This window comes from Haliotis rufescens, unplaced genomic scaffold, assembly GCF_023055435.1.
Source record: "Haliotis rufescens isolate VD_foot unplaced genomic scaffold, xgHalRufe1.0.p SCAF_9, whole genome shotgun sequence".
NCBI lineage: Eukaryota > Metazoa > Mollusca > Gastropoda > Lepetellida > Haliotidae > Haliotis > Haliotis rufescens.
In genome coordinates, this window is record NW_025964383.1 from 44,864,898 (window position 1) to 44,936,986 (window position 72,089).

Sequence of the window (72,089 nt, forward strand, 5' to 3'; positions counted from 1 at the left end):
TTGTGGACGTCGTGAGAGCGATGAAGTGACAGTGACTGGAGTCAACAATCCACCAATCGGGGTCGTAAAAGGGCCTTTCGAGGTTTGGCGTCGACACGAATCTTTGTCGTTTGATGTCGGGTGTAGAGATCCCGCTCAGGTCTTTGGGGTAGCGGAACACAGTTTCGTTGTGGGATGAGAGAAGCAGGTTTGTGAAGCTACATTTGCAGTCATCTTCTCGAAAACTAGCCGCTGTCGCCTCTGGGGTCAGCGTTGTTATCATTGCTGGGGTAAAACTTAGAGGCCTAACTCTGATGTCAAGTTGTTCAAAACAGGTATCACGGTCCGCATCATCCTTTGTCAAACAGCGTTGTACAGCCTCTGTATTCCGCTGCTTCAAGAAACACTGATCCGTCTGAGATCCTGATGTCTTTACCCACATCCTCATGACATCGTTGTCTGTGCTACAAGCAACAAGGTGCACACACACGGACACTAGAAACAGCATGCCAAATAATGTGCAGCAGCAAATCTGTGACACGTCTTTCAAGGGTCACGACAGGTTTATAATGTGCGTGCCGTCACTAACAACACAACAGAAGGCTGACACACAATACCTGGTAGTTTGCTTGATATATAACCCTTGGTCATGACTTATTCAAAATCGTCTATGGTTATGTTTCTTATTATGACAATGATTTCGAATAAAACATGACATCTAATGGTCTGAATCAATCTTCTTCGACGAATTAACCAGCTTGTTGAAGACTGAACATTCATGATAAATATTGTAAAAGTAAGATTGATGTACGCAAAGGTAAACGTTTTTGCGGCATATACAAAACAAACATGATCTGTCAAAACAAATGAATTGCCATAAATAATGCCACGTGGAAGGAACTATTGAAGAGCGCTCCTCTCATATGCAAATCAGCCATGGCACACGAGGGAGTTCCGAAGCAAGTTCACACAGTAGGTACCTAGTATGTCCACCTTTTGCATGAATGCAGGACTGTCATCCTTGCCTCATTGGGGACTCTGTCTGTGGAATGGCATTCCATATCTTAGGAAGGATACGCTGTAGTTCCTGCAACGTTATTGGATGATTTGGAAAACGTAGCAAACGTTGATCCATTTCATCACAAACGTGTTTGATTGCTGTCAGATCAGGGGATCTCGCAGGCTTGGACATTTGTCCTGCCATCAGATTGTGACGAAGGAAACATGTGTCATCAGTGAAGAGTGAGTGAGTTGGGTTTAACGCCGCTTTTAACAGTATTCCAGTTATATCGCAGCGTGTCAGCTTAATGTGGGAGGAAAGCCCGAAGTGATGCAGGTCTCAGACGTTTACCACTTCAGTGAAACCCACGAGCACGGGTATCGTGCTTACATGTACAAACCTAGAAAAATAATCGGGGCGAATCGGGATTCGAATCCACAATCATAGGTTTCTGGCGTGCCCAAGGGACGCAACTCTGCACAGCGAATCGCGGTGCCTTAGACGACTGGGCCTCCCGTCCCCCCATCAGTGAAGAGAACAGGAGACGTCGGCGTTGAAGTTCTGCCGTCAAAAATAATCCTGACTCTGACTAAATATCCCTCTTGTGTCCTAGATTTCCACAAAGACATTGTCACGTTAATGGACATTTTCCATTTCAAGTAGCATAGTTAATGATAGTTTAAGGACGGTTTTGTGCTGTCCATTTAATGCCGGCAGTAACGAATGAGACCCGTCAAGATCCGGGGTAGAATAGGTCTTAAGCAACCCATACTTGCCGTAAAAGGCGACTATGCATGTCGAAAGAGGCGACTAACGGGATTGGATGGTCAGGCTCACTGACTTGGTTGATGAATGTCACCGTATCCCAGTTGGGTAGATCGATGCTCATGATGTCGGTCACTGGATTGTCTGGTCCAGACTCGATTATTTACAGACCACCGTCACATAGCTGGAATATTGCTGAGTGCGGCGTTAATCAACAAACAAACAATAACGAATGAAACATTACTTTTTATGAACCATTAGGGTTTAATGAACCCGACAGCTAATGAAGGTTTAACTGCGAATCAAATTAAGTTATGTATTATATGACCCTACCTTTACAGCAGCATTTTCGGATGTGTACACGTATCGATGTTTCAGTGTAGATTGCTTGTATCAGGGGAAAGGAATAATTTATTAAGAATGTGAAATAAAATACTTCAAAACGAAGCATCTCCTACTTCACTTGCAACCTTACGCAGGGCATGTGCACATCGATAAAAGTGTTGGCCATTAAACAGACCCCAACGTATTTGATAAAGAACGATATAAAGTTTATTTTAACGTCATTTCGAATAATCCTAGTTCAATAATCACTAGATTCTAGAGAAACATGATACACATTCTTCTATAAATTCATCTGAAACAGCGGCGCTGAAGTAGTCCAGTTATTACAGCGTTCGCTTGTCCCACCGAAGGCCCGGGTTCGATTGTCCACATGGGTACAATTTGTTTCTAGTGTCCCCCACCGATTTATACTGTTGGAATATTGCTCAAACTGGCGTGAACACACCACTCACTCACTCACTCAACACCCATACAAGATTTATCACATGCCACTCATAAATGTGAATGTATAACTATATCCGCCACGTGCCCGGATGACGCATTCCACCCAGTCAGACGTTGGATCTGTTGATGGATCAACAACAACCACTCCTGATGCAATGCTGCTTCCAATTGGCGTACATCTTGTACATGAGGATCTCGTGTCTGTATGCGCCGCCCCAGAATATCCCAAACATGTTCAAGGGGGTTCAAATCTGGGCTCATTGCTGGCCAGGGTAGTGAGTGAGTGAGTGAGTTTGGTTTTACGCCGCCTTTAGCAATATTCCAGCAATATCACGGCGGGGGACACCATAAATGGGCTTCACACATTGTACCCATGTCGGGAATCGAACCCGGGTCTTCGGCGTGACGAGCGAACGCTTTAACCACTAGGCTACCCGACCGCCCCTGGCCAGGGTAGAGTCGTTATGGCATTGTCCCTCATGCAATCCACGACATGGGATGTACTGAGCCCCTGTTAAGCTGCCCCTTATGGTGACCAAATCCAACCTGCAATCATGAGAGATAAACCCTCAAACCATTACCGAGCCCCCGCCGTATGCAACTGTGGTTTTAATGTTCCTGGGGTGTAAGCCGTGTTCCGGTGCCTCCAAACTCTCGTTCTTCCATCAGTGACGTGGAGCAGAAAGCGACTTTCGTCTGACCAATCCAAGTTCTCAGATTCCAGTTCTGTCGCGCAATACACCATGCTAAACGAGCAGCTTTGTGGTAATCTCTAAACAAGGGACGCTTTATGACTCGTCTAGCCCTCAGTCCTGCTGCTTTCAGCCGGTTCCTGACGGTTCTGGTGCTGAAACGACGACTGGGCAACCACAGCTGTTTCAGATGAGTACTTGTTAAAACGTGTTCTCGGCGTATGAGACGAAGAAGGTTTTCGCGATGTGTCGTCACAGGAATTCTTCCGGATCTGGGACGGTCCTGTACATCACCGGCATGTTTCTCGACTACGACAGTGTGATGATACGGGCATACCATGCATGGCACGTGAGCTTTCGTCACGCATGACTGATTACATCATCTCGAGAAAACGTAATTCTTCCCGTAATTATATCTTTCATGACTGTTACAAATATTGGGACCAAACAATAATGAAATATATAAGGGTGTGCTTAACTTCTTTCTTTGTGTACATATTTCGTATCCATTTTAAAATGTAACCGTACATCAGTAACAAAATGGTGGTTTTTGTGATTTGTGTATCAAAATCATGATTCCACCATGAACTTTGAGATTACTCCTCTCTGATTGGTGAATCAGAGAATATTAAATCACAATAAATCCAGCCTGAAACAGCCAGATTGAAGGCCACTTTCCTGTGTAAGGATATGCGTCTGCACTTTATGCTTGTCCATCAATAAGGCGGAGCTCACAAATTCGGTATCAATAGGAACTTTTGATACATGATGCCTATCTTGTTCCTGCGAATGAATGGAGTGATGAGGGTTTTGACCTCATACTATCCAACCTTTACAATCCTGGTAATAATCATATCACACATGTCTTCAGAACAATCTTTGGAAACTGTGCTTTGAAATATGTCGGTTTATTAGACATGCATATGTGAATTATTAATAACAGATGCTCTAGTGGCCTATGGTATCGAAAAGACAGCGACCAAACAAATAATAAGGTCACTAGTAGAACGAAATTGTCCACACGCTGAAGAAGTGAGAAATTATAGTTAGTTGGCACTTCGGTGAGTTTGTTACGATTTATAGTCACATCGACATTATTTCGCCCATTTCGTCACTAAAGCAATTTATACGTTAAGAAGATATCAGTTTAGACTATATAAAATCTGTCAACAAAGGACAGCAAAATAGCTTGACTTAGCACAGATATAAACTCAGTAAATCCATTGTACCTAATAATGTCGATATATTTAATTAAATATCATAGATACAAATATGAAATTTTGGACCTCGATAGTCACATGTTATCGTTGTACAAAGGCATTGAATACTGTTAATTGTCATGTCACATAAGGCCACAAGGTTGCGCTGAACTGGCAGCATTCACGGCTCTGTTTTCCTTCATGATATTTTTGAACAAGTGTGAAAACAATGCCGTTGAAGACAATGCAAATCGACAATGGCTGCGTTTTGAAGCACCGTTTGTTGAATATCAGGCCACCAACATTTTTCAATGACATATGTCCAATTTATATACCGGATTTTTTGTAAAGTCAGGTTCAATGACCTACATTCATTTTTTGAAGAGTGTATATTCAAAACTAGTGTCTCTCCATAAAAAATACTATACTTGACAATACATGATATAAAACGGGCTATAGATCGCCAACAACTGAAGGTGTATCCATATACTAGGGACCATGGGGACATGTAGTTCCTGCCTGCATGGAACCCAGCAGGATTTACACCATCCCTCGTATACAAGTTTAGCCATCAATTAAAATTAACAAATATACTAAAGACTAAAATCGCGGTTGGCCCAATTTGAGTGTGAATGATGTAGAACTGACGTAGAGGGACAATAATGTTACAGTACTTTAACCCCCTTGAAGAATACAACCACTAACAATCGCAAACAACAGTTATAATAAAACATATTATTCAACATTTCTGAAACATGTCCATATCCTTTAAAAAAAATTAATTATATTGAGTACTTATACTATTAAAATATCTTTGACAGATGAAGAATTGAAATATTTATCCCTTGTGACGGCAAAACAACACAGTCAAGCAGGACATGCTTCACCGTGATTCTCTCATCACAAGGGATACATGATGGAGGATCCTCACCCTTCAATAAATAGTCATGAGTGTACCTGCTATGGCCAACACAATATCGCCTCATTATGATCTCTTCAAATCTGGACTGACAGCCCAAGTACGTGAAAGCAATAGCTGGTTTAGTTTGATGTAAGTTATTGATATCAACTTGCGTGTCCCTCTTTTGTTGCATTAGATCTGGGATGTAACATCTAATAACTTATAATCATTTTATGGGATCAGAAGATTTGTTGAGCGTTGCTTTAGCTGAAGAAGAAGCCATTGTGTTTCCAATGATTCCTACATGGCTTGGTGACCAACAAAAGACTGTCATATTGGCCAATAGCAAGATCAATATATAATATTTACAAAATCGATTGAAAGACTGATTTTGTATTGCCTGAAGACAGGACAGAGTATCCGAAAATATAACAAATTGTTTATGTTTTGATTGGTTATTTATATAATCAAGTGCTGTCAATATTGCCTTTGACTCGGCCGTACAAATGGACATAAATTGTCTATCTGGTAATCTTAATGATACAGTTCTGGATCTAATGATGGTGGCGCTTGCAAATGCGTCAAAAAAGCCAAACGGCCTCGCAATTTAAAATAATGAAAATCTTTAAAAATGTAATGTTTCCACGTAGTGCCATATGCTTTTTGCTAGATCGAAAAAGATAGACACTGCATGTTGTTTATTTAATTTTGCATTTTAACAAATGATTATAAGCGGACCAAATGACCTATGGTACTTCTGTTTTAGTAATAAGATACTTGGTTTCTATGTACCAAACAAGTCGATCATTTAACATGCCCTCCATGGTTTTAAAAGCGCTGCTCATCAATGATATTGGTCGGTAATTTAAAGGGTCAGTACGATCTCGTCCGGGTTTGGATACTGTGGCAACTACAGAATCACGCCATGAAGGAGGACATTTCCCTAACGACAAAATTTCATCAACAATATTCAATGGTTAGTGCTCCAGGAGTTGATAATGAATGTTATCAGCTCCTGTAGCAGTATCGGTAGCTTGCCAAAGGGTAAGTGTATGTTCCTGTACCGGGATGTAAAAATGCATAAAGCATAGTTGGAAATATAATCTTCAAAGCTCTTGCTCTTACTGCTTGTAGGGCCACAACCCCTAAGTGGATTACATCCGTTCAAATCGACCATTATGATACAAGGCTTAGGAAGCTGGTCATGGAGCTTGAAGATCGGTTTGCTGAAGATACGAAGTTGAAAGAATGTAAAGAGAGCACAGAGAAAAACAATGTGCTTTGTGATACGAACTGCGATAGCTTGTAGGGGGTTATTTAAGAGGAAGAGCACTATGAGTAACTCCCTGCCTCGACAAGATTGAAGAACCTCCAGTTGCCTTACCCCCTGGAGGTGAAAAGAAATGATATGAATTGTCTAATGTTTATAGTGTGTTTCCTGTGAACAAAAGGCTGATCTTGTGGCTTCAAATCTTGTGTCAGCTGCAAATCAATAAAGTTGTTCTTTAGGGCTCTGCAATTTCACTGCATGTATAGGGTTAGAACTGTTCATGGTAGTTCTACAGGTTTTTTTCTTGTGGTTTTTAGTATTTTTGGAACTGAGGGACAGGGTTTGAGGAAGAAGAATGTTTTGCTAACTTTTCACCAAGTGTATTTGCAATAGCTGATTTATCAGTTAATAGTTCGTCCCCACTCTTAAGATGATGGATGCTAGATTAAAAACCCTTACCTTACTTTTCTGTATCATGTTCCATACCTTGGAATTTTAGTTAGTGAATTTATTATTGAAACAATTTTGCCAAGATTGGCGTTTATTCTGTTCAAACGCCCGCCTGGCTATAGCAATTAAATTCATTGTTCATATTGAGGACCAAAGGATGGCTATTGAAATAGTCCTCCCCCTTTTCCTTGCTTTCCTAGCTTGTTTGCAGTCTTTGTAAAATCAAGGTTTACTAATGTGGGGATTCCTAGAGGACCTAGGAAAACATTCATCAGCTATTTTCTTTAATTAATCAGAAAATAATTGCTCAGGATCAGTAAAGTCAATAAAGAGATCAGGCTTTCATTTATTGGATGAAAGAATTTCAAACAATGGCCAGTTGACTTTAGAAAAGTTCCATCTTGTCGAAGGAGTATTTCCACATAGACCACTCAAATTCGTTTAATAAATCTGAATCTTTAATAGATAAACCGATATCAGAGTAAGCACGTGTTTCAGTATGTAGATATTTTTTTGGAGAATTCATTATGTATACATAAGTCGTTGTTAGAAATTCAATATTCTAAAAGCTTCCCCTTGCTACTTGTCTGAGCAGTACCCAAAGAGGATTGTGCCTATTTAGATCGCCCATAATAAAACATGGCTTGGGAAGTTGACCATAGAGAGCTTGAAATTCAGACTGTCGCCGAGATGAAGAGGGAGGAATATAAAGTCAATTTCAAGACGTCAAGACGTCTTGTTTTATTTCGATTTGAGCCAGGTTGTTTGGGAAATACGATGACAGACAAATAGTTCGGAACCCCTGGTCCCCACTCACCGCGGATCGTCATCATCATTTTTATCATTCTAAAAACATTAATCACATGGTCAAAAACAAAACAATAGTTGCATACAAATACACGCACAGGGCTTGGCATGACCGGTTGATTGATAGGATCGGGCCTATCCTACCACCCGTCGAGGTGAACCTAGGACCGAAGTGGTGCTGAGCAAAAGAACACGGTTCCTGCTTCCAGTGCCCTCAACCACCAGAGTCCCTTCCTCCACCGACACAGGGACGCAACTCACGGCAAATGGGTTGCCCAAATTGGTCGCCTCTTACGACCAGCAATGGGGTGCTGGGGACACATTCTTCCCTGGGTTACTGAGGTGATGTCCTGTGTGAATGTGTGTCACCATACCCATGTCCTGTGTGAATGTGTGCCATCATATCCATGTCCTGTGTGAATGTGTCATCATATCCATGTCCTGTGTGAATGTGTGTCACCATACCCATGTCCTGTGTGAATGTGTGCCATCATATCCATGTCCTGTGTGAATGTGTCATCATATCCATGTCCTGTGTGAATGTGTGTCACCATACCCATGTCCTGTGTGAATGTGTGCCATCATATCCATGTCCTGTGTGAATGTGTCATCATATCCATGTCCTGTGGGAATGTGTGTCACCATACCAATGTCCTGTGTGAATGTGTGCCATCATATCCATGTTCTGTGTAAATGTGTGTCATCATATCCATGTTCTGTGTGAATGTGTGTCATCATATCCATGTCCTGTGTGAATGTGTGTCATCATATCCATGTCCTGTGTGAATGTGTGTCAACATATCCATGTCCTGTGTGAATGTGTGTCATCATATCCATGTTCTGTGTGAATGTGTGTCATCATATCCATGTCCTGTGTGAATGTGTGCCATCATACCCATGTCCTGTGTGAATGTGTGTCATCATATCCATGTCCTGTGTGAATGTGTGTCATCATATCCATGTCCTGTGTGAATGTGTGTCATCATATCCATGTCCTGTGTGAATGTGTGTCAACATATCCATGTCCTGTGTGAATGTGTGTCATCATATCCATGTCCTGTGTGAATGTGTGTCAACATATCCATGTCCTGTGTGAATGTGTGTCATCATATCCATGTCCTGTGTGAATGTGTGTCAACATATCCATGTCCTGTGTGAATGTGTGTCAACATATCCATGTCCTGTGTGAATGTGTGTCATCATATCCATGTTCTGTGTGAATGTGTGTCATCATATCCATGTCCTGTGTGAATGTGTGCCATCATACCCATGTCCTGTGTGAATGTGTGTCATCATGCTAATGTCATGTGTGAATGTGTGTCATCGCACCCATGTCCTGTGTGAATGTGTGTCATCATATCCATGTCCTGTGTGAATGTGTGTCATCAAACCCATGTCCTGTGTGAATGTGTGTCATCACACCCATGTCCTGTGTGAATGTGTGTCATCATATCCATGTCCTGTGTGAATGTGTGTCATCATATCCATGTTCTGTGTGAATGTGTGTCATCATGCTAATGTCCTGTGTGAATGTGTGTCATCGCACCCATGTCCTGTGTGAATGTGTGCCATCATACTAATGTCCTGTGTGAATATGTGCCGTCATATCCATGTTTTGTGAGAATGTGTGTCACCATACCCATGTCATATGTGAATGTGTGTCATCGTACCCATGTTCTGTGTGAATGTGTGCCATCATTCTAATGTTCTGTGAGAATGTGTGTCATCATATCCATGTCCTGTGTGAATGTGTGTCATCATACCCATGTTCTGTGTGAATGTGTGTCATCATATCCATGTTCTGTGTGAATGTGTGTCATCATACCCATGTTCTGTGTGAATGTGTGTCATCATACCCATGTTCTGTGTGAATATGTGCCATCATACCCATGTTCTTTGTGAATGTGTGTCATCATATCCATGTCCTGTGTGAATGTGTGTCATCATACCCATGTCCTGTGTGAATGTGTGTCATCATATCCATGTCCTGTGTGAATGTGTGCCATCATACCCATGTTCTGTGTGAATGTGTGTCATCATACCCATGTTCTGTGTGAATGTGTGTCATCATATCCATGTCCTGTGTGAATGTGTGTCATCATATCCATGTCCTGTGTGAATGTGTGTCATCATACCCATGTTCTGTGTGAATGTGTGTCATCATACCCATGCTCTGTGTGAATGTGTGTCATCATATCCATGTTCTGTGTGAATGTGTGTCATCATACCCATGTTCTGTTTGAATATGTGTCATCATACCCATGTTCTGTGTGAATGTGTGTGATCAGTCATCATATCCATGTCCTGTGTGAATGTGTGTCATCATACCCATGTTCTGTGTGAATGTGTGTCATCATACCCATGCTCTGTGTGAATGTGTGCCATCATACCCATGCTCTGTGTGAATGTGTGTCATCATATCCATGTCCTGTGTGAATGTGTGTAATCATACCCATGCTCTGTGTGAATGTGTGCCATCAAACCCATGTTCTGTGTGAATGTGTCATCATACCCATGTCCTGTGTGAATGTGTGCCATCATATCCATGTTCTGTGTGAATGTGTGCCATCATATCCATGTTCTGTGTGAATGTGTGTCATCATACCCATGTTCTGTGTGAATGTGTGCCATCATACCCATGCTCTTTGTGAATGTGTGTCATCATACCCATGTTCTGTGTGAATGTGTGTCATCATACCCATGCTCTGTGTGAATGTGTGTCATCGTATCCATGTCCTGTGTGAATGTGTGTCATCATATCCATGTTCTGTGTGAATGTGTGTCATCATACCCATGTTCTGTGTGAATGTGTGTCATCATATCCATGTCCTGTGTGAATGTGTGTCATCATACCCATGTTCTGTGTGAATGTGTGTCATCATATCCATGTTCTGTGTGAATGTGTGTCATCATACCCATGTTCTGTGTGAATGTGTCATCATACCCAGGTCCTGTGTGAATGTGTGTCATCATATCCATGTTCTGTGTGAATGTGTGTCATCATACCCATGTCCTGTGTGAATGTGTGTCATCATATCCATGTTCTGTGTGAATGTGTGTCATCATACCCATGTTCTGTGTGAATGTGTGTCATCATACCCATGTCCTGTGTGAATGTGTGTCATCATATCCATGTCCTGTGTGAATGTGTGTCATCATACCCATGTTTTGTGTGAATGTGTGTCATCATATCCATGTCCTGTGTGAATGTGTGTCATCATACCCATGTTCTGTGTGAATGTGTGTCATCATATCCATGTTCTGTGTGAATGTGTGTCATCATACCCATGTTCTGTGTGAATATGTGTCATCATACCCATGTTCTGTGTGAATATGTGCCATCATACCCATGTTCTGTGTGAATGTGTGTCATCATATCCATGTCCTGTGTGAATGTGTGTCATCATACCCATGTCCTGTGTGAATGTGTGTCATCATATCCATGTCCTGTGTGAATGTGTGCCATCATACCCATGTTCTGTGTGAATGTGTGTCATCATACCCATGTTCTGTGTGAATGTGTGTCATCATATCCATGTCCTGTGTGAATGTGTGTCATCATACCCATGTTCTGTGTGAATGTGTGTCATCATATCCATGTTCTGTGTGAATGTGTGTCATCATATCCATGTCCTGTGTGAATGTGTGTCATCATATCCATGTCCTGTGTGAATGTGTGTCATCATACCCATGTTCTGTGTGAATGTGTGTCATCATACCCATGTTCTGTGTGAATGTGTGTCATCATATCCATGTCCTGTGTGAATGTGTGTCATCATACCCATGCTCTGTGTGAATGTGTGTCATCATATCCATGTTCTGTGTGAATGTGTGTCATCATACCCTTGTTCTGTGTGAATGTGTCATCATACCCATGTCCTGTGTGAATGTGTGTCATCATATCCATGTTCTGTGTGAATGTGTGTCATCATACCCATGTCCTGTGTGAATGTGTGTCATCATACCCATGTTCTGTGTGAATGTGTGTCATCATGCTAATGTCCTGTGTGAATGTGTGTCATCGCACCCATGTCCTGTGTGAATGTGTGTCATCATATCCATGTTCTGTGTGAATGTGTGTCATCATACCCATGTTCTGTGTGAATGTGTGTCATCGCACCCATGTTCTGTGTGAATGTGTGTCATCATATCCATGTCCTGTGTGAATGTGTGTCATCATATCCATGTTCTGTGTGAATGTGTGCCATCATACCCATGTTCTGTGTGAATGTGTCATCATACCCATGTCCTGTGTGAATGTGTGTCATCATACCCATGTCCTGTGTGAATGTGTGTCATCATACCCATGTTCTGTGTGAATGTGTGTCATCATACCCATGCTCTGTGTGAATGTGTGCCATCATACCCATGTTCTGTGTGAATGTGTCATCATACCCATGTCCTGTGTGAATGTGTGCCATCATATCCATGTTCTGTGTGAATGTGTGCCATCATATCCATGTTCTGTGTGAATGTGTGTCATCATACCCATGCTCTGTGTGAATGTGTGCCATCATACCCATGCTCTGTGTGAATGTGTGTCATCATATCCATGTCCTGTGTGAATGTGTGTAATCATACCCATGCTCTGTGTTAATGTGTGCCATCATACCCATGTTCTGTGTGAATGTGTCATCATACCCATGTCCTGTGTGAATGTGTGCCATCATATCCATGTTCTGTGTGAATGTGTGTCATCATACCCATGTCCTATGTGAATGTGTGTCATCATATCCATGTCCTGTGTGAATGTGTGCCATCATGCCCATATTCTGTGTGAATGTGTGCCATCATACCCATGTCCTATGTGAATGTGTGTCATCAGTCATCATACCCATGTCCTATGTGAATGTGTGCCATCATACCCATGTCCTGTGTGAATGTGTGTAACCATACCCATGTCCTGTGTGAATGTGTGTAATCATACCCATGCTCTGTGTGAATGTGTGTCATCATACCCATGTTCTGTGTGAATGTGTGTAATCATACCCATGCCCTGTGTGAATGTGTGCCATCATTCTAATGTTCTGTGTGAATGTGTGCCGTCATATCCATGTTCTGTGTGAATGTGTCATCATATCCATGTTCTGTGTGAATGTGTGTCATCATACTCTTGTTCCGTGTGAATGTGTGCCATCATATCAATGTCTTGTGTGAATGTGTGCCATTATATCCATGTCCTGTGTGAATGTGTGCCATCATTCTAATGTTCTGTGTGAATGTGTGTCATCATACCCATGTCATGTGTGAATGTGTGTCCTTATACGCATGTCCTGTGTGAATGTGTGTCATCATACGTATGTCATATGTGAATGTGTGCCATCATATCCATGTCATATGTGAATGTGAGTCATTATACCCATGTCATGTGTGAATGTGTGTCATCATATCCATGTCATGTGTGAATGTGTGTCATCATATCCATGTCATGTGTGAATGTGTGTCATCATATCCATGTCCTGTGTGAATGTGTGTCATCATACCTTTGTCATATGTGAATGTGTGTCATTACACCCATGTCATATGTGAATGTGTGCCATCATATCCATGTCATATGTGAATGTGTGTCATCATACCCATGTCATGTGTGAATGTGTGTCCTTATACGCATGTCCTGTGTGAATGTATGTACATACCTATGTCATATGTAAATGTGTGTCATTACACCCATGTCCTGTGTGAATGTGTGTCCTCACACGCATGTCCTATATGAAAGTTTGTCACATCTATGTGAATATTTATTGGTTATCATGTGGTTTGAGAAAGCCACCAAGAAATAGAAGAACATTCAGAGTAGAATCGTTTTGCTACCACAATGTTGAAGATAATTTATTATTGGTTTGATCTGACAAATAAATAAGCTCCAAAATTCGTCGCGGCACAAACAGTCTAATAAATGAAACGAATGATTTCCCACCTAAAACGGTTTTACACGTGTTCTTGGCGACCCGCACGATTTAGGTTAACTCTTCAGTTCCTTGAGTCCTGGATCAGACACCAAGGCTTGATTCTCTCCCGTCCTGTCATCCTTGCAGAACTTCCAGATGAGGAAGGAGACACTTCCAGCCACCAGGGTCGGGATGAGGGCGAACACGATCACATACATCCACGCCCGTGCCCCACAGCTGCTCCACATGTCAATGCTCTGGTGCAAGGCTCTGCGCCCGCTATGAAACACAATGCTCTGTTCAGGGTTAAGGGAGATCTCCATGAGACAAGACCGTTGACCTGGGACAAAAGTACAAGCTGATGTCGATTTCGTCACATCGTACAAAGTCCGTCTGATGACGAAGTTTGCTGTCGATAATGTATACCATATTCCCATGTTAAAGTAAACGAAGAAATAGTTGTCTGCCTCCGTGGAGATCATTGTATAGGTGTCGTGTGGTAGCAAGTCGTGTTTGCTAACGTAACACCCACTGCAGTCTCCTTTGCCGTCCAGCCATGTCTGAAGGTTGCTGTCACCTTGGATGACGAAGAGGGTCGTGAATGGTGAATGGGAGGTGGTGCTGTTGACCTGTAGTGTAGACCCGGGGAGGAGATAGAACCCCCAGTATTCGTACTGTTTGCTCTCTATGCTCATGAAATAGCTTGTATTAAAATCCTCAGTTCTACGTGGATCGACCACGGGTTCCTCGTCAAAACTGTAGGCTTCGAAAGGATCGCTGGAGTTGAGAGTGAGGCTCTGACAAAACGCGTTGTTGACGCCGTGCTCTACTTTGCGCATGTCCGTTGGAGCGGCCTGGAACTTGTTGGTGCCGAAGACTCTGAGACTGATGAGAAGTCCAGCGGTGAGGACGGCAGTGGCGACATACAGCCATAGAAGGGCGATCCGGAGGTAGCGGGACATCTTCCTGATGCAGAGGAGGATACTGGCGATGTTGATGCCGAGGATGACGAAGAAGCAGCAACATTCCCCACACTCTCCTCCTCCCTCTCCTCCTCCTGAAGTGTGGTGTGTGGTGTGGTGGTGGTGCATGTGGAACCCCCCACCCCCGCCGCTGAACCCCCCACCCCCGCCGCCACTGGAGAAACCGCCGGCACCGTGGGTCATCCTGGAAATAGAAGTGTAAAACTTATCACATGTCACTCAATGAACGAGGGAGGAAAGCCCGCAGTTTGGGGTTGACAAACCAAGGATCATCATACGGTCGAATCCAGGAGTCACACCCGTTGTCAGTGCTGGGAACTTGCAGAAGTAATTCATGAGAGGCAGGTAATCTGCTAGTACCCGCTGCTCGTAGGTTGGCTTCTACTGTTTTACTTGTGTAGGATCAAAACCGCGCCCGAGGTTTTGTTTGGGAAGTATGCCCGCGGAGGAGGGAAAGTGGGGAGGGCCGATAGGCCCGACCCCCTTTCCCGAGGCCAAGGGCATACTTCCCAAACAAAACCGAGGGCAAGTTTTTGATCTCACTTATGAACTGATCAAATAATATGATTTAGAAATAATTTTACTAATTGGTATTAACATGACTTCATTGATATTTACTGTTGAGAGTTTAACTGCAATACGCGGGGAGTACATCCGCGCGCTGCACGTGACGCACGTGCTTCAGGCCCGTTGTAACAATGAGCGCACGTGGTTCAAGCCAGTCGAATGAATTCCACAGAAGAGGATGGACGCAGACAACGATATATTTCTGACGCAGTCAGTTCTTAAAGTGAGTGAGTGAGTGAGTATGGTTTTACGCCGCTTTTAGCAATATTCCAGCAATATCACGGCGGGGGACACCAGAAATGGGCTTCACACATTGTACCCATGTCGGGAATCGAACCCGGGTCTTCGGCGTGACGAGCCAACGCTTTAACCACTAGGCTACCCGACCGCCCCCAGTTCTTAAAGAATCGGCATCCTGTGCTGAAGAAGACAAGGAAAGTGATGACTTTAAATTCCGTTTAGGAGATCCACTCTCCGAGCGTGAAATAACCTTACAAGTTACCATCAAAAGACTGTGCAAGACGTCCGGTATTGAGGGCATGAAGATAAACCATTCCTTGAGAGCCACGGCAGCCACTCGATTGTATCAAGGTGACCATGATGAACAAATGATTTGCGAAATTACCGGTAGGTTGATAAACATTTTAGTCCTGCATTAATAAGAAATTGTTATTCGGCAAAAGTCATAACATATCAAGGAAATATTTTTTCCAAACCAGTAAGATGCTCTTTTTTATTTATGATATATATGGTAATATTGGTGTTTTTGGAATCTGTAATAGTTTTTAAGTGTATTTGTATGCTGTATGTGTAATACTTTCAGTAATCTGAACAATTTGTTTCAGGACATCGGAGCGACGCCGTTCGAAATTACAAGAGAACTTCTGACAACCAAAAGGCAACGGTCTCTGACATACATGTACTTAGTATTTTGAAAAAAATGAACTCGCCATCACGTGAAGAAGCTGATCCAAAAAGAGCAGATGACCAATGACCTGAAGACAAACTAAATCGAACTGTGACGCTCAATTTCAAATTTTCGGGACAAAAACCAGGCTTTCAGTAGAAAATCTCCCGGGATTTCTTGCAGAAAGCCCGGGGCTTACCCTAGGAATGCCCGGGGCTTACCCTGGGAATGCCCGGGGCTTACCCTGGGAATGCCCGGTAAACTACCAGTAGAGGTTTAGTCGGTAAAAGAAGACCCTGGCGAGACAATAGAGTGACGTCACTAGAGGTTTATAAAGTTGGGGTCAACTCTTGTCTAGTTAGTGTTAATGTCTTGTTAGTGTTTAATGTTGTTGGTCAGTGAAACGCGTTTGAATCAATGTACCCCCATACACAATAAACTTAGACATGAAGCATGGTATGCTATATTATCGCGGTAGTTAATTTATAATGGTTCGTACTGGCGAATACTTACTAACATATTAAATATGTCACACTTAAGTGCTTTTTCTTCTTTATTCAACTTTTATGACACATCAATTAGGATTGATCGAATTCGGTAAACAAAGTACCAGTCATTAGAAACTCAAGGACAACTTTATGTTATGTCAAGGGATATCGCCTGAAGAAATGGATCCTTTTTTAACCAATTTCGAATTGGGGTAGTGGTAATTCCAAAAACATTCCAGAAACAATCATGAAAGAGGTAACGTGTATACTTAGGAGAAGCCGTGATATATCGCAACGACTCCTGTATTCAATCAAGCGATGGAATATCGTGCTTAGATTTGACAAGTAAACAGTAAACAGGGAATGTGGTTTACGAGATTTTCCGATACCGCGATAACATAGTCACACTAGACCATACATCCTCAATCAAATATTTATGAATTTTTTAGTTTGTCGTCAAGCTGCAAATTTACACATAAAGAGGAATGTTTCATATAAGACTATGTATCATTTTAATGGTATTGGGATAGTGTCAATACGACGTTGAACTGTATGTCATCTATCAGGTTTATTGAGAGCAGGCAGTAGATGATGACCAACTGATAAACTGTGATATGGCCTACTACCTCCTGTTAGAAGCCAGTTACAGTGTATACAGAGGACATATCATAGCAGCAGCCAGTACAGACTATATCTTCCGATATAAATATTACATTTATAACATGGCGGTGGACAATGTCTCACTACTCACAGGGAGGGGGTGGGGAAGCCTAGTGGTTAAAGTGTTCACTCGTCACGACGAAGACCCGGTTCAATTCCCACATGGGTACAATGTATGAAGCCCATTTCTGGTGTCCCCCGCCGTGATATTGCTGGAATATTGCTAAAGTCGGCGCAATACAATACCCACTCACTAACAAACAGAGCCATGTCTTGCTACAAACAGAGCCATGTCTCACAACAAACAGCGCCATGTCTCACTACAAACAGAGCCCTGTCTCACAACAAACAGAGCCATGTCTCACTACAAACAGAGCCCTGTCTCACTACAAACAGAGCCATGTCTCACAACAAACAGAGCCCTGTCTCACTACAAACAGAGCCATGTCTCACAACAAACAGAGCCATGTCTCACTACAAACAGAGCCCTGTCTCACTACAAACAGAGCCATGTCTCACTACAAACAGAGCCCTGTCTAACTACAAACAGAGCCATGTCTCACTACAAACAGAGCCCTGTCTCACAACAAACAGAGCCATGTCTCACTACAAACAGAACCATGTCTCACTACAAACAGAGCCCTGTCTCACTACAAACAGAGCCATGTCTCACTACAAACAGAGCCATGTCTCACTACAAACAGAGCCATGTCTCACAACAAACAGAGCCATGTCTCACTACAAACAGAGCCATGTCTCACTACAAATAGAGCCCTGTCTCACTACAAACAGAGCCATGTCTCACTACAAACAGAGCCATATCTCACTACAAACAGAGCCATGTCTCACAACAAACAGAGCCCTGTCTCACTACAAACAGAGCCATGTCTCACTACAAACAGAGCCATGTCTCACAACAGAGACAATGGACCAAACAGCCTCCGCGGCTTCACTGAGGAAGTTCTTTGTCTTCCACAAGTATTGCTCATTCCTTTCACGATAGCGTGATGGGACAGACACACTGTTCAACCTTAAACTCAAACCCACTCCTTACGCCATATACATAGCGCCAATTTGTGGTTTGGTCTGGTTTTGGAAACACATCATCTGACAAATGACATGATCATAATCTGCATGTAGTAACGGACATATAACGTATGAATATCTCTCACCTTCAACTTGAGATTATTCTCAATCTGATTCAAACTAATACAATGTCCTATTCCACAAAAACGGTGTTCTCTTCCCTGTGTCGATAGTCTATAATTCTACACCTCTATATATATAGTTGCTATATAGAACGGGGTGATAGATTTCCTTGTGAGTTGATGGTGTGGGATTTCACGCCTCTCTCTCTATATATAGGTGGTATGTAGTACGCGATGATTGACCTCCTTGTGATGGTTAGTGGTGCACGCGTCACACTTTGTACTTGACAGACATGTGATATCTTAACATAGACTGTAGTGAGTCTTTGTTGTATAAACGTATTCATATCAGTTTCATATTCTGCATCACTGTCGGTATAAGATAGATCTTGTATTTCCCATTAACAGTCAGACCCAAACTTGTATATACAAGTAATCGTATACATAATTTTAAATTACGCATATATTATAATCTAGGATTTTTTTATTGTTCATCTCATTATCACAAGCAATGGAAATAATGTTGCGACACACTGTATGTGACATTCCAAACAGACATGACTCATTTTACACTAGACCCGCTCTCAACTTTCGTGTCACAATTAGTTTTGTTTGTTTGTTTGTTGTTTAGCGCGGCACTCCCGCTACATGACGGCGGTCTGTAACTAATCTGGACCAGACAATGCAGTGATTGCCATCATGAGCATCGATCCACGAAGTTGGGATAAAAGGACATGTATCATCCAAGTCAGCGAGCCTGACCACCCGATCCCGTTAGTCGCCTCTAATGACAAGCAATACTCGCCTTTTACGGCAAGTCTGTACACAATTAGTGCTTGCGTTGGTTTATGGATGTATACGTGATGGCCGTTATTATGATTCTGTGCGAGTGTTTTATTATCACAGGGGCGGTTATGTAGCCCAGTGGTTACAGTGTAAGGTCGCCATGCTTAGATCAGGTTCGATTCCCCATACTGGTACAAAGTGTGAAGTCCATTCCTAGAGTACCAGTCAACATATGGCGGGAATATTGCTCAAACAGCCTGCCAACCCTACTCACGCTTAGTGATCACCATTGTTATTATCTTAAAACTGCCACACTTATCATCATAATAATATTCACAATATGCGACAGATATATTTTCATGATAATAAACCCAGTCTCTATCATTATCACTCCTTAAATTGGCTAATACCCCAACATTGCCCAGTCACTTTTTAAAGCACGCAATGTGTAGATTTCCTACTCAGTATCAATGTTCATATTCACGGGTAATGACGTCACAGCTTTATGTGGTTAAACCCAAGGAGACATTTCATATGCATTCCGTCACGTGACAAACAGCTATCAGTGGGTGATATCAGGTCACGGGATACATATACTCACCGTTCACGTTCCACTGCAACGAGGAAATACGCCCCCGTCGCGTACACATATTGTACCGCTGAAAGTTTTATTTCGTGTGTTCACATTTTGGTTTTAAAGGTAGGTGCCAGATTTCGTTTCCTGTGTGATTAGGTACCACTAACAAAAATATAACTTGAAATGAGTTCTGGGTGATTTGATACACATTTTCTGAGACTCATCTTGCATTAGCTGCCTGTCCCAGTACGATTGTTTACAGGGCGTTGTGAGCGGGTAGGTTCAGTATCTGATCATGTGTGATTGTGCTCCGTATACTTGAACGGCATTGTAACACTGCCTGTCCCAGAATCGATTGTTTACAGGGCGTTGTGAGGGGGCAGGTACAGTATCTGATCATGTGTGATTGTGCTCCGTATACCTGAACGGCATTGTAACGCCGCCTGACTCGATTGTTTACAGGGCGTTGTGAGCGGGTAGGTACAGTATCTGATCATGTGTGATTGTGCTCCGTATACTTGAACGGCATTGTAACACTGCCTGTCCCAGAATCGATTGTTTACAGGGCGTAGTGAGCGGGTAGGTACAGTATCTGATCATGTGTGATTGTGCTCCGTATACTTGAACGGCATTGTAACACTGCCTGTCCCTGACTCGATTGTTTACAGGGCGTTGTGAGCGGGTAGGTACAGTATCTGATCATGTGTGATTGTGCTCCGTATACTTGAACGGCATTGTAACACTGCCTGTCCCAGAATCGATTGTTTACAGGGCGTAGTGAGCGGGTAGGTACAGTATCTGATCATGTGTGATTGTGCTCCGTATACTTGAACGGCATTGTAACACTGCCTGTCCCAGAATCGATTGTTTACAGGGCGTTGTGAGCGGGTAGGTACAGTATCTGATCATGTGTGATTGTGCTCCGTATACTTGAACGGCATTGTAACACTGCCTGTCCCAGACTCGATTGTTTACAGGGCGTTGTGAGCGGGTAGGTTCAGTATCTGATCATGTGTGATTGTGCTCCGTATACTTGAACGGCATTGTAACACTGCCTGTCCCAGAATCGATTGTTTACAGGGCGTAGTGAGCGGGTAGGTACAGTATCTGATCATGTGTGATTGTGCTCCGTATACCTGAACGGCATTGTAACACTGTCTGTCCCAGACTCGATTGTTTACAGGGCGTTGTGAGCGGGTAGGTACAGTATCTGATCATGTGTGATTGTGCTCCGTATACCTGAACGGCATTGTAACACTGCCTGTCCCAGAATCGATTGTTTACAGGGCGTTGTGAGCGGGTAGGTACAGTATCTGATCATGTGTGATTGTGCTCCGTATACCTGAACGGCATTGTAACACTGCCTGTCCCAGACTCGATTGTTTACAGGGCGTTGTGAGCGGGTAGGTACAGTATCTGATCATGTGTGATTGTGCTCCGTATACCTGAACGGCAATGTAACACTGTCTGTCCCAGACTCGATTGTTTACAGGGCGTTGTGAGCGGGTAGGTACAGTATCTGATCATGTGTGATTGTGCTCCGTATACTTGAACGGCATTGTAACACTGCCTGTCCCAGACTCGATTGTTTACAGGGCGTTGTGAGCGGGTAGGTACAGTATCTGATCATGTGTGATTGTGCTCCGTATACCTGAACGGCAATGTAACACTGCCTGTCCCAGACTCGATTGTTTACAGGGTGTTGTGAGCGGGTAGGTACACACAGATGTCCACCCATGGTACGGACTATGTAGAGGGCGTCATGAAAAATAATAAATACAAAATCCTTTGGAATATGCCCGTATACAGCCTCAGACATATCCAGGCCAACAAACCTGATCTTGTCCTTTTTGATAAATGCAATGAAATTATTTATGTCATTGAATGTTCTGTCCCTTTTTGACACTGATGTGATTGACAAGATTGAGGAAAAACATGGCAAATATGCGGACCTCGCTTTCGAAATATCACGCTTGCATCCCAAGTACCAAGTTGTCCGACTCCCCATTGTTCTCGGTGCCTTAGGTTTGGTACCGCCCAATCTGTTGACTGGCATTAGGAGAGTACCTGGGTTTGCTACCAGGAATGCAGCCCTTCCGACAATCTGGGTAATGCTGAAGGCTGCAGTGTTGGGGAGTATTTTTCATAAACATTTAACCCCATGAAACCAAGTCAAAATTCGAGCTGTGCACCTTAGAAAATAACAATACTACGCTGCATTTGTTTTGTCAACACTGCTCCCAATGGCATTACATGTACATAGCTACATGTACATCGACGGTACACGTGGAGTCTGCAGTAGGAAATATATACAAGTAATTTACATTTCAGAGACAGAGGGAAACCATGTATTAGCTTAGAAAGGGTGTGATTACAAGAAACATGTCCAAGCTCTTGGGCTTTCACACCAACAAGTCTACGTATAATACATAAAACAAGGACGGTAGGGGTCGTCTCAAAAGCAAAACCGGGATTTCAAAGGATACGAGACAACGTATAAAAGTAGTGATTACTCTGCCTTCTATAAAGTTCTCTGTTCGCATTTCTGTTGCATTTCGTGTCTTTCTCTCTCTCAGAATAAACCAAGATCTCGTTTCTGAGTAGACTTCCGGTCGTTGAACAAGATCACCATACCCACTTCAACCCCTCGATACCTGTACATGTCATTTGACTCTCTATATTATAATGAGAAAAGTCCCCGACAGAATGTTATCATAACGAGTGTTTTTTAAAAAACCCATGACATATCAATTTATGTATTACTCACTCAAACCTTATCTAAATTCACCCTGAAAAAGACAGAATTCGCATATTCACTTTCCCTCTACAGCTCGGTAACAAAGTCACTCGTATAATGAAATCATTTTCACTAAATCACTATGTAAAACGTCTATACTGTTATAGAATATGTGTCTAAGATATGTTTGTTGGTTGGTTGTTTAACGCAACACTAAGCAATATTCCAGTGATAAGACGGCGGTCGGTAAATAATCTACTCTGGACCAGACAATCCAGTGATTGACATCATGGGCATCGTTTCAGGCAATTGAGATACGATGACATGTATCATCCAAGTCAGCGAGTCTGACCACCCGATCCTGTTAGTCTTACGACAAGCATAGATTGCTGAAGACCTATTCTACCCCGGAGCTTCACGTGTTTCAAAGAACATACTTACCTATTAGATGTTTTACATGGGGGAGGAAGTGCTCACTGCTAGTATAACGACCTGCATCCGACTGATGACTAATCATCAGCTAAGTTTGGTACTGAGCAAATAATCATTTCTGGCGAGTGAGTCACACTTTTAGATTAAAGCATTTTTTGCGGGAACATAAGTCCTTGAAATTCATGCCTTATTTTCCTGTAGGTACTCAGTGTATAATATTTCCTCAGTGCGAACTTGCTACTTTAAAATTAAATGTGTAACTAAATTCTCGTTGTTCTTTATTTTTTCATAAGTGTAAGAGAGATTTTCATGATATATTGAGTCTTTATTGACACAGTTATCATGTTTTGATTATAGAAAGATGTCAAGGAATCTGAAGAAGGGAATCTTCTCTGAACTATCAACGAATGTAAAACCTAAAGGTAAGATTGAATTTATGTAAATAAAAGCGAGACAACACTTTCCACAGCCATAAGAAATAAAATCTGATAAAAGCAGAGCCCGTTGTACGATTTCGACTATAGATAAGCATTTGTCATGAATTACCATCAAATAGTGAAGAAAGCAGTTGGTCGCCAAATGGTGAGCGTATTTGTTTCAAAACACGTTGGCAATATGAGTCACATTTCTTTTCCCAACTGAATTTCTCAAGGAGGTTCAAATCTGAACTATATTTATATAATAACCCACGAGGTACGAGTGATTACGAGAAATTAATGTTTCAAATTTTTTTTCCCGTAATCACTCGTACAGACTGAGTTATTCTATTTACCATTTCCTAACCGTATTAAAGACATATGTATCAATCCGCATGAGATAAAACACTGTCCTCTTCCCTCGAACCGTATCACTCAGTTAACGTGTTGTTACGCGTGAAAGATATAGTTCTGTTAAACAAACTTTAAGGATCACATGATTACAGTAATATCTCTGTCTGATGTACACAGCGTACACTATCTAGCATTGATAAAAGAAGACAAACAAGGTTCAATGATTATTTTAATCAAGGTCGTGTCACTGATAGACATCCGCCGTCGTTCATCATTGACATGCATTTTACATTGAGAATAGGAAAATCTGTCATTTTTTTTATGTGTCATTCGGAAAATAAGTTCAAAACCTGTAGCAACAACATATACTGAATATACAGGAGTCATAAAGTACGAGTACTGTCTCAGCGTCGGAATGAATGTCGCTACTTGACCCAGACATGAGCCAGGAACGACAGCGGAACCGGCGTCACAGTTTAATCTGGACAACAAGTTGTATGAACATCATGTGTGATTTGAGACAAGTATGACAGATGGGAAACATGTGCATCCGGAATTTTAGGCGGACTTATCAAACACGCTTGTGGAGTGGACATAGCCCAGTAGATGAGAGGAGTTTGTTGATAATTCGATGTGATTCATTAATGGTCGAAAATCGTTTGATAGGCTATCACAGCATCTGGAGACTTGGTGCCAAGCTGTCCGCATTCAGGGATTTGTTTTCAATATCAGACACAGGATCAGCTCGCTGGTGAAGGTTTCCTTTTCCTTGTTTTTTGTTGTTGGATTTGTGCTTGTCACGAGCAGATGTTGGTAATCATCTCGCTAAGGTAACGCTCTGTGCCACTCTTGATCCTATTCAGAATTCTGAACCATCTGATTTGCGTGACTAAATGAAAAATTGCTAAAAATAATGTTTAGTTCCACCTTTCTTGTGTCATGAGGCTTTCCTGTATATATTTGTGGACTAAATTCATGTCCAGTTTAGTCTTTTTCATTATATTTTCATTTCCATTGGCATCTAAAGTCTTATCTATGCCATCATCGTTTACAAAGACAAGCCTCTCTGTACTAAGTACAGTTTTCGGGTTCGGGTAGTCGAAAAAATCGTCAAACAGCCAGTCCTTTAGCACAGACGGTGGCAAATCCGGCAATCTAAATCTTGGAACTTCAATGCAGTTTTAACAACACTTTAAAACATTTAATGTCTTCAGGGGTTGAATTATACAAATAATCTGGAGACTTGGTGGGTTTGTTTGTTCAATATCAGACACAGGATCAGCTCGCTGGTGTAAGTTTCCTTTTCCTTGTGTTTTAGTGATTTCTACTTTGATTTCATAACTCCCAGGGTTTAGCATCGATTTCACGAGCAGATGTTGTTAATCATATCGCTGTGATAACGCTCTAGACGGTCAGAATCTGAACCATCTGATTTGCGTGACGAAATGGAAAACTGCAAAGAATAATGTTTAGTTCAACCTTTCTTGTGTCCTGAAGCTTTCCTGTATGCGTGAACTAATTCATGTCTAGTTTTCATTGTGTTTTCATTTCCATTGGCAGCTAAACTATTATCGATGCCTACATTATTTACAAAGACAAGCCTCTCTGTACTGTAGTCGAAAAATTCGCCAAACAGCAAGTCCTCTAACACAGACGCTGGCAAATCCGACAATAAATTCTGGCAACACTCAATGTGAATCTTGGAACTTCAATGCAGTTTTAATAACACATGAAAACGTTAAATGGGTTCAGAGGTTGAATCATACGAAGAACCCTTCCTGTAAGATCCCAGTCAACTTTAAGGAGGTCATTTACTTTGCAGGTGTCAAATGGTCAGCCATGTTTGTTTGTTTGTTTGGGGTTTTATTGTGAAATGAAAATCATTTGAAATAAATGCTTTGCTGATTGCTTGAAAGGGAAATCATGTTGTCGATATGAAACTATGTCTCCTGTCTTAAAAATCTCGAATCAGTGAGATTGTAGCACGTGAAATATGTGAATGAAAGCCGGGGATTTGTTAAGTAATGCAATAAAAGGAAAATAAATTGTCCCGTTAGCCAGTGGAACTGACCAATCAGTTTCGAAAAATCGCCATTTTCGTTCAGGCCTAGAAAACTGAACTTTTGTGCCCATGGTCATGCTATAAAAGTGTTTCAAGCCGTCATGAAAGGGTTTTACGTTTGTAAGACACAGCCATGGGATCATCTCTCACATCATGGGGCCATATGGCTTGTATTATTCTGTTGGAAAATAACATTCTGTACATCAGCAAAAAGTCTTGGAAGTTGGATATTTGTTGCAGCATCATCTGTCATCATACATGTAATTATTATTATTATTATTATTATTAGACTCCGCTCTCCTTGAAGCCTGCATGGCGGGGAACCTGGCAGCTGTAAAGCGTTTTGTAACAGCAGGTAAGGCGGATCTCAACTGTAGAGACAGTTTCGGAATTACACCGGTGCAGGCGGCAGCATGGTATAGACACAAAGAAGTAGTCGAGTTTCTTGTGAGTAAAGGAGCTGATGTGTCTCTGGTGGACGGTGCCGGTAACACTATCCTCCACTATGCCTGTTGGGGAGGAGATAGAGAGATGGTGAGGTTTGTCCTCTCACAGAATTTCGCGAACATTAACGCCAAGAACAAGTCGGGAGAGACGGCAACCGACAGGGCGAGATCCTGGGGAAATGATGATGTGGTGGATATCATGGTGTCCTGTCGCGCTCAATGAAGTGAATGTAGGGTGTTGTGCAGACATTGAAGGAGGACATGTTGTTACTGACATTCACGGACTGTGTTCCTTTCACGTGGTCGTGTTTTGATATCTCAAGATTAAAATGAAAATGTGTGTTGTGTTTGAAAGAAATAAACCTTTTTAAAAAACATTTTGAGTCGCTTTGTCCTTTGTTTATTTGGAACTTTGCATAATCAGGTAGACTCGCCATTGTTAATGACAATTTGAATGGCGTACCGAGACGACATCTTTAGAGACCATGTTCTACCCTTTGTGCAAATGCAGCGCTGTAACGTCACGCTGCAGCAAGAATAATGCCCGCCCACACGTTATACGTGTAGTAACAAGTCTTTTGAAGCGGCATAACATTGTGGTCGGCTATTTCTCCAGACCTCTCCCCCATGGAACATGTTTGGGATGAGATAAACAGGACAGAACTAGCCGGGAACGCTAGCTCAGTTGGGCCAATCTTTATTTGACATTTGGCACAAAATCTCCCAGGCTGTTTTCAATCATCCTGACGTCTTCAGTGCACCGCCGCTGCCTCGCCTGTATCAACGCAAATGGTGCTCCACCTGACGTTGACATTGTTAATAAAGCTGTCCTTGTTTTAGGGCAAGTGTCTCTGTCTCCTGTTATCAGGTATGGGTTTTGTCAATAAATTTATCTTACAGAAAACTGTGATCAGACGAGTGGCCAAATGTTTGTTATATTTGCAATAACATAACATTTACAACATTTTATATGAAGCACAGATACTACAGTAAATATCACCAAGGAAGTTTGGATTCAATTATCCGAATTTCCATAAAAACAAAATAGAAACCGTTTCCATGTTTGTATAATTCGAACAAGCACGGCCGGTGTCACGAAATATATTCGCCCCCAGAATAAAATCTCTCCCCGGCGACTTTATACCGGTACAGTTCCGCCCCTCTCGAAATAAACTCTCCCCCACCCTACGAAATAAAATCTCCCCCACTGATGTCACTGATCGTCGTATTTAAAGCAGACACGTTGGTTAAAGTAGACCTCTTCTCCCTGTACTCTCAACAGTCACACAGGTGTTCGGTCCGACATGGCCCGGGCTGTCAAAATCAACTTTAAACTCACATATGTATCATCAAATGGATTCACATCTATAAACTAGTATGATATCTACCTAAATACCACTTTATAGTGTCTCAGATCGCTGTACTTAAAGAAAACAAGGGGCTCAAAGTGAAGCCCTTTTCCCACTACATTCTCAACATAGTCTCTTTTTAGAAGTGTTTTTCTTGTGTTGGATCCGATTTGGCCCGGACTGTCAAAATCAACTTAAACCTCACAGTTGTATCATCAAATGGAGTCATATGTTTAGATTAGTGTTATATCTACCTAAATACCACTTTATTATGTTACGGTACATCGTATTTAAAGAAAACAAGGGGCTCAAAGTGAAGCATTTTTACTGTATTTTCTTAAGAAATTCTATGTCAGAAGTGTTCGCGTATTTTTGTGCTTAAGTCACTTGGACATTGTTTAGCTTCATGAACTCTTCATAAGAAACATGTCAGACAGCTTTGACATCATTGATGACTTAGTCTTATGAGATGTGTAAACCTTAGGGGAAATGAGCTCAAGTAAATACAGAAACAGAGGGTCTAAAATTGCCACAGTGTTAGGCCCGAAAGTCTATTTAGGATTTAAATTGTGATTAAGGAAGTAGAGGGTAGAGAGAGAACAAGATAACAAATCTTAACAAAACCTACCTGCCAAACAAGTGCTTGTTCGTTCGTATCCGTAATCCGTCACAAACTGTGATGAACGCATAGTGTGTTCGATGAAGGAAATACAGCCCTTCAGATCTTTGTTTACTGAATACACCTTGACCTATGTTCAGTGATATAATTTATAAGATATTGAAGCTACATGGCCGCCCATAGTTTCTTGGAAATGTCCTGGCTACACTTCAAGGTTTCGTGCTCAACAAATATATATGAATGTATATGATTTCTCATCTTGATGTACTTGAATAATGCAATTCGACAAAGAAGATGTACAGATGCCTCGACAGCATTTTTGGCAGTCAAGTACAAGTACAGGTAAACATGGCTATTAATGCTCATGTGTGTCAGGTTGCACAAAACATCTAAGTTTGGATCACAAAAAAGAATACTATTTAGAGTTTTTTGTCCTCCAAGATTATCGATAGCTGTCAGTAATGTCTCCCTAATATCATCATATAAGGTACATTGGAAGAAGAAATGGAATGAATTTTCACAAGGAGCTCCGCATTTACAGGAAATAGTATCAGATAATTAACACGAAACAGGTTGGAATTTAGTGTGCTACAATTGTGTCTCAATCTAGTGTGCAATATGTTTGTAGATCTCTCACCGCAATTATAGTGCATAGGTGGTGATGTAGGCTGCTCAGATGCGACAGCTTTAAAATAAGATATTGACGGACTATCCCTGATTCCTGATGATAGATTATTCCATTGGCCTAATGTATCTATAATATAAGACCTTTTAAACGTAGATGTCCGTGCAAATGGAACTACAAATTAAAATCATGGCGGTTTCTGAGATTATAACTGACCTTTTGTGACACAGCTGGTGGTATAAGATCAGTTACATATGAAGGACATGGCTTATTTATTATTTTATACATAGTTACAAGTTTGTTGACGTTTCTTCTATACGCTTAGATATATGTATCCACGTCACACACACCTAGAACAAGTACACTTATTTGAATATTACTAATATTACATGAATGTTACTGAGCAGTCAGTTAGAGTTTATATCTGTGCGCTTAATCAGCAACATTAAGCCTTTCACGTATATTACAACTTTGTAAGTTAACTTTCCTTTCCAGAAATACCATAGCATGGTGACAGAGATGAACTTCTACCCCAAGAGATGTGTCATTGACTAAAATCTGCTTTGTTAATTTGATTTCAAGTGATAGCCTTCACCTGGAAGGAATTTATATTTGTATTATTTCAATTTTTCTTTTAATATATATCCCTCTGAATTTGGGGTTTTGAAATAGCATGTCGCAGAAATAATTCCTGTTGGACCCTTAGACTTGCAAGAATACTCTAATCATTGGCCGAAACATGCCCCATTTGTGCTTCTTGCTTTGTCAGACCAAACCCATACTGTTTAATTTCTCAAAATCTTTAAAAGGGTTAAAGCTATTTTTGGAAGTATAAATGGGTTGATTGGTGACTACCACAGAAGTAGCAAATGGAGTTATGTCCGATGAAATTCTCTGTTTTGACTTGTGCTAATCGGGTTTAACAACTAACTTGCCTTTGCGTGTGTTTGTTCCACCGGTGGTGCAGGATACGCTCACCTCTATGCAAACACCTGTTATCCTCACTGTTTGATAGTAGTTTATACACGTTAGTATGTATTAGTTGTATGTCATCTTAATATATCACTTGTGTTATCCCTCTTTTTGGGGTGTACTACCAACATAAATCAAAGTTTCTTTTGAGCTATCATGAATATCATAAAATACTTAGCAAGTCTATGCTTACCATTCCCTCTACTCCTACCAAAGGCTCTAATTGTGGCTCATTGTTACATATTCTTCACGAATACTGTAACTCATGAAACGTGTAACCAAATTAATGCGAGTTTAGACCGCTGGCTAGACTAACATCTAGTTTCTGAAATGAACATGTTTTACAAAAATAAAAACAATTGTTTGATTATATTGATAAAATATATAACTGCAGTCATCTAGTCTTGCCAAATATGATTGACTTGCATCGGCTGTATTGGATATATTTGTTTCAGGAACTGTATGACAGGCCTAAAATGCGTCACGAAAGTAATGCGATTAACTTTGCTTTTGACCTGTAAAAGCTAACCAGCAAACGAAAACACGGCGTTGTTTACAATGAACGCATGTCTGAACAAACATCCTTTTTTATATACTTAAGTAGAAGTATCACGATGGACAGTGCATACAACTGTTTGGCAAACAATATCAAGCAATATTTTAGATTCAGAATCAACATACCATAACAGAACCATATATATTAAATTGTATATATTCATATTTGCCGCTATTCACGACAAATTTATTTTACCGTCACTTCTTAAAACTACTCTGAACTACTTGTATGTATAGATCATCTTATTTGTAAACAGAAGGCGGACGTATTATATATCCAACAGTTACAAAAGTCTGCTGAAGTCTTCTATTTCTTTATTATGTAAAATGCTGTCAACATGAATAAATGCCAATTATTTCATAACACTCCTAATATAGTTGTCATAATGAACATATATAGTTTTAAAGTATATTTGTCACATGCAATAATACTGTCCGGTATTATTAGTAATATTTTCAATATCAACCACATATTGTGAGAATCCAGTAAAAAGGAACTGAGTAAAGCAGTGGTAAAATCTATCCATATATACAAAATTTTATTTTTGGATATACCATATATACAAAATTGTATATTTTTGGATATACCATATATAAAAATTGTATATTTTGTATATATTGTAATTTTCACTTGTGATACTTTCACTGACCACTGACAAAGATTAGCAGTATTAGAATAAGAAGCTAAATTAAATCCAGTATGACGTGATGATGTGTAAGCATACAGAAAACTGAGAGAGCCCAACTTACTTCAGTTTCTGTACCGTACTTGCGCTTAACTCCTTTTGCATCATGCGTATCATTCATCCTGTCGGATCGACTTGTCCCGGGTGGTTAATAATCTTAAACATCACGACTGTAAAACAAAGTTGCTTACTTACTTACTTACTTTGGCGATTTAACGTGCGCTTTCCGACTGATGCGTACTTCGCACACTTCGAACTTTAATTTATGGCGTCTTTTAACCATCACGACAATAATACTGAGTGGTCTCATCAAAGTAAAGACACAGTCAAGACACTGACTTTTCGGTATGAACTCTCGGTATGTAGCTATAATTATCAGTTTATTACATTGCTGAAGATACATTTTGATTCAAACTCAATTAAATGAGCAAAACTATCCGTTTCTGGACATTTGAGATCTGCCTAGATATGCACGTTTCGTTTTATTATTCTGCAATCCATTTTTAGTATTACCCGCTGGCCCGGCCCGGCCCGACTTTTCTTGGCCCGACTTTTAGGCAATCCCCTGAATTAGATAGTTATGATACTGCATGTTTAACAGACACCTGGTTGCAACATGCTATTCTAGCCATTGATATTACACTGATATCAATTTCAAGTCGTAGCCTGTATTAAGGAATATATTTTAGATCTTAAATCAGAGTATAACGGACAGCCTGAGCTGGAGGCGCGCGTGGATATGTTGACAGTTTTTACGTAGTTGGTGTTAAAACCGAATGTTTGCGAGGATTAATAAGATTTCTGAATTCAGTTACAACAGTAACCGTACATGTATTTGTTACATTAAGTAATTTCATTCAAATTTGTTTGGTATGATTATGTCTTATAATTATTTTAGGATGGAAGGTACAGTTTCCAAATAAAATATGCTGAGATATCAATTCATTATGACCATATTTCATAATCTATTTTTTAAAGTAACCCTCCTTACATTAAAGATAACTATTTAAAGAATATAGTACTTAAAGACATTGCAACAAACCAAATAATCAGGGGGCAGACTTTTAATCGGGGGGCGCGAAATATATCCACCCGGGGGAGATTTTATTTCAGTACAGATTCTCCGGGGGCTGCGGCTGCGTGACAAATACATTCTCCAATTTGTGAAATCAGTCCACATTGTTCTGTCAGACAAACATTAGTTATCTGTGCATCGAACGGTCAAGTACTTCCTGTGTGTTTTCGGCCGAAAACTGTATTACAAATTACCACAAAGTTTACGCTGTGAACAATATTTCAATTTTATCCCCTGACGTTCTCTCAAAATGGGAGGGAAACCCAAAGTGACGCCGATCGTGGAAGTTCATTCCACTGGTTAATATGTGTGATAAATATTCCATTGCATTTGATTGCCTAAGACAAAAATCCAGATTGGCTGATTAATAAGGTCGGCGGTGCTTGTGTTGCAGTATTGCGCCGACTGATGTCACTGATTTCGTCTGTGAAGTTAATTTTGGTGACATATATTTTTCAGAATTGACTTCAATATTACTTTGCGTTTATGGTCGTATAAATAGATAAACCGATGTGCTTACTGCAGATTTACAGTGATTGATACCAAGAGCATCGATACACGCAATTGGGATACGGTGACATGCATCAAAATAGTATCTGAGAAAGGTTTGAGGAATAAGTAGATATGCGCGGAGTATAGCTATGTATTATACTAAACAAGTTATACAGTGTCAAACTTTGTGATAAATCTGACAATTCTTCTTTCATTATGGTAACCGCAAAGCATAACAACCCTCTACATTCGTTTCAAGATGGGAGCCCTTTACGCCAAAGTTAAACATATATAGCAAATACTTTAGAAAGCTTGCGGTAAGTAGAATACATATATAGGCGGGGAGATACTGTAACTTCTGTCTATTCTATTTTTGAAAATTAAAAAGAACCTAGTCCGTCTTTGCTATCATAGTTTGCACGCTCCGTTGAACAGAAGGCTGGATGATATACAAGCCCCGTCTTTGTCCAAACACTGTAGGCCTGAGTTCTTTATTGTCAGTACACAGCAACAGCTGTCAACAACAAATAAGCCACCAACAAGGCTCAGTAATAACACCTGAGTAGCATTTGTTTTGCAGAATCGCTTGGGAGTGTTTGTGACTTGAATATGGCGACACACGGGTATGTTAACATCGAATCAATTATTATCGGTCCTATTTGTTACCTGGCGTAAGGCGTTAGAGTTTCCATTATCTGTGACAGTTGTGACTTGCATATTGGGTATGCTTATCGTATCTTAAGTGTATGCTTTGACATTTATTTTTAAAAATGCAATGTTATTGTACTGTGAAATTCAGTGACGTGAGTTATTTCATTACAGAAGTGGAGAAAAGATGGTGGGAAGTTCCTTATCTGAGGGTAAGTGGCCTCATGACAGATGACAATATATTGTGTGACTGCTCCGTATATGCAGAGGAGTAAAAGCGACAAAACCTTTTCACAATTTAAAAGAAATATCAAAAACTCGACAGGACGATTCCGACTACATCATGAGCATGTTTTTATGATTCACTATACAATAGAGATGACACCAGATGTTTTACATAGATGAAGTCGAGATTTTCACATATTGATTCCTCCGTATTTTTCAGATGGCATTTTCTTTTGTGTTTAACAAATTGTCCAGAACCTCTGAGGATAGACATGGATATTTTTATAGTGACCTCGTTCAGTAACAAATACCCCATGGATCGAGGAATGCTTTTTTTCCTTTGTTAAATCGATGTTTTTTCGATTCTGAGATTGCAAAACATCAAACAAGTCCTTTGTGTTTTTTGCGAATCCACATTGTGTTAATTTCACTTGTCTCAAATACTTTACCTGAATATAGAGAATAGAAAGCAAACAACCTAAATATATTGATGTTTCCTTAAATCTTTGTGTCTGTCTTGGATTAGACACTGTCATTGTTGCATCAAAATAAATTCCAGTAACATTATGATTACGTATACGTTACATAATGCGAGCAAGCCATTGACTACTTGGCCACGGCTTGAACTAGGAGACAAACGGATATGCAGATACAAGAGATATTAGTAAAATGACATTGGCAAAGCAACTACTCTTATTTGTAGTCTCTTCAACACCAAGGTGTCCCTAAATTATTACGTCGGAGGGTCGGGGAGATTAGGATGTATGTAAAATAGTACATATGTAGGTTATATATTAGCAGTTTGTTTAGAGTTTACTTTGGGGAAAAGTAGGTATAGAAATAAGAAGATGTAGTCTCAAAGGGAATAATGTTAGAAAAGAGTTCGTAGAGGATCGCAATATACAGACATTGGTTACCAACTGTGTATTCGTTGCTTTTGATATACACTTCAGCTGGAAATATAAGCATTGGTGTTGTGTTCAGTGTCCATGGGAGTTCGCTGGTTTGTTCACATTTGCTTTAGAGTTTGGCAAACGTGTGTTTTCTGTCGTCGCGATAAGGGAGAGCACTCACACCAAAACACTTCGTGTACCGCTAAAGTACCTATCTCTGACAGTTATATGTTTTAGGTGCTTTCTTCCGTGTTTTTGTAAAGTTTGTCAATTTTATGTTTTGTTAAACTACAAGCTACTATTTTGGTGATGTACATAAAGTATGCTTCTACAAATCTTTGGTCATAAATCGTTTCACATCTGTTTCCAAACCCGCTGTGCCATCTTTATAAAACACAATGCAAAGGGCTGCGAATCATAGTGTTGGATTTAAACTGAGCACACTCCAAGGAGAATTGCTCTCTCCTTTTGGCAGGCGCCAGTCGCGCCTATTTCAGATAATGAATATAATAACAGCTATCAAGCTGAATAATGTTTAACATTTACTTTGGCAATATGCTGATGATTATATATCAAAATTGATAAGAATTGAAGTCACAGAGATAGGCTCATTGACAGGATGCAACTTCTAACTTAAAGAATCTGTAGGTAACCAACAGTGAAAAAAATCGAAATCATAATTCGAATATTAGAGAAATAGAGGACAAAAAAATATTGATAGGTAAAAGAACTGTTGTCTAAATTTTGACCTTGTAAACTTTACATACATACACTTTCTCCGCTCTCAAACGGTGTTTGAAACTCAGCAGAGTACACCGAGGGCTCTAAGGGCCAGCACATTTAAAAAATAGTTTTAGCTGATAAAGGGAGACATACTCTTCCAAAATAAATTTCAACACACAATCAGTCAGCCAGAAGTTTTTACTGCTATCACACTGATTTCCCAGAGAAGCCTACATTTATCAAAGAAGTTATCAGCTTGTAATACATCTTAACTATTAAAGTTATGTTTATCACATTATTTAAATAATGCGTTTATAACTTAATTAAGTTCGTTTTTAATACAAAAATATCCTTACACATTCATAACGTCCAGAAGAAACACCAAGGAATGGCTTTTTTCTTGCATTTATTTTGGCGTTATACGTTGTGTCCGATCCTTCACATGGAGGCGACAAATGCCGAGATGTGATTTGACTCACATTACACGGTCGCATGAAAAGATGGAAATAGTTACTTAGATATAAGTTTGATAATTTTTCGAAATATGTTTGTTGATCTTATTTATTACTTTATTAAATATATTTACGATTTGCTTGACACGTGTTCATATTGCTCTGTGACATGTTCGTTATGGACTCGTTGTCAAAGCATGTGTCCTAGATGCTTTATATTATTTTTTTTCAATAACATTGAGTGAAATTGGTCATTGTTTTAAATATATTGATAAATATGACAAATTAAAATGAAAGACGTACTTTCTGACTTTGTGAAAAGTGATAGATTTAATAAATGAATGATATGACGGGTACGTTCATGAAACTATATAGTACTTTGACGTGGCTACAGTGTGGCCGGTACACCAGCTTGCGTTGTTGAAATAACTAACGAGCGGAGTACTTTGAAGCTTGACCCTTTTCACCAAGCAATGTTATGATTCATGCTCACAGCTTAAAATAAACTGCAGGCCATAAGGGCCTGATGAATTTTAAACTATCAGCCCCAAAACAAATCTATTAGCCTCGGGCCTACGAGCCGATGTCTGTTTCGAGCACTGCTCTCAAACCCCCAAAGCTACTGAATTAAGGAAACTATTTTACAGGTTTCTTTCTGGAATGATAAAACGGATTAATATAACGGACAACATAAGAATATAGGATGAAAGTTGAGTGATAATGATAGAGGTATGATTTTTTTATAAATTCTCTAAAATTGTCAGTTCAGGAAAGGATAAAACATAAACAAAATATCCCTAGCACATTTCCGCTGAAAAACATGTTCCTCCTTGTAGCCACTATTGTTAACTATTTACACTTAACTAACACCCACTGGAATGATGTATTGAATGGATTGGGAACATATACATAGAAGAAATACAATACATGTTACAAAAATTGGAGAGGTACTATCATAACCTCTGTGGTGTAACCAGCAGTTAATAAGCCAGATTATTGTAATCAGTATATAAAAGGAATATACAATATCAAGAACTCTGCCCAGAAGACAAAACCAAATAGCATTCTTGTCGGGTGTATTCGATAGCGAACCCTTCAAATAAATGTAAAAGGCTGTAAGAAACACAAAAAATATGTTGTTTTATCAAAGATGTACAAGAAAAAGTCAAATTACTCGACTTCAGATAATCATTTAGTCATTAGCTATCCTCATTCTGTGCGAATCACGTCAAATTGGTATGCATAATTATGCGTATGTTTGAAGTATTAAGCAAAACACAAAATATGTTCATTCCATAACCTTTATCAATATATTTGCCGATATATCTAAGATATGTTGAACAGTTCCCACTGCTGTATTTGAAGTATGTAGTTTCGCATTCACATTGGGAAGACTCTTACATGTTTGATAAACATAGTCTGTTATTTTCACTACCTGTTGACTTGATAATGACATGAACACTTGTGTCCTGACCTTCTTCCTATTTGGTGTGTATGTATGTAATCTACACACACACACACACACACACACACACACACACACACACACACACACACACACACACACACACACACACACACACACACACACACACACACACACACACACACACATCACATTATTTGTGACTTTATGAGAAAATATTTAACATCATTTATTGAATTGAATTAAATAAATTACATTGTTTAGTTTTAGTTTTTTACTACTCAACATTTGAGATTGACCAAAGATAATTCAGATGTACGCAGCCTTAATAAAACATCAATATATTCTTGTTCTGAATTTAATTATAAATTATTATTTCATGCTTATATCTAAGCAGATATTTGTTGTGTGTTGTGTTAGGCCCCGAATAAAAGTTCTACTACACACCATAACCTAGTATTGTTCATACGCGAATAATGACTATTGTTGTAAGTATTGCCGTATTTCACTTAACACTGCTTAACATAAGGAGGCGTGGTTGGATGGGCATTCAATAAATGGGGGCTTGTATTTTAGATTTATGCCATGACATAGTTATCTGACTAAATTTGCGTTTTTCGGACGACATACGATATTAAAGAATGTATTTCATTGTTTGCAGGCAGTTGGCATTAGTGTGTGTAAATCTACAAGTCCAGCCGTGGATATTTCCATTTTATTTATTTTCATTTCGCTCTTTTGGTCTTTGGAGCTTCCATCGCTCATTTCATTAAAGTACATTTAGATTATTTGATTCAGCTTTTACTGAAATATCGGGACAGTGCAACGTCAATTTCGAACCTTGCCCGGTAACTCTTGTAGCAGATGTGAATGAATTTAAGAGGACACAACAGCTTGTAAACGGATATTGCAGCTAGCCTAAATGTTGGTGCGTTTTTTAGCTCTTCATCTTCCAAACTGTAGAAAGTCATGTTTAGCAATAGGGGTTTACACCTTAATAGTTCCACTGAAGAAGACACTGTCCATTTGATGAAAGCAAATTGCATCTTGGTGTATCAAATATTTTGCATCATCACTGTAAGATGTAAATACAGTAACTGTGCGATAAAGATGTCCGGCATGTGTATAAAGTTAACTTTATGTTACAGTGACAACGAAACCAAAATATAGTGATCCCTGGTGGATGTGAAGCGGATCCTGGCAGCAGGTCGAGTTAATGTTAACTGTAAAAATGCACTGAAGTGGACACCGGTGATGTTGGGAGCACGGCGGGGACATAGAGAAGTGGTAGAGTTCCTTATAAGTAAAGGAGCTGATGTGTCGCTGGTGGACGTTCACGGAAACAACTTCCTTCACTGGGCTTGTTGCGGAGGAGACGTTGAGATGGTGAAGTTTATCCTTTCACAGAAGATGGCGGATATCAATAGCAGAGGAGTGTCGAACATGACACCGGTGATGTGGGCAGCATACAGGGGACACAGTGAAGTTGTAGAGTTTCTTATGTGTGAAGGAGCTGATGTGTCACTTGTGGACGTTAACGGTAACAACATCCTTCACTGGGCCTGTGAGGGAGGGGATGCGCAGATTGTGAAGTTTGTGCTGTCACTGGACAAGATGGACATAGATGCCAGGAATGAGAAGGGCCAGACAGCGGCCGATTTTGCTAGACTCTGGGGACATCATAAGGTGGTGGACGTCCTGGTATCCCGTTGCGCTCAGTGAAGTAAGTTCTGTGTATGAGTAGGCACTGAGCTGAAAGGGCACATGGCAACAGACATTGACGTTGTGGGTGCTGTTTCATATTTCAGAGTGAAGGCGACAATATATATCTCTTTCTCGCTCTATCGCTTTCTCGCTCTATCGCTTTCTCGCTCTATCACTTTCTCGCTTTCTCCAGGTTAAGCATTATCCGCTCTTGACCTCTATAGGGGCCGCATATGGTATTTGCTCCAATTGGGAGGGAATGTTGAACGTTTCTCACTGTTTACTTAAACATAATTTAACTGTACATATGCAGTTAATTTTAAAACAATCCACAGATTTTTGCGTAAAATGTAATTGATTGATTTATGACCCTATTCAGTTGTATGAATGTGGCAGATCATGGCAATACGCTCTAAATAAATCTGGTTAAAATCTAAATATATACTTTTCAAAAGAAGTTAAGAAGACTATGGTTCATTAGGCATGGCTGATTATTTGCAAAAATACAATCTTATAATTTTGGGTGTTCTATAACTTGTTTTCGGTAGTATACGATGTTACAGTGTGTCATACTGTTGTCCATAAATATTCGTTTTGACATTTGATGTATGTTTAACTTGAATTGTGTTTCATGTCTTGTGCAAATCTACAATTATATGAACTTGCATATAGTAATTTGATAAACACCGCTGTGAGTGAGTGAGTGAGAATGGTTTCACGTCGCTTTTAACAATCATCCAGTAATATCACGGGGGACACCAGAAATGGGCTTCACACATTGTACCCATGTGGGGAATCGTAATGGGTCTTCGGCTTGATGAGCGAACGCTTTAACCACAAGGCTACCCCACTGCCCCCATCGCTGTGGCGTTACGGCAGTTGATATGTGTACTTTTGTAACCTACACGTATGGAGAGACATAATAATTAGTGTGGCCACATAGCTAAAGGTGATAACAATATGAAATGCATTATTATGATTATCTATAGCCTATATTAAGTCGGCTATCATTGAAATATTTTATGTATATCTTAAGTATAGTTTTGTCAAAATTAGGTATGTATGTGTGTGTGTGTTTGTGTGTGTGTCCGACTCATTGTCTGTGTAAACATGTAGTAGATAACTAAATAACTCACATCAGAACGCACAGTTGTTAACCATACTGTTTAAATGGATAGAAAATTGTTACATAAATATGTATATTCCTGCCTGAGCCTATTCTATAATCTGATATCTAGTCTCTCCTGGCGGGAAAGTTAAACTTTATTTTACAGGCACTTTAGCATTAAATTTAATTCCCTAAGATAGTTTGATCGAAAGTAATTATAAGAAACGAGGTGTTCTAAAAAAATATTTACAATGCATTTAATTTCAATTGTCCAAGGAATGGGGTTACGGCTTAATGACGCCCTCGAAAGTCGTACACGTGACTTAAGGTAGTGACATATATCTAATACATCTGTATTTTGTGAGGGAAACATAACTGTGTACATGTATAACTTTTGTTTGCATAATGTACATGCAACTTAATAAACATAATTGTGATCCCGAAGTCGGACGAGCACATATTCGGGTTCAATTCCAAATCTAATGATCGAAAAAAATTTTTTTTAGACGTTGCAAACAGTACAAACAGTAGCTGATAAAACTGACAATTATTTGGCAATATATGATCTCTTTTTTTATCAGCTTTAAGATTGATGGAGGAATATGGGGTGGAATCTTGCGTATTTACTACACTACAAGAAAATATACAAGCTAAACGCGAAATAATTAAGTGCATTTGTAACATATTTATCTTCTTCAAGTTGTTTAAAAAATCTTATCATAAGAGGCAAAATAGTGGTGAGAATTACAGAAATGGATCACTAAATATCAGCAAAAAACGTTTTACTGTACGGCATTATGGGAAATATTGCTTTCTCGCTCTATCGCTTTCTTGCTTTATCGCTTTCTCGCTCTATCACTTTCTCTCTCTATCGCTTCATTGCTTTCTCGCTCTATTGCTTTCTCGCTCTATTGCTTTTTCGCTCTATCGCTTTCTCGCTCTAATGCTTTCTGCAAAAAATGAGAGTAGACTAAATTAATTATACTTTGCATTTATGTCTCAGAAATGACTGTTGATAAGACGGCCTCACTGCACACTTTGAAAAGCGGAAATCCCAGCTTTAATATAAAACCAATTAACTATCTGTTTCCACATTACGGTTACTGAGAACAATATGTCATCCCAAAACTAGAAATAACATTTGGACATCCGGTAGTATTACCATTGCTTGGGTGAGGACTTCCACTATGATGACTTCTACTCCGCAAACACATTAAACATTGATATAAACGTGGTTTTTAGGGGGAAACTATTGTTTTTTTAGCTAATGAGCGGTGTTATTTGCTATTTGTTTAGATGACTTGGCCTGGGGGCGGGAGATCCAATACAACTCCTAAATAGGGCCATAAACCAATCAAATTCTTTTTTACGCAGAAATACGTGGATTGTTATATACGCACCCATATCTGTACTGTTAAATTATGTCTAAGTAGATAGTGAGAAAATTTCAACGTTCTATCCATATGTATAATTTGTAATGTGACAGGAAAAATCTCAGCTCTCTTTTATGATTAAAACCCCTCCCACCACTGAGGTCAGGTTTAACAATTCGTTAATGTTGTTTTACGTATATATACTTTCTATCGTAAAGAAACCCGTAAAGTAGCCAAGGAAATATTGCTATACTGCGAGAAAGCGATAGAGCGATAGAGCGAGAAAGCGATAAAGCGATGAAGCGATAAAGCAAGAAAGCGATAGAGTGAGAGAGCGAGAAAGCGATGTCCCCTCTCGGCCACCATAACAATATGTCTTGTGTTTGGAGAGAAATAACACTTGTTAAATTGGCTGACATTTTGTCATTTGCTGTGTTAAGTGAGTAAAAATATAGATGATGGATGATTGACATATAAATCTAAGTTTACAATAAATTGTAAAAAAAAGAAACAACAGGATGTTTGCTTATATCCTGGTGTGACATAATACTGAGACGTGGTTTGCCAAACTGATGTGGCACAAAATAACAATGACAAGAACGCCACACTGCTGGTTTATGTCAAGGAAGTATGCCATTTAAAAGCAGAGTTGCTGCCTGTCACCTCTGCCAAAAATAACATCAACTTGTTCTCACAAATGAAACAATTACAAACAAATCCAGTGAGGATTGTCCATTCATGACATTAGGAAATTGTAAGTGACCTTTCAAACATGGCTTTCATAGTCTAGGCATCTTATTAGAAACTTTCAGGCAAAAAACCCTTTGTGTCTTTCGTTTGTGTCTTCTCTGAGAAAACGGGACCTCATTGCAGACACTATTCACAAAGTAAAACAAGGAAACGTTATTGAAAAATCCCAAACTATGAAACTGCACCAGTTCTTCAATACACTATCTATACGCCAAGTTTAGTGGAAAAATATTTACGGATTTCAAGATCTGCTCCGGAAACAAGCACTTCCGCCATTTTCAGTACAAGTCCAAGATGTTGCCATGAAAACTCGAAAAATACTTTTTTTAAAAATAACACAAACTATCAAAAGGCACCAGTTCACCACTAAACCAATGTATGTGCATGGTTTGATGAAGAAATACTGTACGGTTTTCAAGATCTGTTCCTGAAACGAGCATTTTCGCCATTTTCAGTCTAAGACAAAGTCGATGCCATGGAAACTCGAAATATACATTGCTAAAAAAATCCCAAACTATCAAAGGCACCAGTTAAGCACTAGACCTATATTTGGTTAAGATGTCTCTCATGGGTTTTGTGTTTTGCTCTGGAAACGAAACGTGACGGACGGAAAGACGGAAGGACAGCCACCAATTCCTATATCTCTCTTCCACTTCGTGGCGGGGGATAATAAACTTAATTTGTAAGCTATATATATACACGATTTCACACTTATGTTCTCTTATGCAGGGTGAAAATAGAACACATGCTTAGGTGAGCATAGGACACCAAACAAACTACCGATACGACGATGGATTACGGCGATGTTGCTGTTGGAAATTTCACTTCTATTTTCAAAGATGGATTTGGTGATAACAAGCTCAACTCATCACTTGTGCAAATCGCAGAATGAGGTGATTTTGAAAACAGATAACACCAAAAGCAGAGAAAAACATATTTAGTCGAAATAGGTTAAATTTAAAGATTGTCTGCTTTCTTAATTGTGGACCTACATCAACATCGAACACTGAAGAAAAGCCTTCAGTCCACATGAACATTGACATTTTGGGTAATAATTCAAACAAAACCATATATTTAGGAGAAAAGTTAGCGGTGTTTTAAGATAATTATATCAGCTGTAAAGTTAATTTAAAAACTACCGATTTAGGCCCTACATGATATTATCTATAGACCTAATCATATCGATAACAAATCAACAAGTCAATAAGAATAGGCACATCCAGGCCTAGAAAAGTCAATAAAATTGAATGACTAAACCACGTAGCTCAAAAGGAATAGCTCTCTATATAACTATTTATCTGCCAAATGAACGACCAGGCCCAAATACGTAATAATTCCTTCCCATTCAGAATGGCTGAGCCAAAATGGTAAATACACTGACTTTGAAGCACTTCCAGTTGAAGAACTGAATGCACGTCTACATCACTTTTTTTCAAAAACATCATTCTTTGGTCTGAGAGGGGCAATACATCGTCATATTCACGCTCCAACGTTATGAACGGAATATTAACATGATATCACAACTGGAAATTTAAAAAGATGCATCCGAAGCACGCTATAGATTAGCTATAGATTAGCACGAATAGATTAAGTCTTGCCGTGCCATAGTCCACCAGTAATCAAAGCTAGACCACCTTTTTTTTATGTGTATTTATCGTTGGTCATTAAGACAGTCCACTTAGAGATTTAAGTATTTTCAACCACAAAAGTTCCTGTGACACCAATATTTCAGTGTATTTTTCAAACAAGTAAAGTTTGGTTTTCCATATTGTAGTACATGTAAAGAATCTAGTCACAAAAAAGCAACTGCTACAGAAAAGCATGCATTCAATGCAAAAGTTGACTTTTATGCTAGCCCAATGGATTTCACTACCCTAGAATGGATATAAAAACGTGCGTTAACGGGATTCCATATGGATTGTTTAGCATCGTGCTGTCAACAACCACTCAGAAAAAACAACAAAATTACGAAATTATTAAACATTACGAAATGCCACGCCTGTCCGAAAATGAGCGTCTGCGAGCCATTAGTATGCTTGAAGCAGGATCGAGTCAACGTGATGTTGCTAGACAACTGAACGTCCACAGAAACACAATTTGGTTTGACAACGTTGGCAACAGACGAATGCAGTCAGAGACCATCCTCGGAGTGGCAGGCCAATCAATAATCAATAATCGACAAGACAACTGGATTCGAACAACACACCTACGAAATCGATTCCAGCCAGCAACAGTGACTTGTGAGTGCAACAGTGAGTGTGTTGTAACACCATGCATTTTTGCAAGGACGGTGGTCCAGTGTGGTCCTTGCGTCTATCTTTAAGAGGTGTCAACACATTAATTCCTTGGACTACATGTACCCTTGCATTATAGTTACTTGTAGGAACAACTAGAAGGGAACCTAGCAAACTATCCTCCTCTTAGGGAGTAAAAATATATACCTGTATAAGTACGGAGGCATAGATCCATTGAAACATTAAGTGTGTAATACATCTTCAATGGGAATGTGATACAAGTTGTTTTCCTGGTACAAATTCTGACAGTAGAGACCACTAAACCAGTGTCCACAGAGCTGTGCATTCAAACCCAGAGACAGACACATTAACTTCATTGGCATCTCCAATCAAAAGTAGTTGAGGTTATGACCCTTGCTTTTGCTGTGCCATAGGTCGTTCCTTGTATAAAGAATGTCTGTGTGAAACGTTCTCCGAACATCAGCTGACAATACTGACCACTGCAGCAACAGACGATGGGATCCTTTGTTTCTTTATGTCCTCGATTGTCCTGGCTTAGTTCGCTTTACCTGGTGGCACACAAGTCCACTTGAACTGGCACGATTGGTTCACCCATTTCTTTAAAGAGTTGACGTCAGCAGAACGTATTTTAGCCATTCCTTTTCGTTCCTTAATGTCAGAAGTTTCATTTAGCACAGTAGCCCTCATCGACAATTCGGCATCCCACTGTTCAGTCTCATTGCGTCTGGTAGCATGGGTGAATTCATCAGTGTTCTGTGTGGTTTCATGTTCAAGGCAGACACATCCTTGTAACGAGGTGTCAGTCCCTGCCAAAATACACCTTTGTGACCCTTATTCATTTGGCTTACACTTGGTTTGGTCCCATAAGTATTTGTTTCCATAAAATTATTCTTCGCGTCAAACACAAGATATACATGATTTTAACGGATTTCTGTCTAGCGCTGTGAAGGTTGGCGTTCAAGGATCCAGGTTTCTCGCAGATTTAATTAACATTGTCAACTTTGGCACGTGTCTCTGAGGTTCAGTAGACAAGACTGGTAAAGTATACTGTTCACAGATGTGTCGCCGTTTTGGACAGCTCTGATGGTCGTGCAGGGGTCTATATGCTCAGATGAGCACGTTTTAGCGACACTTACGTCACTCCACATCGTCAGTTTAGGGCTGGGAGTGTAATGGTATAGCGTGGTATCACAACTCTTTGGAGAACACATATCATTACTGTTAATGACAATTTGAATGATGTATCCTTCCGGGACGACAACGTTTGAGGTCGTGTTCTACCCTTTGTGCAAATGCAGAGACATAACGTCGAGTAGAACATGGTTCAAACGTTATACTGAAACGTGCCGAGCCGTAAGGGGCGACTAATGGGCTCGGCTGGTCACGTTCGCTGACTTGGTTGGTGCGAACGTCTCCGTGGTCTCGTGGTGGACCGTCTGCCCGGAGAGCGAAAGGTCCGGGTAAACCCCATTTCACCCAAACCTTGGTTTATGCAATGTTATCGTATCGCAGTTGCTGCCCATGATACCAATCGCTGATTGGCTGGTCCAGACTACTTACAGACCGCCGTTAAAAAAGCTTGAATATTTCTGAGTGCGGTGTTAAACAAAAAACAAACAGTTCTTTGATAGGCATTAAGAAGTTGGAGTACTAAGTAAGGATAAGAATTTATGGATGAACAACTTCTTTATTACAACGACGTTTCGGTGTAGGTTCTAACACCGTTATGAAGCAAGTACTGTGTTAGAACCTACACTGAAACGTCGCTCTTAATTGTAATAAAGAAATTGTTCATCCATAAATTCTTATCCTTACTTAACAAACAAACAAACAAACTCCAACATGTTATGCAACAGAGAGATTTTTCTTCTCTATTGAAACAGTTTCCATTAGAACTCGGGACAAATACTTCACATTGATCTGTCAGCTGTGGCAATACAACAAACTGAATGAACTTATACAGAAATAGCTCATGTCTATAGATCTGTGAGTTCCTTGTCCTACATGTAATATCTAGGTGTGGGGTATTCAGTCCTTTAATGTTAAATCCTAAATGATTTATTCCATAGCTTTGAAACACAAAAGAGATTTGTAAATCACAGTTGAGCTGTTGTGTTAGTAGTCTGTATGGTAGGATTTGACTAGCACTGACCATTGGCCTTCTCTTCAATTATATACATCACTCGTGCGATATATACTCATTCTACATATACTCTGACTCGATAGTCATTCTACGAAACTACTTTCTATTTCGCAGGATAACGAATTGGGACTTGCATTTTCAATGTGATCAAGCGGCTACAAAACTGTAGAATGGAATTGTCAACTTAACCTGTTTATATTGTGTGGGTTTGTAATGCGTGTGGTTGTTAATATAGCCAGAATGCTCTTTACAGGAAACCTATAAACCCTTAACACATAAAGAGATATTCCAGTACTCTATTATGAAATGCAGAAAAGCAGCGCGTGTTTGATACCAAAGCAAAGATCTGTATGGTCTGTTTGTGTAAGGGGTGTACTGGCTGGAGAATGTATCGGACGCAACACCGTGCTGTAATGTTGATGTTTACTTGGTTGATCACATTGCATTGATCACGTCACACACATCGGTTGATTACGTCACACACGAATGGATCGAGTCACACGAGCATGAATCATGTCACACACACGCATGGATAACGTCATACACATTGGTGGATCAGGTCACACACATGGGTGAATCACGTCAGGCATGGATCACGTCACACACGCATGGATCACGTCAAACACATGGGTTGATCACGTCACACGCATGGTTGAATCAGGTCACACACATGGGTGGATCACGTCACACTCGCATGAATCACGTCACACACACATTAATCAAGTCACACACGCATGGGTCACATCACACACATGGGAGGATCCCGTCACACACGTATTTATCACCTCACGCACACACACTTGCGTGGAACGCGTCACATACACATGGAGCACGTTACACACACGCATGGATCACGTCATATACATGGGTGGGTCACGTCACACGCGTGCGTGAATCACGTCACACACGCATGGATCACGTCACAAATGCATAGATCTCGTCACACACACGATGGATCACCTCACACACACACGCATGGATCACGTCACACACATGGATGGATCTCGTCACACACAGGGATGGATCTCGTCACACACATGGATGGATCACGTCACACACATGGATGGATCACGTCACACACACGCATAGATCACCTCACACACACACGCATGGATCACGTCACACACACGGATGAATCACGTCACACACACGCATAGATCACGTCACACAGACGGATGAATCACGTCACATACATGGATGGATCACGTCACATACATTGATATATCATGTCACACACATGGATGGATCACGTCACACACGCATGGATCACGTCACACACAAGGATGGATCACGTCATACACATGGATGGATCACGTCACACACGCATGGATCAAGCCACACACATTGGTGGATCACGTCACAAACGCATGGATCACGTCTCACGCGCATGGATCACGTCACACACATGCATGAATAACCACGTTATGCACATTCATGGAGCAACACGTTGCAAACTTGTACATGTCATCACAATACGCTAATGCCTAGACCCTGAGGGTCATACAAATGCATTGACCACAACGTTAGTTATTTTGCCCCATACAGATTCAATGGCTCTGTGTTGCTGTGATATCACCAGACATGTGATCCTACGTACTGCATCCACTCATTCATACTAACGTGTAAAACCAGTGTGTACGTCCGTGAGTGTGTGTATGTGTGTGGGTATCATGGTGTTCACTGTGGACGATCCAAGGGAGACTACTCCGTCAGGCTCAGGTACAATCGGGAATGGTGTATTGACGGCTCACACGCCGGGTGTAGGTTTCTCCAGTCACACTCAGTTCAGTCAACACTGTCACAGTGTGGGAGGTTTTGTCGTGTTCACCGTGCACGGTGCAAGGGAGACAACTCCTTTATACACATCACACCTTCCCTTGTTTCGAATGTTGCCTCACCTTAGCTTCAAACTCCTTCTCACACTGTGTGTGTGTGTTTGTGTATGTGTGTGTGTCTGTCTGTGTCTGTGTCTGTGTGTGTATGTGTGTCTGTCTGTGTCTGTGTGTATGTGTGTGTGTCTGTGTGTCGGTGTGTGTGTATGTGTGTGTGTGAATGTGTGTGTGTATGTGTCTGTGTGTGTGTCTGTCTGTGTGTGTATGTGTGTGTCTGTGTGTGTGTCTGTGTGTGTCTGTGTGTGTGTATGTGTGTGCGTGTGTGTGTGCGTGCGTGCGTGCGTGCGTGCGTGCGTGCGTGTGTGTGTGTGTGATACTCAGTGACTGACATTATCAATATATTTTAAACTGTTCTGGCGACGTGTGAATGACGTGGACTTACGTACCATCTCCGGGGGACAATTTTTTTACACTTCTTCAACCCCCTTCGACGTACAGCCACTGGGAATCTTAGTTATCCAATTTATTCTACCAATATTAAAAGACCATTTATTAATTACAAAACACATTTATCAAAATTTATGTACAAGTTCTATTTATTTAAAAAAACTAAGGATTAAATGAGAGCTATTATTGTTAAAAAGATCCTTTAACGATGAAACCTTGTAATCTTTATCCCTTGTGATGGAAAAATCAATACAGTCAAGCAAGTCATTGCTGGGTAACCAACAAAAAACGATGTCATATTGGCCAGTAGCAAGTCGATTATATGATTCAATAATTTCAGTTATCAGTGGATGCTTACATGATATATTTTTAATAGCCTGAAGACACGAGAGGGAGTCCGAAAATAATATAAATTGCTTATGCCTAGTTTGTTTACCAATATACTTTAGAGCCGTTAAAATTGCATGGGATTCGGCTGTAAAAATAGAACTATTATCGGGTAGTCGTGAAGACATAATCCTGGATCCAACGACAGTGGCGCTAGCAACCGCGTCACCATCCTTGGATCCGTCTGTAAATATAGATTTGAATGTGTTACATGTGTTCCGCAATTCATTAAATTCTTGTTGATAGGTTAGTTGGTTTGTTTCTGATTTCTTAAGTTTAGTTAATGACAAGTCAACCTCTGGCTGTACCATGAGTTGGAGCTATATTTTCAAGATTGATTTTGGCAGCAGAAATGTCAGATTTGATTTGTAGACCAAGTGGAGGAACAAGATCAGGTGAGGTGAAATGGGGTTTAACGTCGCGTCCAAGATTATTGCACTTATATAGCGACGTGCATGCTCGTGTGTGTGTTTGTGTGGCTGCTTGTACTAGTCCGGACTAATGCCGATTTACAGTGCTAGTTCACTGAGATACCATGCCGCAGTTTAACATGAATACCCCACTCAGACACAGTATACTGACTCCGAGCCGACCAGTCCTTGTTTTAGCCCCTTAATGTCGAGCGCCAGACAGGGTAACAACAAGTACCATCTTTAAACGTCTTTTGGCATGACGCGGCCGGGGATCGAAACCCGGACCTTCCGCTCTCTGGGCGGACACTCTACCATTAGACCACGGAGGCGGTCTGGAGGAACAAGGGATGACTTTGTATGGTACATATCCTCATAGACTGGATTAAAAACGCAATCATATTCAGGATTAGTAGGATTTGAATAGAGCTTTGTGAGGGATTGCAATGAGAGTTTTATTCGACGTTGTTTTAGTGAGGGCTCATCCGCCTCTACATACAGACTATTGATAGGGAATGTTCTGAAGGCTCCAAGGCAAAGCCTCAGGCCTTGATGATGAATACTATCTTATAAATGTTGGAGCCATAATCCAGTTTAGAGCGGATAAGTGCTCTGTACAGTTGGAGGAGGGTTTTCTGATTCCCTCCCCACTTTGAATTTGAAACGACTTTCAGAAGATCAAGAGCCTTCAGGCATTCAATTTTCTAATATTTGATGTGTGGTTAAAAGGTTAAATGGTGATAAAAAAAAATACCCTGGAATTTAGCCTCTTTTACAACTTTAATTGGAGTGCTATCTAAAACAAAATCAGGGTCTTTATGAGGTTTATATTTTCTTCAAAAATGTATACAATTTGTTTTGGATTTTGAAAATTAAAAACCTTTTTCCAAAGACCATTTATTTATCTTATTTAGACACAGTTGCAATTGTCTTTCTATAGTACGCATGTTTTTACCTCGACATGATATGTTAAAATCATCCACAAAAAGTGATCCATTTTATTTTTATGTTGAACACTGTAATTGATAAAATACTGCCTTTTGGGACACCCTGATCCTGATCATAATGATCAGACAGGCTTGAGCCCACACGGACATGAAATTGTCTGTTTGATAAAAAGTTGGATATAAATTGAGGCAAACGGCCTCGCAACCCAAAGTCATGTAAATCTTTTAAAATACCGTTCTTCCATATAGTGTCATATGCTTTTTCTAGATCGAAAAAGATAGACACTGCATGTTGTTTGTTTATAACGGCATTCTTAACAAATGATTCCAATCGAACTAAATGGTCAATGGTACTGCGATTTTTACTGAAACCACATTGAATATTTGTTATTAAATCATTTGATTCCAAAAACCAGGTTTATCTATTATTGACCATGCGTTCCATGGTTTTGCAAACGCAGCTAGTCAATGAAATGGGTCGAGAATTAGAAGGATCAGTATGATCACGTCCAGGTTTAGGTATGGGAACAGTTATAGCTTCACGCAATGAAGAAGGAAATTCTCCTGACGTCCAGATTTTATCAAATATTATCAAAAGGGTTTCTAAACAGGATTGCGGTAAATGTTTCAAGAGTTGATAATGTATATTATCAGACCCTATAGCAGTATCATGAGCTTCCCCAAGGGCAGTATAGGGCTCATGAATGGAAAAAAAACTTCATTATAATCTTCCCCCTTATCTGAATTAAAGTGTATAGTTTTCTTTACCTGCTGATTTTGGTAGTTTTAAAATTGAGGAACATAGTTAGCCGAAGAAGAATGCTGAGCAAGCGTTTCACCAACTCTATTTGCAATATCTGATGTATCAGTTAAAAATTGATCCCCATCTTGGAGATGATGTATGCTTGATCTAGTACCCTTACCTTTGATTTTCTGAATCATATTCCATACCTTGGACGTAGGCGTCCGTGATTTTATCTTAGATACATAATTTTGCCAAGATTGGCGTTTGTTTTGTTTGAAAGTGCGCCGTGTTTTAGCATTTATAATTTTGAATTTATTTAGATTATGTAACATTGGATGGCGACGGAAATACTTTTCAGCCTTTTTCCGTGCTTTCCTAGCTTGTTTACATTCAGTGTTAAACCATGGTCTACGTATGTGAGGATTTGTGGAGGACTTCGGAATTCATTCATCAGCTATTCTGTTTAGTTCATCAGAGAAAAGTTGTATAGGGTCCGGAACATCAATACAAACTTCAGGTTTGAGTTCGTTTGTACAAAGGATTTCATATAAATGCCAGTTGGCCTTAGTAAAATTCCGTTCTGATGATGGAGGAACATCAGATGGAGTTACAGATTTTAAAATGGTTGGAAAATTGTCACTTCCACAGAGGTCATAGTGGACTGACCATTCAAATTCACTTAGTAAATTAAAATCTACAACTGATAAATCCAGACAAGAGTAAGTACCATTTGCGGGATGTAGATATGTGGTAGAACCATCATTAAAAATGCATACATCATTATTTAAGGAAAAGGCTTCAAGTAATTTTCCCTTTGTATCGCGGGCTTCACATATTATACTTGTTCTTGGCCATATACAGCCTGAGGGATGTTGTTCAAACTGACAACCAAAGATTGGTCCAACTGTCTAGTCCCGCCGTAGGCGTCTATCCATCTCATCTCCGACATGTTCTGTTTGGGGAAAGGCCTGGATATACAGCAGACCATGGCACTACAGTATTGTTATGTTTTGCTCTTATCCAGCTGCAACGTGACCTTATGTCTCTGCATTTGGACAAAGGGTAGAACACGACCTCAAACGTTGTCGTCCCGGAAGGATACATCATTTAAATTGTCATTAACAGCAATGATATGTGTTCTCCAAAGAGTTGTGATGCCACGCTATACCATTACACTCCCAGCCCTAAACTGACGACGTTGAGTGACGTAATTGTCGCTAAAACGTGCTCATCTGAGCATATAGACCCCTGCACGACCATCAGAGCTGTCCAAAACGGCGACACGTCTGTGAACAGTATACTTTACCAGTCTTGTCTACTGAACCTCAGAGACCCTGCCAAAGATGACAATGTCAATGAAATTTGTGAGAAACCTGGATCCTTGAATGCCACCTTACAGTGCTAGACAGAAATCTGTTGAATCATGTATATCTTGTGTTTGACGCGAAGAATAATTTTATGGAAACAAATACTTATGGGACCAAACCAAGTGTAAGCCAAATGAATAAGGATCACAAAGGTGTATTTTGGCAGGGACTATCACCTCGTTACAAGGATGTGTCTGCCTTGAACATGAAACCACACAGAACACTGAAGAATTCACCCATGCTACCAGATGCAATGAGACTGAACAGTGGGATGCCGAATTGTCGATAAGGGCTACTGTGCTAAATGAAACTTCTGACATTAAGGAACGAAAAGGAATGGTTGAAATACGTTCTGCTGACGTCAACTCTTTAAAGAAATGGGTGAACCAATCGTGCCAGTTCAAGTGGACTTGTGTGCCACCAGGTAAAGCGAACTAAGCCAGGACAATCGAGGACATAAAGAACCAAAGGATCCCATCGTCTGTTGGTGCAGTGGTCAGTATGGTCAGCTGTTGTTGGGAGAACGTTTCACACAGACATTCTTTATACAAGGAACGACCTATGGCACAGCAAAGGCAAGGGTCATAACCTCAACTACTTTTGATTGGAGATGCCAATGAAGTTAATGTGTCTGTCTCTGGGTTTGAATGCACAGCTCTGTAGACACTGGTTTAGTGGTTTCTACTATCAGAATTTGTACCAGGAAAACAACTTGTATCACATTCCCATTGAAGATGTATTACACACTTAATGTTTCAATGGATCTATGCTTCTGTACTTATACAGGTACAGAAGAGGATAGTTTGCTAGGTTCCCTTCTAGTTGTTCCTACAAGTAACTATAATGCAAGGGTACCTGTAGTCCAAGGAATTAATGTGTTGACACTTCTTAAAGAAGACGCAAGGACCACACTGGACCAACGTCCTTGCAAAAATGCTTGGTGTTACAACACACTCGAGCCACAACAGTGCACGTTGTCATGAAAAGTATTACCATAAACAAGCCACACTCATTTACAGCCTGGATGAACAATCAGGTCGACTGGGAATATACCACACAGAAAGTCAACAATTATTCATTCTACCTCTGCACAGTTAACTCTCATTAGAATGCTATCTAGTGCAGTTACAAAGACACATTCATAATAGTAACAGTAGCAGTGGTAGTAGTATATAGCAATAGTAGTAGTATATCAGAAGCAGTAGTAGTTGATAAATAATAGTAGCATGTAACAATAACATGATGAACGTGTCCTCATAACCTCATATTGAAGACCTTGGCAAGATATGTCACCTGAGGTTTACTGGGAGTGGCTACTCCACAATGCAGTCGTGTTCATTGTATGTTCCATATAAACCCCACACCTACACATACCGCAGTCAGTCGATCAGTCAATCTTACTCTCATTAGAATGCTATCTAGTGCAGTTACAAAGACACATTCATCGAGGATAGCTGGCGACACGGACCCTGGACCTCAACTGTGCTTATGGTTATGTTAATGTTCTTTTCATTAATAACAACGGCAGAACCCTTTCCATATTCATGAGAAATCGCTGTTTATTGTACTATTGACATTATTTCATAAGTCCAGTGTAAAATAAACAGCTTTTCGTCAACCATGGCTTGGCTCTAGTGTTTGAAGATTTTTTCGTCAATGTGACCCAAGGATTCTAAGCATAAAATGAAAGAATGTTCACAGACCACCTCACAGGAGATATTATAAAGACTTCCAAACAGACTGATAGAGGTAGCTGCCGGATGTGTATAAAAATGTAAGTGGCTTTATATTCGCTTTACGCAGTGTGTGATCATGATCAGCTCTTTAAACAAAAAGCGAACCTTATGTCATATGACAGGACAAGCAGGTGTACATACCTTAAACACATATTCTATAAAAGTATAGATGTTTAACATTGTGACCGAGTCAAATTGATTTCATTATATGAGTGTATTATCCACACACACTGAGAGAGGTAACTGCGTGGAGGATGTGTGACACTACAGGGGAGACAACCAGTGCATGTAGCGGCGGTAAGGAGGATGTGGTACACCACAGGGGAGACAACCAGTGCATGTGGCGACGGCATGGAGGATGTGTTACACTACAGGGGAGACAACCAGTGCATGTAGTGACGGCGTGGAGGATGTGTTACACTACAGGGGAGACAACTAGTGCATGTAGTGACGGCGTGGAGGATGTGTTACACCACAGGGGAGACAACCAGTGCATGTAGCGACGGCGTGGAGGCATCATCCGTTTCATATTTAGATCTCTTTGAACATGCTCTTTCTACTAAATATGTCAAAGATCGGCATAGGACTCTTGTTGGAAAGATGTTTGATCCGGGTTTCTACACACAAGGCCTAAGTAAAGCTTTCCAGAATGTTATGGTGGACATGTGGAGGACATTTCCAAACATGACACATCAGTGACAAAAATGATGCCTGATCCAGTTCCCTGTTCTGAGCTGTACCACATGTGTTTTTTCAGGTGAACAAATGACTTGCCTTTGCATGTATCTGTGATGGGTGCCACTTATGGCGCATGATACGCTCAAAGTTTCGCGATAACGTGATATCATCACTGATTGATAGTCATTGATAAGAAGATGCTTAAGCTGTAGTCGGAATCGTACTTACAGATGCCTCTTGATTGTGGAAAGGGTTTTGTCATTTTTCGTTGCTTTACGTGGTCACTGCTGGTTACATTTCAACAATGACTGATTGTGGTACAAATGTAGAAACAGAAACCAGCATGTCTGGCCGTTTTGCTTGTCCCATTAGTTCGTAAGTTCGTGGGAGATTTTTTGCCAAATGTCAAACAAAGATTGGCCCAACTGAGCTAGCCTTACCGGCTAGTTCTGTCCTGTCTATCTCATCCCAAACATGTTCTATGGGGGAGAGGTCTGGAGAAATAGCCGACCACAATGTTATGCCGCCTAAAAAGACTTGTTACTACACGTATAACGTGTCGGCGGGCATTATGCTGCTGCAACGTGACGTTACGGCGCTGCATTTGCACAAAGGGTAGAACATGATCTCGAGCGATGTCGTCCCGGTACGCCATTCAAAAGGTCAGTTACAATGGTCCGTTTACCTGATCATGGAAAGTTTCAAATAAACAAACGACAAAGTGTCTCACAATATGTCTCTCAAACACAATACGCTTTCTGCACACATCCTACATTCACTTCATTGAGCGCCACTGGACACCATGAGATCAACCACTTCATAAATTCTCCAGGATCTCGCCCTGTCGGTTGCCGTCTCCCCCGACTTGTTCTTGGCGTTAATGTCCGCGAAATTCTGTGAGAGAACAAACTTCACCGTCTCCTCATCTCCTCCCCAACAGGCATAGTGGAGGATGTTGTTACCGGCACCGTCCACCAGAGACACATCAGCTCCTTTACTCACAAGGAACTCCACTACGTCTTTATGTCTATACCATGCTGCTGCCTGCACCGGTGTAATTCCGAATCGGTCCCTAGAGTTGAGGTCCGCCCCACCTGCTGTTACTATCCGCTTTACAACTGCCAGGTTCCCCGCCATGCAGGCTTCACGGAGAGCGGAGTCTAATAAAAACAATAATAATAATTACATGTATATTAGCATTAGATGATGCTACAACAAATATCCAACTTCCAAGTCTTTTTGCTCGCGTACAAAATGTTATTTCACAACAGAATAATACAAACCCTATGACTATTGGTGTCAGGATTGACCCCATGGCTGTATCCTCAAAACGTGAATTCCTTTCATGACGGCTTGAATCTCTTTGATAGCATGATCATGGACCCAAAGTTCAGCTTTCTGAGTCTATTCTTGAGAATACTTTTAGTGTGAAATGGACAGGAGTGAACAAAAATGTCTGAAACATGGCTATGTCTATTTTCTGACATGGTTATTACCCATACGGGCTAAAATAGGCAGTGTGATATCGTTTGATGTTTACAAAGTGTGCAATTCGTGTGCAAAGTGTGCAATATTACTTCAATAATGTGATATTTAAAGTTTGTTTAACAGAACTATATTTTCCACGCGTAAGAAAACATTAACTGAGTAATATGGTTCGAGTGAAGTGGACAGTGTTTTGTCACACGCGGATTGATACAAAACAGCTGATTCTTGACGGTGACATTTTTTTCTTGAAATATGACTTTAATATGATTATGGGTAGTAAATAGAGTAACCCACTCGGTACTAGCGATTACGAAAAATATGTCACTCAGAACTTAAAATATTACTTTCGCTCGTGACATATTTTGCCTTAATCACTGGTGCCTCGTGGGTTATTTTAAAAAATATTGAAATTCAGATTTCAACCTCCTTTGGAAATTCAGTTGGGAACAGAAATGTGAAATTTCTAGCCTCAGTCCACCTACTTTTGGTGTCCCGTCATCATATTGCAAACGTGTTTTACCAACTGGTATCTTCACTATTTGATGGTAATTCATAACACATGCTTACCCTATAGTCGGAATCGTAGTAGGGGCTCTGCTTTTATCAGATTGTATTTGTTATGGCAGTGGAAAGTGTTGTCTCACTTATATGTACATAAATTCAATCTTACCTTTAGGTTTTACATTCGTTGATAGTTCAGAGAAGATTCCCTTCTTCAGATTCCTTGCCATCTTTCTGTTATAAAAACATGATAACTGTATCAATATATCATGAAAATCTCTCTAAGTTCGCACTTGATGACAAAAATGAAGAAAGACGAGAATTTATTTACACATTAAATTTAAAAGGAGCAAGTTCGCACTTAGGAATTATCATATATTGAGTACCTAAAGGAAACTAAGTGATGAATTTCAAGGACTCTCAAGGCTAATAATTGGTCATCAGTAGGATGCAGGTCGTTATATTAGTAGTAAGCACTTCCTCCCCCGTTTAAAACAGGTAACTATGCTGTTTTACACTTATACCGATATCATAAACGCGTCTTGATCCCTGAATATGTGTGCACATTTGCATCGTTAGCGTACTAAAAATAAAGTATATTCCTAATGGCATAGATTATGTTCATTGTTTCATATTTTACAATCGTGTAAAATACAGCAAAACTAAGTCTGTCCTTAACCTATCCATATAACACATCAAATCATCAATGCATTTGAAATATTCATTTTGGATATCTTTGTAACCGTGATCGTCTGGTCGCTATATCTACAAAACCTTTAACTACAGATGCATTCACAGTTTCCCGGTTATAGAGCCATACCGAACTGTGTGCGATGCATGGTTTAATATGAGAACACACATTTTGAGAATAAAGAGTACACAATACCCGCTACAGTATTTAATACAGATTATGCAAATACAGTAGCACGGCATGCCTTTACATGTTGCTTAGGATCCAGTCCTCTCTCGACCCGAATTGAGGTTTATTAGATCACAAATATGTTAACATTGAAAGCTACATCCAGGTTATGTTCATAAATTGTGAAACCCCTATAAGGGACGCAGTTTTGCAGGATTAACTGTGTGTGTGCCGACTTATACCGAAGCAGCCTTAAAATATCACAAAGTAACGTACAGGTAGGCTGTACAGAGATATAAGCTGTCCTTTTGTTGCTGACAATATCATAACGCGCGCGTGGCCACTGAAGGATGTATGTTAAGGATGTATGTTAAGATTGGATCAAAACTTCTTGAACAAACTGGGTTGTCATCATTTCAGCCTCATCTGTGCTGTGGTTACAGAGAAGAAGACTTTAACGACATGCGCTCACCTGACTAGAAATTACCTTTTCTCAGTGTTTAAGTGTATGCCAAACAACATAGTTCTTCATGTTTTATTTCATTTTGAATCCATCAAGGATACCCGTGGATGTCTTCATTGTGAGTTCCTATAATTGTAACATCATCAAGGTGAGATCAGGTGAGGTGAGGTGAGGTGAGGTGAGGTGGTGATAAAGCTTCGTCTTAACGGATTTGGTTAACGGTTAAGTCAAGAATAACCGTGGAAAGTAACGTACATTATCGGTACAATTACGAACTTGAAGTCCCAATTTCAGAACACGACCCCAATGTTGCAGGTTACAGGTAAGGATCCAGGTACACGACTATTCTTTTTTTACACATTCCACTCAATGTGGTAAACTTCCACTAACGGTTTAGACACATACTTACACACGGGATATGAAACTTGATACTCACATTTTGATAGACAATCTACCCTTACAGACTTCCCCTGCTGCCAACAACTATAGGTATGTGTGTGATATCTAATTTTAAACTAGATATGCACAGGTTAAACCCTGATGTCGGGTTAAACCCGGATGTATATTTATTCATGCTGGGGCGCTCACAAAGGAAAGATTGTCAGTAGGGTTCTTTCAGTCCGTGTGCACACAATAGCTCTGTTGCGCAGGACGCAAGGTAGTACATGCATATGATTTACGCATTAAGTCGTACTAGACAGTGTGACATTAATCAGGCACTTCGGCGAGACATAAGATTTATATACGTTTATAATAAATTGATATGTTACCATAGTCAAGTAAGCTACATATATATTTAAAAGAAATATATATTTAAGAAGAAAAACGACAAGAAGGAGGAAGCACCACCATTGTCAGTTTGGGTTAGGCTGTTATCATGATATAGTAGCACCACCACTGGTAATGTTTACCCAAAGACAATATTCCTTATCAATTATCTTCTTCTTGAATGTAAAACTCTTAAAAAGATCTGTATTAACTATGTTAAGTTGGTTGGCTAGTTGGTTTGTTGTTTAACGCCGCACTCAGCAATATTCCAGCTATATGACGGCGGTCTGTAAATAATCGAGTCTGGACCAGACAATCCAGTGATTAATGTCATGAGCATCGATCCACGCAATTTGGATTGATGACATGCATCAACCAAGTCACCGAGCCTGACCACCCATCCCATTAGTCGCCTTTTACGACAAGCATAGTCACCTTTTAGGGCAAGCATGGGTTGCTGAAGACCTATTCTACTCCGGAATCTTCACGGGTCAACTATGTTAAGGAGATAGAGTTCCATGTACAAATTATTAACAAACATCAGAAAATGGACGATGTAACGATAGAGTGAATATCAGAAGCTCTGCAGATGTAATGTCTACTGAGCCTGCACTACAACGACCCGTTAGGCCAGCCACGTGGTCCTGTAGGGTCTGTTGTAAAATTGTGGCACCTAATGTGAATGATTGTTTTTTACTAAAAAAAACAGTATCAAGAGTTCATGTGGCTATATGTGGATAACAAAATGTCACCTTAAGTCCGTGGACCGTAGTTCAGAGATTCAGTAGTGAGTAAATCCTCCACGTGCCCGGGTGATGGCGTCCACCCTACGTCTCATCACTCCAGTTGTCAGACAGACAGACAGACAGAATATTTTATTTTCGTCTCTCCCCAGGTACAGATAAAAACAACATATACAACTATATATAACAGAGCCACCCCTACACATAATATTCAGTATAAAATATAATACACAATGTAATCATCCATATTATCTTTTCACATACGTACTCCTAAAGTCTAAAACATACTTGCAGGTTTTGGCAGCTTTCATATTATTGGGGCAAGACATGAATATTTATGTTTCTTCGTCAGGGGCTGTAATAAAAGCAGGATAAACCTGACAACATAATGCAAACATGTCTCTTGTTCAATGCATGTAAAGCGGTCACTTGAGTAACACATGCATCTCATCCTCCACAGAATCCGGGCAGTTGAAACAGGTTCGTTCTTCAACCGGTTCTTGGCTGTCCTATCACATGATGCTGGCACTTCCATGGTATAAGTGGAATACTGCTCAGAGAGGTGTTACACCAAACTCACGCCTCCACCCACATCATGGATGAGTAACATAACGGAATGAGTGTGCTTTGCCCTATAACATAAAGTCATCACTCTTTTCAATTACAATGTCTATAATTTGCTTCAAGTATGTCCAATAAGTTTATTCGTCCAGATCGTCAAGTGGTAGGATGATTGTAGTGTGCTTGCACATGTAGACATTTCATGGCTTAATCTCCCGGAAAGGGTCTAGATTAACACTTTACCCTTTTCCACTAAACGTCGTGACCGTAGATATAGTTACACATCTATCTTTAAAGGTCATCTGAGGTTTACTGAGAAAACAATAGGTGCGGTGAAAAGGGGTTCAACCTTGCGTTCAAGATTATATGTCACCTGAGGGTTACTGGGAGTAGCTACTCAACAATGCAGTCGTGTTCATTGTATGTTCCATATACACCCCACACCTACACATACCGCACAGTCGGTCGACCAGTGAATCAAAATTCTCATCAGAATGCTATCTAGCGCAGTTACAAAGACACATTCATGAGGATAGCGGACCCTGGACCTGAACTGTGCTTATGGTTATGTTAATGTTCTTTTCATTAACAACAACGACAAAACCCTTTCTTTATTCATGAGAAATCGCTGTTTATTGTACTATTGAGATTATTTCATAAGCCCACTGTAAGATAAACAGCTTTTCGTCCACTATTGCTTGGCTCTAGTGTTAAAAGGTCTATTCGTCAATGTAACCCAAAGATTCTAAGCATAGTATGAAAGAATGTTTACAGACCACTTCAAAGGAGATATCATAAAGACTTCCAAACAGACTGATAGAGGTAGCTGCCGGATGTGTATAAAAATATAAGTGGCTTTATATTCGCTTTATGCAATGTGTGATCATGATCAGCTCTTTAAACAAAAAGCGAACCTTATGTCATATGACAGGACAAGCAGGTGTACATACCTTGGACACATATTCTATAACAGTATAGATGTTTAACATTGTGACTGAGTCAAATTGATTTCATTATATGAGTGTATTACCGAGCTGTAGAAGGACAATATTCGAAATCTGTCTTTTTCCCATGTTGAATTTAGATATGTTTAAGTGAGTAATACATACATTGATATGTCATGGTTTTTTTAAAAATGTCCTCGTTATGATAACATTCTGTCGGGGACTTTGCACATTATGTTAGAGACCACAAATGAAATGTTCAGGTATCGAGGGGTTGAAACGGGTCTGTGATCTCGTTCAACGACCGGAACTCGACGCAGAACCGTCTAATGCCATCTTTCGTATTTAAGATGACAATGGGGAAGCTCCAAGCTCGCCTAGATCTGTGGATAAGCTGTGCGTCTAGCATATTGTCATAATCAAACGTTCCTAGAGAACACACACAGGTCACTGCTTCAATCAACACCCGTCTTAATTCCATTACTGCACAAATCAAATTAACAGGTGTCGAATCTAAGTTTGAAACTTTTTATTGAGACGCCATATGTTTATATCTTGTGTGTATCTATACAATATCACATGTTATTCAAAGTTGGCTTATGATTAAAAGATAGTGTTGTAAAAGCTATCAGTGTGTGTGGTGATATTCTATAGAGAGCTCCGCGAACGGGATATCGCTGTGAGGAGTTTGGTAGAGACGGTGTTACCAAGCTCCTCACAGGGATATCCTGTTCGCGGAGCTCTCTAGTAATACCGCTGCCACCAGCCAAAATGACCACACCCATGCTTGGAGTTGACCTCGCAGCCGAATGACCGTTACGTTTACAAACAAGTGACGACTGTCATGACGCCGAATACTCTTACCCCAGCTAAATCATTTTCATTTATCAACTGTCATGTAGTTGGTATAGTAAGAATATAATGAGGAAGTTAAGTGATTTTCCGTTAGTCTGTAATCTCTAACTTGTCTGATCATATAAACATAGAATTAAACTAATCTGGAAAGTATGGTCAGTCGTAAACCTTTTCAAAATTCACCATGATGGCATTGCCAAAGACATAAACAAAAGTATTAACATTAATACATTTGGGGTTAGATGGCAAATTTCAAGATTCGTGTAATGGCCGCGCCCATACTGGTGGCAGTGATGTTACCGCGATATATTAGTATATTAAGTAACGGAAAATGAAAGTAATACCAGAAGAGAGAATAGAATTAAGCAAGTTTGAAAAGTGTGATATTGTAAAGTACGAAGGACACTGTCAGGTACATGTAGGAGAGAGCAGATCAGGTGGTGCACCTTTGATGCCTAAGATGCCCCCGACTGAAGACCACACCGACAGCCTTGATGCATATCTGCAGCAGTTTGAACGGGCAGTTGCAGCACAAGGTTGGCAACCTTGTCATTGGCCAGCATATCTTTGTATGCCCCAAAAAGGTAATGCTTTGGAAGTATATTCCAGATTAAGTGCAGATGACACAAGCTGTTAAGATAAATTTCATCAGAAATTTAGAACGGTTAAAACTGATACAGGTATCAGATATGAAATATTCACACAGTTTGTAGCTAGGATTTAGAACCATTTCAACAGATGGATTGAACTTAGTGGTAACCAAAAGACTGTTGAAGGTATGCTATGATTTTGAATGTAGCTGGAAGGGATCTTGGTTTATTCTGAGGGAGAGAAAGCCACGAAATGCAACAGAAATGCGAACAGAGAAGTTTATAGAAGGCAGAGTAATCACTACTTTAATATGTTGTCTCGTATCCTTTGAAGTCCCGGGGCGTTGGGTAGCCTAGTGGCTAAAGCGTTCACTCGTCATGCTGAAGACCCGGGTTCGATTCCCGACATGGGTACAATGTGTGAAGGTTGAGAACATTTACAACATGTGGACGTAGTGGTAACCAAAAGACTGTTGAAGGTATGAAAGATTTCTGGTTGCATGGCCCGATTTTTAACGTAACTGGAAGGGATCTTGGTATATACTGAGAGAGATGGAAGGCAGAGTAATCACTACTTTAACTGTACTACTTCACTGTCTCGTATCCTTTGAAGTTCCGGTTTTGCTTTTCAGACGACCCCTACCTTCCTTGTTTAATGTTGGTTGGTTTGTTGTTTAACGTCGCACTCAGCAATATTCCAGCTATATGACGGCGGTCTGTAAATAATCGAGTCTGGGCCAGACAATCCAGTGATTAATAGCATGAGCATCAATCCACGCAATTGGGATCGATGACATGTATCAACCAAGTCAGCGAGCCTGACCACCCGATCCCGTTAGTCGCCTTTTACGACAAGCATAGTCACCTTTTACGGCACGTATGGGTTGCTGAAGACCTATTCTACCCCGGAATCTTCACAGGTCCTTGTTTTATGTATTATACGTTGACTTGTTGGTGTGAAAGCCCCAGAGCTTGGGCATTTTTCATATAATAACACCATATCTAAGCTAACACATGGTTTCCCTTTCTCTCTGTAATGTTAATTACTTGTATATATTTCCTACTGCAGACTCCATGTGTACCGTGGCTCTAGCTATGTACAGAGAGCGAATGGGACTTCTCAAAGTCTGCCTAGTCAAACACACCCAGAACGTTTCAGAGAATGTGAAGATTCCCCAACACTGCAGCCTTCTGCATTACCCAAATTGTCGAAAATGACATATTTGCATATTTAATCAAGTTTAGAATGGATCAGTGCTCTGTAAAGTTGGAGGAGGGTTTTCTGACCCCCTCCCCATTTTGCGTTTGAAACTACTTTTATTAAATCAAGAGCCTACAGGCATTTAGTCTTTACATAATTTATGTGTGGCAGAAAGGTCAAATGATGGTAAAAAATAATACCAAGAAACTTGGTCTCTTTCACAACTTTGATAGGAGCACCATCCAAAACTAAATCAGAGACCCATGATGAACCGGGATAGAATTGGTCTTCAGCAACCCATGCTTGCCATAAAAGGTGACCATGCTTGTCGCACATTCAAGAGGGATTAACAGGATCGGTGGTCAGGTTGGCTGACATGGTTGACGTGTGTTATCGTTTCCAAATTGCGTAGATCGATGCTCATGATGTCAGCCACTGGATTGTTTGGTCTATACTTGATTATGTACAGACCGGCGTCATATAGGTGGAATATTGCTGACAGCGGCGTTAATCAACAAACAACCAAACAAACAAAACGAAGTAGAAATATCACCGTCTGTAGTCATCCCACAATACTACACTACTAAGTGTCATGGCACAAGGGAGACTACTCAGGTAGGTTCAGGTGCAGAACACTTGCGGCTTGTAGTGGACTCACAGCTTGTATGCCTGGTTACATCAGTCACTGAGAGAACAGTCATATCAACACTGCCACAGTGTGTATATAAACTACTGTACACCATGAACGGTGTAAGGGAGACTACTCCGTCAGGCTTAGGTGCAGAACACCTGCCGCTTGTAGTGGACTCACAGCTTGTATGCCTGGTTACATCAGTCACTGCGAGAACAGTCATATCAACACTGCCACAGTGTGTGTATAAAATACCGTTCACCATGAACGGTGTAAGGGAGACTACTCCGTCAGGCTCCGGGACACTACACTGAACGTTAATAGTACATTGACGACACACTTGCGGGATACCGTTCACGCCTGTCACTGTTAGTTCAGTCAGTCACCACTGTCACAGTGTGGGAGGTGTAATGGTGATCACTGTGGACGGTGCAAGGGAGACTACTCCTTTTGTCACATAACACCCCCACTAGTCCGAAATGCTGCCTCACGTATCAGTTCAATGGAGGCACTTTCCATTACATGTCTATAACTTTTTCGATCGAGGTCATTGCATCTGACTTACAAGGAAAATGATAAAGTCTGCCGACACTAGACTCGAGGACAGTGTGGCCAGTGACACTCAGTGACAGTGAATACATAGATCTTGTGCCGACACTAGACTCGAGGACAGTGTGGCCAGTGACACTCAGTGACAGTGAATACATAAATCTTGTGCCGACACTAGACTCGAGGACAGTGTGGCCAGTGACACTCAGTGACAGTGAATACATCAATCTTGTGCCGACACTAGACTCGAGGACAGTGTGGCCAGTGACACTCAGTGACAGTGAATACATAAATCTTGTGCCGACACTAGACTCGAGGACAGTGTGGCCAGTGACACTCAGTGACAGTGAATACATAAATCTTGTGCCGACACTAGACTCGAAGACAGTGTGGCCAGTGACACTCAGTGACAGTGAATACATAAATCTTGTGCCGATACTAGACTCGAGGACAGTGTGGCCAGTGACAATCAGTGACAGTGAATACATAAATCTTGTGCCGACACTAGACTCGAGGACAGTGTGGCCAGTGACACTCAGTGACAGTGAATACATAAATCTTGTGCCGACACTAGACTCGAGGACAGTGTGGCCAGTGACACTCAGTGACAGTCAATACATAAATCTTGTGCCGACACTAGACTCGAGGACAGTGTGGCCAGTGACACTCAGTGACAGTGAATACATAAATCTTGTGCCGACACTAGACTCGAGGACAGTGTGGCCAGTGACACTCAGTGACAGTGAATACATAAATCTTGTGCCGACACTAGACTCGAGGACAGTGTGGCCAGTGACACTCAGTGACAGTGAATACATAAATCTTGTGCCGACACTAGACTCGAGGACAGTGTGGCCAGTGACACTCAGTGACAGTCAATACATAAATCTTGTGCCGACACTAGACTCGAGGACAGTGTGGCCAGTGACACTCAGTGACAGTGAATACATAAATCTTGTGCCGACACTAGACTCGAGGACAGTGTGGCCAGTGACACTCAGTGACAGTCAATACATAAATCTTGTGCCGACACTAGACTCGAGGACAGTGTGGCCAGTGACACTTAGTGACAGTCAATACATAGATCACGTGCCGACACTAGACTCGAGGACGGTGTGGTCAGTGACACTCAGTGACAGTCAATATATAGATCATGTGCCGACACTAGACTCAGGACAGTGTGGTCAGTGACACTCAGTGACAGTCAATACAAGGATCATGAACCGACACTAGACTCGAGACAATGTGGTCAGTGACACTCAGTGACAGTCAATACATCGATCATGTGCCGACACTAGACTCGGGGAAAGTGTGGTCAGTGACACTCAGTGACAGTCAATACACAGATCATGTGCCGACACCAGACTCGAGGACAGTGTGGTCAGTGACACTCAGAGACAGTCAATACACAGATCATGTGCCGACACTAGACTCAGGACAGTGTGGTCAATGACACTCAGAGACAGTCAATACATAGGTCATGTGCCGACACTAGACTCGTGGACAGTGCGGTCAGTGACACTCAGAGACAGTCAATACACAGATCATGTGCCGACACCAGACTCGAGGACAGTGTGGTCAGTGACACTCAGTGACAGTCAATATATAGACCATGTGCCGACACTAGACTCGAGGACAGTGTGGTCAGTGACACTCACGGACAGTCAATACATAGATCATGTGCCGACACCAGACTCGAGGACAGTGGGGTCAGTGACACTCAGTGACAGTCAATACATAAATCTTGTGCCGACACTAGACTCGAGGACAGTGTGGTCAGTGACACTCACGGACAGTCAATACATAGATCATGTGCCGACACCAGACTCGAGGACAGTGTGGTCAGTGACAGTCAGTGACAGTCAATACATAGATCATGTGGCGACTCCAGATCCTAGGAGAGAGTGGTTAGTGACACTCAGGGACAGTCAATACATAGATCATGTGCCGACACCAGATTCTAAGACAGTGTGGTCAATGACACTCAGTGATAGTCAATACACAGATCATGAGCCGACACTAGACTCGAGAACAGTGTGGTCAGTGACACTCAGTGACAGTCAATACACAGATCATGTGCCGACACCAGATTCTAAGACAGTGTGGTCAATGACACTCAGTGATAGTCAATACACAGATCATGAGCCGACACTAGACTCGAGAACAGTGTGGTCAGTGACACTCAGTGACAGTCAATACACAGATCATGTGCCGAGACTAGACTCGAGGACAGTGTGGTCAGTGACTCTCAGTGACAGTCAATACATAGATCATGTGCCGACACTAGACTCGGGACAGTGTGGTCAGTGACTCTCAGTGACAGTCAATACAAGGATCATGAGCCGACAGTAGACTCGAGGACAGTGTGGTCAATGACACTCAGTGACGGTCAATACATAGATCATGTGCCGACACTAGACTCGGGGAAAGTGTGGTCAGTGACGCTGAGTGACAGTCAATACATATATCATGAGCCGCCACTAAACTCGAGGACAGTGTGGTCAGTGACAGTCAGTGACAGTCAATACATAGATCATGTGCCGACACCAGATTCTAAGACAGTGTAGTCAGTGACACTCAGTGATAGTCAATACATAGATCATGTGCCGACACTAGACTCGGGGAAAGTGTGGTCAGTGACGCTGAGTGACAGTCAATACATATATCATGAGCCGCCACTAAACTCGAGGACAGTGTGGTCAGTGACAGTCAGTGACAGTCAATACATAGATCATGTGCCGACACCAGACTCTAAGACAGTGTGGTCAGTGACACTCATTGACAGTCAATACACAGATCATGTGCCGACACTAGACTCCAGGACAGTGTGGTCAGTGACACTCAGTGACAGTCAATACACAGATCATGAGCCGACACTAGACTCGAGAACAGTGTGGTCAGTGACACTCAGTGACAGTCAATACACAGATCATGTGCCCAGACTAGACCCCAGGACAGTGTGGTCAGTGACACTCAGTGACAGTCAATACACAGATCATGTGCCCAGACTAGACTCGAGGACAGTGCGGTCAGTGACACTCAGAGACAGTCAATACACAGATCATGAGCCGACACTAGACTCGAGGACAGTGCGGTCATTGACACTCAGTGACAGTCAATACACAGATCATGAGCCGACACTAGACTCGAGGACAGTGCGGTCATTGACACTCAGTGACAGTCAATACACAGATCATGAGCCGACACTAGACTCCAGGACAGTGCGGTCATTGACACTCAGTGACAGTCAATACATAGATCATGAGCCGACACTAGACTCGAGGACAGTGCGGTCAGTGACACTCAGTGACAGTCAATACACAGATCATGAGCCGACACTAGACTCCAGGACAGTGCGGTCAGTGACACACAGTGACAGTCAATACATAGATCATGAGCCGACACTAGACTCGAGAACAGTGTGGTCAGTGACACTCAGTGACAGTCAATACACAGATCATGTGCCCAGACTAGACTCGAGGACAGTGTGGTCAGTGACACTCAGTGACAGTCAATACACAGATCATGAGCCGACACTAGACTCGAGGACAGTGCGGTCATTGACACTCAGTGACAGTCAATACACAGATCATGAGCCGACACTAGACTCCAGGACAGTGCGGTCAGTGACACTCAGTGACAGTCAATACATAGATCACGTGCCGACACCAGACTCTAGGACAGTGTGCTCAGTGACAGTGACGGTCAATACATAAATCATGTGCCGAGTTTGGTTAGTGACACTCAGGGACAGTCAATAACCCATAAATGACGAACAGCCTCACCAAAACGTGACACTTAAAATGCAACCGTGAGGTATTCACACTGTTAACATAAACAGGAAACTATTCGTTTGAAAGGAGGTATTTAAGGAGGTGAGCGGTTTATATAGTGCGCAAAAATCTTTTATCTGTAACAAGCTTTCAGCTGTCAAGTGATTTCAGTGTGCATTAATGCGGCATCGTCCTTCATCGCTTTAGTAATCCCTGCAACTCACACCATACTTCTTGTTGTGGGGTAAAGAAATCTTAACTTCCAATGAATTTGTTGACGACCGAAAGCTTCTATTGGGGATAAGTGTGTTGAACGGTAGTTTATTCTTTAGTTTAGTGCACATTCACTGTTCATGAGTTAGAGCTGATCAAAATCTAAATACGTTATTATACGAACACTTTCACTACGTTATAAACTGGAATGCCCTTTCAATGTTCAGGGCTGCAGACTGAATTGGGGACATTAATAAGTCATGAATCATGGACCACACTTCAAGACAGTGTTAGGCGAAGTGTAATGATGCCACAGGGCCAGTTGTGACATCGTACCTTGTGCTCGGGAAAATGTTCTCTCTATAATGGTAGAGGAAAAGACGTTAAGAGTCAAAAGTGTACAAGAAACAATGTATGTGTCTGCCTTATCTTATTAAATTATAGCCGTATGATGTCGAATTGCTTTTAACATGAATCAGTTATATTCCGGATCAAACTGTGCATACTATATTTATTTAGTTGTCGTTCGAAGCATGAGTGCTAATAATCGAAACGCATAATCTTTGGACTCACGTTTGTTTCGTCATATATGGTGATATACGTGTATGTGGGCCGTCATTTGTATATCGCCATGCTTTATTGTGTTGATAATTAAATTCTAAATGTGGGCCCACATTTATGCATCACGAAGCTACATTGGATTACTGATATACATTTTCTAAAATATTGGCCAATGTTCTTTCCTCATATATAGTGATTGAAACAGGTGGGCCTTACTTGCAAATCGCTAAGCTACAATAGTATAGGATCTACAGCAACAGATATTATTCTGATTATACTATATTGATAGGAAGTGTCTAAACATTACGTAATGACACACACAACGCCTACGAAGTTTTAATAGCGTCATCATTGATCACAACAGAAATTGATACAAAGTGAGTAACCTAATTAAAGTTCAACAGAGAGAGGCAAACACACTACTTTATCCAATGTAACACACAATTAATAAAGTCTTGGGCCATATAAGTGAGTGGTACCCATGTGTGGAATAGAACACGGGTCTTCAGCGTGACGGGCGAACGCTTTAGCCACTAACTTAACCCACCGCCCCTTGGCCATTTAAACAGGACATTTTATCACGTGTAAACTTAAAAGAAACTCGAACATGAGGCTAGCTTATAAACATATTCTTTTCCAGGAAATGATTAACTCATGAATATGTATGAGCCCCCGACGTACTTTTGCCAAGACATTTGTTCGTTGAAGTAAGTTCTGCTTTATCTTCTACACATTTGTACATTCTAATCCAGCTAAAGGTCAAGTACTTTTCTCCACAACAAACACGTTTAATTTCGAATGTGGGCACACCTTGCACGTTCAATAAGGCAGGAAGAGTTGACCCAGATATAATCCGGTTTCACCTTAAATATTCTTACCCGGAAAGTAATGAGTGAGTGAGTGAGTGTGGTTTTACGCCGCTTTTAGCAATATTCCAGCAATATCACGGCGGGGGACACCAGAAATGGGCTTCACATATTGTACCCATGTCGGGAATCGAACCCGGGTCTTCGGCGTGACGAGCGAACGCTTTAACCACTAGGCTACCCGACCGCCCCGGAAAGTAATGAAATAATATCTCAATAAAATTAATTCATGAACATTTCCGGCTAAGAAAAGGGTATTTGTTCCCGAGAAGGACGTGAACAGGTTAAATAGTCTAAGCAGGACCACAGCACAAAAATCAATAGTTATGCTAACAGTATCTTCGCGCGTGTGTCAGACTATGACAACACATAGAGTGTTGTTGAATGGAAACTTATAACACGAGGTCTTGATAACCCATTATTCACACTACATTTAGCTTATAGATGAATGCTCGTGAAACTCGTATATACATATAAACTCCGTTGTCTCGAGCTCATAGGAACCGGAGAAATAGTTCGACATATCCGGATTTCGACACATCCTACACAACATTTTTAACGTCTGTCCTAGGCAACAAGTAAGCAATCACACCACACCGTGCGTGTTATATAACTAGCTTTTATTTAATAAAAAAATAGAAAGAAGCAATTGTCTACAGGTATGCATCCATATGTATTGTATGCATGACCCTTGAATATCGTGATATGCTATAATGATACATCCAATCAGGGTAAGTTTTAACTCCTTTTTAATTCTTGGTATTTTCATTTGAGTTCCATACAACAGGGAATTCGATACCTCCAGTTCGACCTATCTGCATTAATATTGTGAGAAATATAGTAAAAGCGTTACGGGACCGGATTGTGAAGTCAACACATCTGGAGATTCGACATATCAGAGTTCGAGACAATGGGGTTCGACTGTACATTGCCTGGCATTTGGTAAACGCCCCCTGCTTTCGGGGTACGACAACACGCAACCAACCATGTATAGGAGTATGAACACACGATCCTGTTTGCCGCACGACCGTACTCACTCACTCGTTTTCATAACAAATGTAGATATAATCTACTTGTTTGCTCTCATAAATTCAAACCATACTTTTACCATAATTCCAAAATAGAGTCAATTTGAAACAATAAATGTATCTAACACAGATACAATTTATGCATCATTTTAGCTTTTAATATATCCCTTTTCACATTCAGAATACAATATTCTAAATTGGGTAGTATCAGTCACCTACGTGTTCAACATACATTGAAATAAATAATTTAAAACATCAAAGTTCAACAAATAGATTTTAGAAGTGAATGTTCACAGTTAATTTTCTTCTTGGAACAATAACCAAACAGGAAGGAAAAACTTTATTGTCAGAAATAATGGAACAGAGTGGATGTTTATCTACAACAACATTACGGCAAACGAGAAAACTGGACAAAAACTAGTCCGTGGGAATATCATTGCATCTATTAACAGTGACCAACTCAATTATAATCAACTTGACATTAAACAATTTTAGTGCCATGTTTTATAATACACACAACTTGTGGGCGTGTGCATTCAAACAGACATTCTCACATGCTATTACCAGATC

The 72,089-nt window shown here is 40.7% G+C and overlaps 4 protein-coding genes across 5 annotated transcripts; 2 read left to right on the forward strand and 2 right to left on the reverse strand.

The window, feature by feature from the left end:
• Positions 1–13,674: 13,674 nt before the first annotated feature.
• On the reverse strand, positions 13,675–14,831 carry LOC124127429. Its single transcript, XM_046490826.2, has one exon. It carries the CDS (start codon positions 14,829–14,831, stop codon positions 13,815–13,817), a length of 1,017 nt encoding a protein of 338 aa, XP_046346782.2. The 3' UTR covers positions 13,675–13,814.
• Positions 14,832–19,851: 5,020 nt separating this feature from the next.
• On the forward strand, positions 19,852–26,680 carry LOC124145118 (ankyrin repeat domain-containing protein 29-like). Its single transcript, XM_046514800.2, has 3 exons — positions 19,852–19,979; positions 23,383–23,447; positions 26,147–26,680. Exons 2-3 carry the CDS (start codon positions 23,387–23,389, stop codon positions 26,524–26,526), a joined length of 441 nt encoding a protein of 146 aa, XP_046370756.2. The 5' UTR covers positions 19,852–19,979; positions 23,383–23,386; the 3' UTR covers positions 26,527–26,680.
• Positions 26,681–32,775: 6,095 nt separating this feature from the next.
• On the forward strand, positions 32,776–39,516 carry LOC124145117 (inversin-A-like). Of its 2 annotated transcripts, XR_007219760.1 has the most exons (3): positions 32,776–33,299; positions 33,499–33,536; positions 38,192–38,229. XR_007219760.1 is itself a non-coding variant. In XM_048391544.1 (2 exons), exon 2 carries the CDS (start codon positions 38,298–38,300, stop codon positions 38,763–38,765), a length of 468 nt encoding a protein of 155 aa, XP_048247501.1. In that variant the 5' UTR covers positions 33,348–33,536; positions 38,192–38,297; the 3' UTR covers positions 38,766–39,516. The 2 variants fall into 2 exon arrangements, 1 of the variants encoding a protein (XP_048247501.1); XM_048391544.1 differs by lacking the exon at positions 32,776–33,299 and having other exon boundaries at positions 33,348–33,536; positions 38,192–39,516.
• Positions 39,517–54,104: 14,588 nt separating this feature from the next.
• On the reverse strand, positions 54,105–58,284 carry LOC124127428 (ankyrin repeat domain-containing protein 1-like). Its single transcript, XM_046490825.2, has 3 exons — positions 58,246–58,284; positions 57,084–57,148; positions 54,105–56,085 (listed from the first exon to the last, which is right to left on the reverse strand). Exons 2-3 carry the CDS (start codon positions 57,142–57,144, stop codon positions 55,706–55,708), a joined length of 441 nt encoding a protein of 146 aa, XP_046346781.2. The 5' UTR covers positions 57,145–57,148; positions 58,246–58,284; the 3' UTR covers positions 54,105–55,705.
• Positions 58,285–72,089: the final 13,805 nt, after the last annotated feature.

What these genes read in the sequence shown, in the direction of transcription:
- LOC124127429 (XM_046490826.2), bottom strand. Translation starts at nt 14,831, where the DNA reads ATGCACCACCACCACACCACACACCACACTTCAGGAGGAGGAGAGGGA.
- LOC124145118 (XM_046514800.2), top strand. Translation starts at nt 23,387, where the DNA reads ATGTCAAGGAATCTGAAGAAGGGAATCTTCTCTGAACTATCAACGAAT. An exon ending in AACGAATGTAAAACCTAAAG is followed by an intron (nt 23,448 to 26,146) that starts GTAAGATTGAAT and finishes TATTATTATTAG; the next exon opens with ACTCCGCTCTCCTTGAAGCC.
- LOC124145117 (XM_048391544.1), top strand. Translation starts at nt 38,298, where the DNA reads ATGTTGGGAGCACGGCGGGGACATAGAGAAGTGGTAGAGTTCCTTATA.
- LOC124127428 (XM_046490825.2), bottom strand. Translation starts at nt 57,144, where the DNA reads ATGGCAAGGAATCTGAAGAAGGGAATCTTCTCTGAACTATCAACGAAT. An exon ending in AACGAATGTAAAACCTAAAG is followed by an intron (nt 56,086 to 57,083) that starts GTAAGATTGAAT and finishes TGTTTTTATTAG; the next exon opens with ACTCCGCTCTCCGTGAAGCC.